Source organism: Seriola dumerili, unplaced genomic scaffold (genome assembly GCF_002260705.1).
Source record: "Seriola dumerili isolate Sdu_G_001 unplaced genomic scaffold, Sdu_1.0 BDQW01000078.1, whole genome shotgun sequence".
NCBI classification, from domain to species: Eukaryota; Metazoa; Chordata; class Actinopteri; order Carangiformes; family Carangidae; genus Seriola; species Seriola dumerili.
Genome location: NW_019174333.1, coordinates 1,759,415 through 1,831,503, shown reverse-complemented (window position 1 = coordinate 1,831,503; position 72,089 = coordinate 1,759,415). Strand labels below are relative to the sequence as shown.

General features: G+C 42.6%; 1 protein-coding gene across 1 annotated transcript; it reads left to right on the top strand.

Moving 5' to 3' along the window:
- The first annotated feature begins 17,177 nt into the window (after positions 1-17,177).
- On the top strand, positions 17,178-57,503 carry LOC111220818 (plectin-like). The gene is made up of 33 exons (XM_022744049.1): positions 17,178-17,445; positions 20,063-20,124; positions 23,536-23,625; positions 25,978-26,055; positions 26,224-26,316; positions 29,044-29,210; positions 32,459-32,574; positions 32,903-33,009; positions 33,590-33,709; positions 33,813-33,908; positions 34,526-34,653; positions 35,329-35,422; positions 35,507-35,661; positions 36,401-36,737; positions 36,977-37,054; positions 37,294-37,455; positions 37,562-37,666; positions 37,793-37,888; positions 38,075-38,200; positions 38,509-38,661; positions 38,863-39,017; positions 39,116-39,242; positions 39,704-39,887; positions 40,619-40,776; positions 41,369-41,547; positions 41,650-41,788; positions 41,896-42,252; positions 42,503-42,586; positions 42,681-42,785; positions 43,109-43,207; positions 45,248-48,595; positions 49,458-56,438; positions 56,568-57,503. The coding sequence occupies exons 1-32, from the start codon at positions 17,331-17,333 to the stop codon at positions 55,653-55,655; spliced, it is 13,611 nt and encodes a 4,536-aa protein (XP_022599770.1). The 5' UTR covers positions 17,178-17,330; the 3' UTR covers positions 55,656-56,438; positions 56,568-57,503.
- Positions 57,504-72,089: the final 14,586 nt, after the last annotated feature.

Below are 72,089 nucleotides of genomic sequence, written 5' to 3'. Positions count from 1 at the left end.
GGTGGATCAACAAACCTTCCCTATGGAAGAGCAACAGTGTGTTCTTGAGGAAGCTGATGTGGTGACTGAAGATCTTGTTGAGAAGTCTGAGATGATGAAGTGGCTGAATGTTGAGGTCTTTGGCCCCGTGACCAAATCTAAGACCCCTGAGTTGGATCCTGACCACGACTCACTGACCTCTACATCAACAACCACAGACAAGTTCAGAGACCTGACAGAGGAAAGAGTGCTGGACTACGACTCTGCCAATGTTGATAATAATAAGAAAGTCATGGAGAAGACCATCTCTACGAGAGCTGACTCTCAGTTTGACGTCGCCTCAGAGACCTTATCCAGAGCAGACTCTGAGGCGGACTGTCCTGACCCTGTAGACCCTTCAGAGTGTCCAGTTACTGCCCTGAAGACCTCTGTGCTTCAGGGAGACAGGGTCTTCCTCACAAAGGGTCCTGAGAATGATCAGGAGACTCAGAGGGTCTGGTCTGACTTCCTAGAAGGTTTGTCTTAGTACTTCCTCCTTTTTCCTCTTTATCTGTTTCCTCCTCTTTCGACTAATCTGCAGTAGAGGCTCTCTGGGCGTTTCTGTGGGTGCTGCTTTTGCCAGGGAGGGTGGGAGGGGTATAATTTAATTTTCTAATGATACAAGCGATGGCCTTGTTGTTTTCCATACAGGCTAAATGACAGCCAGATGACCAATTAGCTGTCATTTTACTGGATGCATGAAGAACTGTGCCAACCCGTGGCTCGCTCTCATGGCAAATTATGAATTTTAAGTTTTCTGAATATCACAAAGCAACTAAATGAGGCTGACTTACCAAAAAAAAAAAAAGCCAAACAAATAAAACACCCTGGCAAATGAGATAAGCTGATGTCTCTTTTCTGCCACTTTCTGTGCTCAAATCAGGAATCTGAGCTGCACAATTAGACCTCGCTGTCTTTGATGTGAATGTGGCCCGTGATCCTGTGAGTCTGCTGTGTTTCATCTTCACTGCAAATATTTACACGGCCTCCTAGGAGATGTTTAGGGGCAAAATGAAACAGAGAGCTTTGACCTGCGAGTTCATTTATGATCATTAGTGTTTTAATGCTGATGTACAGCTCGCAAGTAAAGATGCAGGCAGTTCTACTTCGAGCAACCTTAATAACACAAGTTAGTTAGTATAACATTTTGTAGGTATTTTGTAGATATGAGGCATTTTTATTACTAAGAATTAATGAGCTGGAACTTTCATGGCTTGTGCAGAATTAAACATGGCGGCCCCTGAGGACCCGAAAACATACAAATGAAAAAGCACAAACACTAAGGGAAAAATGCTCCAAATCTAGAAATGTATTTATTTATTTGTTTGTTTAATGAATAGAGACAATGCATGTTAATGAACATCAGTATAGGGTTGTAGCAAAAATGCTCATTTACATCCACGGTCCCTATCATTAGCAGCTATCATCTCAGCAGCTCTCAGTCTAGCAATGTCGCCCTCGGGATCTCAGGCAGCCTCGTCCCAGCCAGCCCTTTGGTGACTGATTGGTGCTGCTGGCCCTTTGTCTTTAGTGTTTCGACCTCAGTTGAAAGGATGATATTTATTGCTGCACATTTGTCTGAGGATAAAGCTGAATACATAATAAATACTCCTACTACTACTAATAAATATGCTGCCTCTTTGCGCACTTAGGTTCTTACATATACAGATAAACAGTATCACCAGATTTCAATACAGATAAATGAAAATAAACAGAGGTCGTGCGGGCAGTGGTCAATTTCTCTTTATTTTTTCGTGTGCGTTACAAATTGGATAAAGTGTGTCTTTTTACTACAGTCACTGCCATACATCCATAAACACATTTTTTTCTAAATATTTAATGTAGAAAAAAAGAGTATCTTAGATGTTGCCTCTTCCAGACTGAGCCCATCATTCCCTCTTGCACTTCCACTGTAGGAATTCTTGTTGCATGTGTTTTCCCTATTTGTAATAATAATAATAATTGTAATAATAATAATTATAATAATAGACTTTATTTGTTATTATTATTTTATTTGTAGCATTCCTGGATTTAGAGTATGTTTCCCTTAATGTTTGTGTGTTCTCCCGTGTGTGTGAATTGTCATTAGTGGCCACTGTAGTTACATACCAGGACAAATTTGTAGCTATTTCGATCAAATTTGAAATTTCACTTCAATCTGTGTTTGAATATGAATGACTGATGGAGGTAACTCTGCCCTCTGCTGGGGAAAAGTCATCTGTTCTAAATACTGTCCTACTACCGTACTGTACATCATTTACATGCACATCCTGCATGTTTGGATGAAGAATACGCAGTTGATATTTTCTCTTCATGTTACAGAACATGTACCATTGTCCACATAAACATTAATGAAGACTTACAGAGGACGTTAGCTCGATGAAGATCAGTGCTTCTGCGTAAGCCACATGTTACACTGCCAGGCTTTACCTTAACTCGCAGTCTGCCCGAAAAACTTTCCATTGTCAGGGCTGATACATGACTAACCCGGAGAATGGGAAATGTGAGTCCAATTAAGCCACACTCAGCTTTTCCTGCCTGTGCCTCCGCGAGAAGGGCGAAGCAGTCCAGATGAGAACATGTGGCAGTTGCCACCTTTCATCTGCCCTTCAGTGTTTTAGCCCAGCCTGCCATGAACATAAACCCCAACATTTAAAAAGACCTTACTGTATTTGAATGGAAAAGCAGCTCAGCAGCGCACAGACCTGCTAACCTGCCGTCTCACAGTTCAGTACTATGGTCTCCATTTATTACATAGTGACAGAGTGACAAAGAGAAATCAACAGGAAAACCACTTGAGCTGCGATGGAAGTGAATTATACTAGAGACTTCATGGAGGCTTTGATTCAACACGGCCAAGGTAGGACGCTTTGTTACTGGAACAGTTCTGTCTTCTTACCAAAAGGTGTCAGCACAGAAGTACTTTACAGAGCGTGTAGAGAGCTGGTGTGGAGGACCAGAGAGGGTGAGGCAGGTATGGGTGTGTCTCTCTCTGTCTGTGGATCAGATAACAGACCAGGACACACTCTTTGTGTCTGTGATAAAGCTGCAACACAATGTCTGTGATGACCCTTAAAGTTATTTTACAAACAGACCTGCTGCGTGTCTGGTTTGCTCTGATCCCACATGTACAGCACAAGTGTTTATTTAGAGAATCAGACTGAAGCAAATTATAGTTCATAACTTTACACTGAGGACCTTGAGTGAGACACCACCCACGCTGCCTGGCAGATCCTGGATCATGTTCCTGGGTGTTAAATCCAGGGGGGTGTGGGCAGCAGGACGGCCCCTGACTGGCTGCTCCACGCCCCCCCCCCCCCTGCACAAGACAGTTATGGGTGAATGGTGAATGTCTGGCATCGCAGCGAAGTAAGAGGCCTGGGGCGGCTCAGGAGTAATGTACAGCTGCATACATGACATGCCTTTAACACACGGACTGTGTGTTGCCTTGAATAGACACGACTGTCATTTTAGACACATCGTTACTGATCTTTGAGGCTGAAAGTCAGAATTATTTCATCATCAGTTAATCTATATAGTCTATACATTTAGAAAATGTCATAAAGAGTCTAAAAACAAGTTCCCAGTATTGAAACTGTCAAACTGTTTGCATGTCTGATGAATTTGCAAACTCTCGACTATATTCAAATTACAGTTACATAAAACAGAAAATGTGAATCCTCGTATGTGAGAAGTTGGTACCAGTGAATTCTCTTTTCTATTTATTTTACAAATGACTTAAATTGTGCACAATGTTTTCTTCATTTAACTAATTAATCCACTAAGTTTTTAACACGGTTTATCTCGAGTGTATCATAAATTGGCCAAAAAAAAAGCTTCACATCTATTCAGCGCTGTGTGTGTATTAATATGACTAATAGCAGGGTTATTTTATAACAAGCAGAATGTCCCAGCTTTTATTGTTTTAGCTTTAAATCAAAGCCATTGTTGTGGCAGCCATACAATATGATCCACATCCTGTGGACACGGGGGCATAACTGCACTGTCTACAGTTTTTTTTTTTTTTTTACAGCTTCCACAGTGAAGCCTTTGTTACGGTAGCTCGCTGGCAAAAATCACATTTTCCGCTCTTTGTTTAAATCCTGTAAGAAAAAGTGAATGTGTCCCTGGGAGTTTCTGCAGCCCTGCACATGGATTCCATCCAGTGGCGCTCGTCAGAAACCACCACGCATGAGATGCTGTTTCCACTGAGGAAAGCCTCACAAATTAAATCAAACTCGCAGAGCTGTCTAGTTTTTTTTTACTTCCCAGCCGAGCCTCCGGTTCTCCTTTTTTTTTTCTTTTTTTTTTTTCGTGCTTTTTCAGCAGCACGCCCCCCTGGTTTTGATCAGAACACAATGTCGTGAGGTCAGATTTGACTCCTTGGCAGTTCAGTATTTTTCTCTAAAAGTTGTGGAGACGCTGAGTGAAGATGGACTTATGCTGTTGTCTCTGCTCACGACCACGAGACGGTAGGTTTGAGTTCTGTACAGGAATGTATGATTTTAAGACTCTTCATCGGTTGGTGATGCTACAACAGGAATAAATGAAGTAGAGTTTAGATTCTTCGTTTTTATGCCATCAGAGGACAGGGTCACTGCAGCTCCCAGCATCACTATAGTTAGAAGTTTGTAGATTAAAAACTTGTGACATTCCTTCCATGGTTTACCTGCCTGTAGCTCTGAGGGAAATCTTAATGACTGAGGCATTTGACTGAAATCAAACAGACTTTTTATTCATCAGACTGTGTCGTTTTGTGAAATTTAACTGCATTGGCTATGTGTGAGTGTGCGGAGCATGTACCACAATATGGGAGTCATTGAGCAAACACATACCATGTGAAGAGAGGGGGAGTGGGCCGACTCCTCCCATGAAGGAGTGGAGGAATGAGTTTATTGCAGACATCTGAATCTGAACTGCTCCCCTGGTTTTATTCCCTCTGCTCCATCTTGAAACTAACGCTGAAACTCATTTCCAGTTTGAGCTGCCGGTTTCTAAGACGCTGATGTTTTCAAACTGGGATCATGTAAAGTTTCACCCAGGATGAACTGCCAACCATCATCCCTCCGTCACAATGAGCCTCTCTTCTTTGAATTCTCTTCTTCTTTGCGTTTTTGCTTCTGATTTCAACTGCTAGGGCCAGATGCAGAAAACACCTCGAGTTAAGATTTTCCTTAAAGTCTGAGTTACGGTTTGTTTCACAAAACACCCTTAAGTCTTCTCCTTAAAGTTTCCTTAAAATGTTCTCTCCTTATCTCAGCCTTAAACTTCAGGAGTCACTTAGAATCAGTTAAATTGTTGCATGAAAGACCTTAGTGAACTTCGCTGTGGCAAAGTTCCTGTCAAAACAACGGGACAGTACAGTTTAAGTTTAAGGAGAGGAGAACAGGTATCACAAGTGCTAATGGCAGCAAATCAACAGTTTCCATGGAAACAGTTGCGGATCTTGTGCAACACTGTTAAGTAACTCGAAGGAGAAATTAGCTGGAGGCAACTTTAGATTTTTTCATTCATTCAACTAAACTTTTCTTTCTGACTCTGTCAAAGGCCTGAATGTTTCTAAGCTGACACTGAATTCAAAGTGTTGAGGTCCGTGTCGTAAGATCTATTTCTGCTTGTTTTGTGGAGCACGCAGCGTCACGTTGCCGTCAGTCCGTGATCATGCCCTGGGTCTCGGTGTTGGGTTTCTGCGTGACACTGTTTCTGCCGCTCGATGTCCTGACAACAGAGACGCTGTCGGTGATGCCGTTTTGCCCGCAGCGAGATGCTTTTGAAGTCTGACCGGTGATGCAGACAGGTGTTAGGCGCGTGTTTCTACAGCCTCCACAGCAGAGCGCTACACTGCGAGGTTACACTGAAAACAAAAGGCACGTTGCTTTAATCCTGAGGCGCAGGTGAAGCGCTCAGAGAGGTATTCACTGATGGTCATATCGTGACAAGAAGCAGTTGTAAAAAATAGGCTGATTGACGGGTTTGAACACGCTGAAATCACTGAGTTGTAAGTGGCATTGTCAAATCGTTTGAGGAGAAAATTTCCCTCCTGGCCCTTCACTGTTTAAATGACAGGGCCTGTCCTGAGGAAACATGAGAAGCACTTTCTGATTTAAGGGTTAAAGAAAAGAAAAAAACCCAGTTGGTATTTTAGAGATTCAGAACCGGTTGGTGGTAAAACTGAATCCAGTTAAACTCGGTTTCTGGGAAGCTTATAGGCGCTGGGAACGCTGGCCAAACGTAAGGAAGCAATTAGCAAAGTGAAGTTACATAATGAGGAGGAATTGATAGTGAGTGGGTGATTTTTCTTTTATGAGGGGAAAAATAGAATGTGGAGGCATGGCTGCAGTATAAACATGTGGAGAAGGAGGGAGGGGCGGGGCTTGGATGGTCTGTGACTTGCAAACCATAATGGAAAATAACTGCAAAGAAAATCCTATGGAGTGAATGAGCTGGAAACTTTGACTCTGGCTCAAAGTGGAATCGCATTCGCACTCAGTTGTGCCTCTTATCAAGGCTGACCTGAATGTGTGTGTGTTTGTTTGTGTGTGTGTGTGTGTGCGCGCGTGCGTGTGTGTGTCACACACAAAACAGCCTCATATGTTATTAACTCCTGCAGGCTGCAGCGAGCGAGTGAGCGAGGAGGGCAGTCAGCTGTAGTCTCTCCTGTCGGACAGAAGCAGGAGGAGGTCAGAGGAGCAGAGCTGCTTCTGCTGGGAGACTCGGCTCTGATTTTAAAAAATAAGCGCAACTTTATACAACAGAAGAGTGGATAGATAAGAAAGAGAGGAACTGTTAAAGTACAGGGGCAAAGGGGGAGGGAGGGAGGGAGAGAGAGATTGGCCACTTGTGCGAGAGTCCTGAGTCACAGAGGAGAGAGGAGAGGGAGGGGTGTGCTCATTCGCTCTTCTCTCTCTTGTAAAAGTCACGGACAACTTGGCTGCAGCGCTGGTCTTTTAAATCCAGGATGGCAGCACACCCCTAGGCGCCCCCCCCCCACTCCTCTCCTCCCTCCACTCCCCCTTCACCTTTAACCCCCCCACCACCACCACCTCCTCCCCTTCCCCAGCCCTCCCACCTGTTGTCAGCGTCCCGGGACTCTCCACTTTGTACCAGGCCCGATGCCGACAAGCCCCCCTGGAAATGTGTTCCCAACCCTGGTGGTTGTGGGCCACATTGTTACCTTGATCGTGGTCTGGCAGTGGAGAATACGCAAGAAGCAAGGTAAGAACAGCTGGACCCCCCTCCCCCCCTCCCCCTCGCTGAGAGGTGACGGGACTGTCTTTAGGAGAAAGGTAGATCAGAGGTTTTTCTCTCCGTCTGTCCTCGTCTGTCGTCTCTGCTCTCTCTCTCGGTCCTCTGTGTTTTTTGTGGCGTACTCTCCTTCTCTCTCTTCCTCACTCCCCCCTCGTTTTTTTCCCTCACACGTCTCGGCTTCCTGTGTTATGGAGATGTTGCAGTTAACCCTGTAAATGCTGACTGTAATCTGATGACGTCGGAGCTGATGTGTTCTGGTTTTGGCTTCGTCAGAGTTTCTGATGTGCACGCCTCAGCTCCAGCTCTGCTCCTCTGCTGGGGAGCTTTTTCCCCGAATAGTGACTTTTTAAAAAAAAATGCTCCATCACTTTGTCCGGCCTGTCGTTAGTTGTGTTGCTCTTTAAGTTATTCAGAGCATCTTAAGCTCAGATGTTGTTACTCCTGTTTTGTTAATGTGCTTGTTTGGCCGGTTTCTCCCTGGAATGTTTTCCTTCTTAAAACTCATCACATCCTCTTCACACGACAACCATGTGCTGCCAGAGATAAAAGAATTACACTGTGAGGAGGCTGAAGTTAACCTTCAGGCATCACCGGTGGCTTTCAGTGTCAGCAGACACACCCCGCCGAGGCCCATTTTGAATGTTGACACAGCTTGTCACAATGGCGGCTGTCAAACGCACCTCTGCAGGCGACACGCCCTCAGGCGAATTACAGTCTGACTGACTGACAGTCTGCAGGTGCGGATAAAGGACAACGAGTTTTCTTCTGTCTCATGAGAAACCAGTTTAACCACCAGGCTCTGAAAGAATCCAACAACTTCACTAGAGACAAGGAAACTGCCTGAAACAATGACACAGCCTTGAGCTACATTATACGCTGCATGGAGTGGAGCCAGGCTCTGCACTTTTACCTGATCACTCCCGGCAGTCTCGTCATAAAATCCCTTTCACAGGAAGACGAGGAGGACACGCCTCGAGCAGATAAGAGTTTTCACAACAGTGACCTGCTTGAGTTTGGTATGGCAGGACGAGCAGCTTTCATAGCAGCAGCAAAGTCGTCAGGAGAAGAAACAGACACGGAAGTCTTCCTCTGAACGGAAAATTCACATGCAGTGTTAATATGCAAATCAAAGAACAAAAGCAAAAACAACTTAGATTATATCATTTGTGGGTTCTAGCACTCAACAGAGGGAATCAGCTGAACTCTTCGAGGTGGTCTCTGTCCTAACAGAGACAGGGCCTTGTAGGTGCAAGTTAAATTTGAAGTCAATAGGACCCTTAATTATAGCGCCACCATCAGGCCAAATGAGACCATATTCATTGTGAAGTATTTGCAAATTTTTTTTAGCCCAATTTTCGTGTCTCTGGCTCGTTCCAGCTCACTGCAAATTGTGCAAAGAGGCTTAAGTTGATCAACGGGCCACGCCCACTTTCAGGAATCAATATGGCACTTCAGATTTTGGTCAATACTTGAACAGTGTACCGAATTTAGTGAAATTCTGTCCACCAGCTTGTGAGGTACGTCCGTTTTTGGTATTCGTGGCGCCCCCTATGGGTTGGGTTCAAAATACTTTCTTAGACCAACTCGCAATCACTGGCTGAAGATATCTACCAGGTTTTATGATGATTGGACAAATGGTTAATGAGTTATGGCCAATATTCGCTAAGCCCCACCGTGTGCTAAGATATTATAATAATTACCGACAGATTTATCCAACTCACCCCTATAACACGACATGTACATGTTTCCTGTATCCTGTAAACTCAGCCGACATACTGTCAAATAAAGGCTGGTGGCCTGGGAGAGTAGTTTGACTGGTAAATCGAGGGCAAACATTACATTAGAGAGGTAGGCGACGTGCTATCTCTACCTTCTGTCAATATCCCAGCCATTTTGCATGTGAGGAAATCAGCTTTCAGCTGTGAACCTGCCGCAGTGCAGACAATAACTCTGCAGCCTGTACATCAGCGACGCTCATATTCCCTCTTCCCGGCATCTGTCTGAACTCTAATGATGTATCTTTAACAGGGGGGGGGGGGTGTCATTGATCTCTGTCCGTCTGCACGTGTGGTCACTGTTTACATTACAGGCCCGGTGCTAATCAAACACCTGCAGCGCCGCACGCTGAATGTAAGGACACTTGTTGAGCAGCAAGGTGCCTTTGACACAGTGGGAAGGTGAAAGTAGGTAAAAGGGATTTTACCCAGTGCCAGGTTTAAAAAAAGCTCAGGGAGCGCCACGCATGTCGGCTGGCTCACGGTAGTAAACTTGACACTGGGGGACGGTGGACTGCGTTTCCTGGTTACAGCCATAACAAACTGCAGCAGGAGGAGGAGGAGGCCTTTGGTTTTCCTTCACGAGGCCTCACGCTGATCCTCGGGACATGAAGGGAATCTGAGCTCCGTGTGGGAGCACAGATTATTAAAGAGTCATTATGTGTTTCTATAAACTATAGACCGTTAAGAGTTCTGTTACACGATCCTGTTGACTTTGAACGCGCTGCGACGCCGCCCATTGCTGTGCTTCACTCTTATTTTGACTTGAGATTTCCGTTAATGATTTAGTGTGAATCTCTCTGAAGATTGGAAAGATTAGAAAGGTCTCAGCCCCGGCCTTGACTCTGAATATGTCTAATCCATTAAGGAAGCCACACCCAAGCGTGCACCAGTGTTCACGGACGACCCAGCAGACTGTCTCTGCTGAACCACATGCCACATACAACACGCTGCAGGATTGGGTTCAGATTTTTGGCTGGTGTTGTGCAGCTGTGACTCACTTTCCTGTCTCCTTTCACTGTGGCGGTAATAAGAGACTGGAGGAGGGAGGACAGTTCTGCTCTGCTGCGACTGAACAGCGAAAAAAACATGCTGTCATTGAAGGACACGGTGTTGGAACAATGCACACCCGCCATGTCCCGACATGCCCTTCACAATAACCAACGCAAACATAAAACACATTAGTGGTAAACTTCAGTAGTCATACAATACATATAACACAGGACAGTGTGTACCCCCCCCCAGGCTGGGGCTGTCTCCTCCACACGCTCTGTGAAACAACCTGGATCAGTCCTCTGAGGAAGTTTGGCACTAAAAATCACACACACACACATACACACACACACACACACACACACACACACACCCCCAGTCAGTCAGGCTTGAGTTATTTTAACATTAAAGACACATATTTAATTAGAGATTTAATCTTTGATCATTCATTCATTCATATTGTTAATATTTCAAAAGCTAACGTCAGTTCTCCTGCTCTCACACAGACCTTGGGTTTGTCGTAACATTTGAATGTAGTTGAATAACGCTGCTGTGACTCAGAGGACATTCACATCTGCTCTCATTCATCATTTGAATATAGTTGTTAAGAGACACAAAGCTGTTCCTTTTTTTTTTAACTGACAACAACCGTAAAGAAGTTCAAACTACATCAAATCCGTAGGCTTAAACACATTGAATGTATTTTGACTCCCTCTTAACAAACCTTTAGATATTGTTTGCTGAATAGTTAATGAAGACCTTTAATGAAGAAACACCAGTTCATACTGTATCTGTGCACAGAGGCACACTGCAATATATGTACAGTATGTGATCTTTTATCTTGCTGAAATAATTCTTAAATAACTTTTGGGAATGTTTGTTCTACAACTGTACCTAACTGTATTTATGGACACAGAGGTTTGTGCTTTATCAGTTCCTCCTGCTGAATGTGAGGTATTTGAGCAGAGAAAGAAAGAGAAAGAGAAAGACTCCTCTGTCTGAGTTATTTATTAGCAGCAGCTGTTGTGGATGTGGAGGGAAAGTGATGAATTATCACCGCGGGAAACGCCGTGTCAGAGCTGCACTGTGTCCCTCTGTGAACAGTCAGTGTCCACGGAGAGACAACAGAAAGACGCGTCTGTCACCATCAGATATCAGTGGAGTTATCATGCCCTCAGAAGTTATTCTGCTCTGCATTAAGAGCCCGGGGGGGGGGGGGGGGGGGGGTGGGGAGGGGATGTTATGTAATGCTGGGAGAGGCACAGATATCACACATGTTAAAATAGAAACGGAGCGTGTAGCGTGTAGTGGGATGTCCCTCCGCGCGCTTTAATGGCACAAGTCGTTACGCGCGACGTATGAAGGCGACAGCAGGAGGAGGATGGCGCGCAGCTCTCTACTTCATCTCACTAAACAAAACAGAAGGGGGCTGGGCCTCTGTCAAAGTGTCTGCAATCTGATCCGACCCTCCGTATGTGTGTGCGTGTGTGTTTTCTCCTCCATGTGGCTCGGATAGAGGAGAGCGGAAAGTTTTGAGGGCTGTTTCCACACACGAGAAATACGCGAATCGGGGGGCGTTTTCCCAGAAAGTCCCGGGACGCGGTGCGTTCACGCGCGGGGCGAACACACACAGCGGGATGGCCGGAGCGGAGGAGACGATGCGCGCTGCCGTGCCGTCCTGGTACGGAGGCTCGGAGCGAGAAATCATATATCGACGAACTAATTACATCCATGAAATGAGCTGCGGGGAGGTGGGCTCTCATCTGTACAGCCGCATGTGCTGCGCAGGTAGGTCCGCGCGCTCAGCCGCCGTCTCCATCTCTCAGCGGCTGTAACTGGAGGAGGGTCGGGTTGGGAGGGGCTGCCGGGCTGCTGATGTTGATGATATTAACCTTTTCCGTGCCTCCACCCACGACAGTACAGAGAGCCCCGAGGGTCAAAAGAGTCCAGGAGGTTTCTGAGCAAAGCTTTGTTCAACTTACTTACTTACTTACTTACTTACTTTATTTATTTATTTATTCATTCATTAGGGACAAAGCATGAAACTACTGTGTTGCACAAAGACTTTATAGCTGTACATGTTTTTACATGTATAATGGACTTATTTTTAATATAAAGGCCTATTTTAATGTTATTTAAAATTTATAAAGTATTTGATTATTAATTTATCAACTATTATTGCACTTTTGTAGAAGTTGACACAGAACAGAAGATATTGTATATGAGCATTATCACTGTTTACTGTCTCCAGAGCAAATGGTATAATATAATATAGAGCTGAGACCGTTCATCCATCAGCTGATTGACCGTAGGTTCATCAGTAAATTGTTTAAGTGATTTTGTTTCAGTAAAAGCTCTCCTGATTGAGCTTCTCAGTATTCAATCAGGAGATATTTATGTTTTCCTTATAATCCTAAACTGGATTTCTTTTTAGTGGCTGTCAATCTGAACGTGTCAACCTGGGATCTTTGAGCTGTTTTGTGAAGTATTTTTTTTTTACCATTTTCTGATGTTTCGATGAGCCAAACGATGAATTTGTTCATCAAGAAAATAATTGGCAGATTAGTCAACAATAAAATGAGTCATTAGTTGTTGTAGGGTAAACACTGTAGTTAGAGATCATTCAGGTGGACGCCTGGAGTCTATTTCACTGACCACACCTGCTGACATGATCACTGTTGATGTCTGAATACATCAAGCATCAGTGGCAGAGTAAACGGTGTGTGTGTGTGAGGAGTGGCTCATCAAAGTGAACGTAAACATCACTTAATGTGTGTTTACTCTGACGACGCCCCCTGATCACGTGACACAGATCATCCATCATTTCTCTCACGTCCTATAAATGTCTGTATTTCCTTTGACTTTGACTTGTGCTGTGAGAAAAATCTCCTCTCTCATTTTTCCCCCTGAAGTTAAAGTTCTCCTGAGGTTTGGGGCCAAAAACTTCTTCTGGGAAAGCTACTGCGTGTGTGTTTTTGCTGCGTTGTCACAGCAACCACTCTCACAAATCATTCTTCCCACAATCAGTAGTGACGGCCTGTAAACATGAGTCAACACCGCGGGGGCGCGGAGTGACCTTGGGCTTTTCCTTACAGTAGTCTGAGCCGCGATTCAAAGAGAAGAAGGTTGTCAGCTCCTGGACGGACATTAAAGAGGATTACAGTGGAGTGTATTCAGACTGGACTCATGTGCTGTAGTGCAGCGTCTCCGTCAGTAGAGGGAGACAAACAGTCTTCAGCAATATGTTTTATGTTGTTATTAATTGGCCTCGGCTGTCGCATGTGGAGATCATAAAATCCAGCAATTATCCAGCCTCATACTTTCATAACTGCACCATGTGTGGCTGATTCTGTGTTCTTATACGCATGCAGCCTGAAAGCGATGGAGGGACAGCACAACTTTAAGAGTTGTTGCCTTTCGGGTTCACGGAGTTTATTTGTCCATCTGCATCTCCCATGTTTTTTTTTCTACACCTCTATTATCACCAGTTTGTTTTTAAAAGGAATAAATTCCACAGTTGTGATAACAGACAGCGCTCTGTCTTCTTCTGTGGTACTGCAGAGCTTTCCTCCTCTTTCCATTGCCAGCTTCAGTTTGGCTCCGTCCCATAATGCCCCGGGGCTTCCATTCCTCACCTTGGCAGCAGCTCCTCCCCGAACCATCCAACCTTCATTCCATCACCCCTCCATCATAAACCCCATCAGGAGCTGCGAGCCAGATGAGACCCTGTGTCAGTTCACATTCCTGTCCTCAGTGGGGCCGACGCCGCATGCTGTCACTTGCACAGACGAACAAGCAGACGGAGAGAGTGTTTTTTCTGGGGGTCGGGGTGGTGTTATCGCAGAGAGGCGGCTCCCCCTGTCTGTGAGGAGGGTGGGCGCGCCCTCAGCAGGAATGCAGAGACTTGCACTCTTCTCACGGCAGAGCTGTCATTGTAAAACTCCTATCGACTCTGACTGGCCGGGTTTATCACTGCATGTTATCAGTAACAGGGAAAGGAGAAATATCAACACAGCGCTGCTCTGAGTACCAACCAGTGTGTCCGATATATCAGCCACTATCATTAACACACTGTAAAACTGGACAAATTGATCTTGCTTATGGATTGCTAACGGATTGCCTTGAAAAAGCTATGTAAAAATAACTATTAGTTTTAAGTCACGTTGACTTTATATCCACTTGTTAACTTTACTTGATTATGTTTACTTCATTTTATGAAGTTGTCCCAACTTAAAAATGGCAACTAAAGTTAACTTGCTCTTATTAAGTGTAGGGCGACTTTTTATAAACATTTTTAAGTAACACAATTAGTAACACAAACGAGAAAGTGCTTTTACCTCTTTGTTACATTTTAATCGAGGACTTCACCATATGCAAAAAAAAAATTATTATTTTTATTTATTATTTTGGTAGACATTGCGATTTCAGTTGGAATGATAATTTTTCATTTTATATATATATATATATATATATGATTTTTGTTGGGTCTTGTACCAAATATGATTTGTAAGCTGGAGCGTCTCTGTAGCACTTATGGTGCTAACAATGTACAATAATGTTGTGACACATTTTACCTTTATCAGAAAAAATGCAGCCCATGTGATTTGGCCATATTGCAATTTCCATAATATTTTGATTAATTGTGCAGCTCTATTTTAAACATTAAACATTAACTCAGATCAGATCAGAATACTTCTTGATCCCCAGGGTTCAGAAATCAGGTTACGTTACAGTTGCTCCCTCAAGAATGGAAATGTAACAGCAAAGAATAGAGGATAAGAAATAAGTTTATAAAGATAAAGATAAAATATGAACATGAAATATAAAAATATGATCTATAAATTAAAAAAAGGAAATATGCAAAGAAATATACAATACAATACAACAATATATGGAGGAAGTTTGCAGTTTAAAATTGCACTTGTCTGAAACATTAGAATAATTGCACAGAGAATAGTAATGTCTGATTGCAGAATGGGAACAAAGAGCTGAACAACACTGCAGCAGTTGGGGAAGGAAAAAATGTCAGTAAACAATTGGACAAACCTCAGAATTGCTGTTTTTAAAGTGTGTTATGATTTTGAAAAAAAATTCATCTTTGCTAGTTTTAGAGACACTAAAGAATCTTGTAAGGCTTTTTTATTTTAAATTCTCAGGTTTCTGTTTCAGTTCGTACGCAGTCTAAAGACTCGTGTTGAGGTCTGGTGCAGGTTATAATATCAGCAGCTTCCATTTCTCAAGCCCTGACAAGCCGCCTCCCTCTGCTGGCATCCGAAACATCTCTCCTTTACGGGCTTATGTGAGTATCTGCACAGAAAATTGATGCTCCCAAGGGTGAAAGGTGTTGCAGGTATTTAGGTGCTATGGGACGTGAGTGTGATAGTGTGGAGGTGCTACTAGTTTAGAGCTGAACATCTGAACCTCACTGCAGAAAAAAAGCAATGCTGCGTTTTGTTTGAATCAGAGAGGATTTTTATAGATGTTTGAAAAGTTTTATTGGATGGAAGATAAAAGATGCAACAATCCCACTTTTCTTTTTGCTCTCATGCACAGACACACACACTGTTCTGTCAATCCACACACAGCCACAATAGCTGCTTTGTGTCTGAGAGACTTTACTGCAGCAGTGTGGTTACTCTGTCAAGAGTCTCTTGAAAGTCCCTCTGCCTCTTTGTTTTTTTTTTTGTTTTTTTTATTCCTGTGTGTCTGGAACTCACTCGACAGAAGCTCAAACACAAGACTGGAAATTCATCTAAGAGAAATAATCCAAACCAAATGCGTCACATAAAAGTCCAGTTGTTCTCATTAGAAACCTGAAAATGCTTCTATTCTTCCTGCTGCTGGATTCTCTCCTGCAGACAACGCCCACCCCCCCCCCCCCCCCCCCGCTGTCTCTCATGTACGGAAACAAACTCCTCGGTGCCAGCTTCTCTGTAATTGCGTCCTGATGCAGGAAGAGTTCATGCTCCAGGTTTTCTTGTGACTGTACCATGTGGAGAAATGAGCGAGGAGGTGGTTTCCCCCAGGCCGTGCTCTGCTGCCTGCTGTCAGGGTCTGCCAGGCTTTTCACTGAGGCTCATGTCCGGCCTTCGACCACACACTTACGACTGCTCGCTCGTGCACGAGGAGTTCAGTCGGGGTGAACAAGCTCCAGTGAACCACTGCTATGCAGCGGGGGGGCCAGTTTCACCAGGATGTCTCAGTAGTGTTGGTCCAGTCTTCATGTTAGTCACACTGGTTCACGTTTCACAAAGACTGACTCATTTTAAGACAGAAACATTAGACACCTTACCCCAGACTCACTCAAGTCTAAGACCAACGTTACCATGGTAACAATCAATGACACCTGCGCTGACCAGTAGCACCCAACAACAAAAAACAGGAAAACATGGCTCATCATTTGTGGGCTGCCGACATTGTTACGGAGAGAGCGAAGAGGAGGGAAAGAGTTTTTAGGCCAAATCATTTTTCTTTTTATTGTTTCACTCTTCAAGTAAAACGTCCTTGTAACTGCGGTTGGATGTGGTTCCTCGGTCGGCCATTTTTTTAAAATTTAAAAAAAAAATCTTAATTTACCCAGAATTCATTGTACCACAGACCGGCTTAAGATAGACCAGAACTAAACTGCTTTGTAGAACAGATGAATTTAGACTCAGTCTATCTGAAGTCTCTTTGTGAAACTGGCTCCTGGTCTAAATGAGGGCATGCCCCCTTTTCTGGATTAGAGATCCGCACGGTCTGTTTGAAAATGCAGCGTCATGCAGTAGCTAGTTGGACACACAGAAGTGTTTTTGTGCTGTTTTTCCTACAGTCAGATTGAAGTCCTGTTAAAGTGTGTCTCAGCGGATCAGTGCAGAGGTCTGTTTGGCTCTGGCGGTCGATGAGGGTCTTTGGCGAGGTGTGGTCTGGTTGGGTGGGGTCGTGGGGGTGTACATTACAGGGCCGGGCCAGGTCGGGGGAATCTTCCCTCTCTCCGCAGACCACTGTGTGGTGAATGACAGCCTCTGACATCGCAGCCCGCAGGCAGGCATTTTGCAAGAGCTGGTGAAAAAAAAAAAAAAAAAAAAAAAAAAAAAAAAAGAAGAAAGAAATAGGAGCAGAGAATGTCAGAGACGCAAACAGAGAAAGGAAAAGAGGGAGTTAGACTGAAGGAACTGAATCAGAGGCTCAAACACTCCCACCTCACTGCAGGATACTTCACTGTGGAGCAGAGTTTCAGGCAATAAAGAGAAGTGGAGATAACATCCACCCGCATAGGCTTGTGTTTGTGTTTTTGATCAGTGAGTGAACGCCACCATGGCGATGCAGCAGAGATTCAGAAACTATTCCTCTGACAGTGTGGGGAGTGACGGGGTCTTCACAGAGGACTCCTACTACCAGGGGATGCTGAGGGCCATGGATCACAGGAAAGGTAGAGTGGCTGTGGTTTGTGTCAGCGGCTCTGCTGTTTGTGTGTTTTCTTAAGCTGAATTCTTTGATTCGGAAAGTTCAGTTTGTTCAGGTTTTTTTCTCTCAAGTCTTTAGTATTTTGCTCTGACTTCTGTATTTTTATGGAAAAACACACAAAGGAAATTTGATGTCTGAATTTGCAGAGTTTTTTCTGTGGTGGTCGCCGTCTGCCTCCCTTTTATCAAAGGGGCCACACCCCTTTATGTGTCACGGCTTTTCCTCTTTTTATTGGTCAACTGAGCAGACACCCATTTTGAGAAGAAAAACTTATGAAAGAGAAGAAATCTGTTTCGCTCCTTGTGATCTGAATCTCTGCAGCACAGAGGACTCTGTCTCTTAAACCAACTCGCAGAGTGTCTGTGATTCAGAACACTCTACACACAGTGTTTTCTAATGCAGTACTCTGTTGCACTAACCAGACCAGAGCTAAAACAACATTTTATTTAGAAAAGATTTCTTTTTTTCCAGCTGATGGCAGGATTTACCTTTATCATGCAGCCAAACTGCAGCCGACACATAACACTCTCTGTCAGGACACCTGACATCTCTCGCCTGATCTTAAAACTTTCTTTGACTCAGAGGATGAAGAGAAAACGTCCACGGCTCCGTCTGTGGCTCCAGGCTACAAAAACTCAGCCGAGCAAACACATTATTTGCAGCGGGGCTCAGCGGAGTTTGCTTTTCTGTGTCGCGCTTTTCACCAGTTTGAGTTTAGGAATGTTAAGAGCAGCTTTCAGCCTCTTGTCCGACCTTGACATTGATTTCTGCAGCTGGAATAACAGTTAACGTGTCAACAGACAAAACAAAAGCCAGACACCAGTCCAGGCTGGATGTAAAGTCATGTCATAGTAGAATTTCTTGGCTTTTGAGGTTTTTTTTCCACTTCTCTTTTTCGACGCTGAAACAGTCACAAATGTGTTTGTGACTCATCGACATGATGCCACCCTGAAATTGGGCGTCGGCGCCGCGGGATGTCCTCTTCTTCTTTGGTTTCTCTGTTCCCCTTCCGTCCGATCACTTCTCCTACATGAGCGCTGATCTCACTTGGCATTCAGGACATGAAACAAGCTCCTCACAGGACTGAAAACACTGAGTCACATTGCGTCGAGTCCTAACCGACACCTGTGTGTCTGACAAGCAGCCTCATCAACCTGCTGAGGCTCACGGTGCAGAGGTGAAGGCGTGCGCTCTCTGCTGCACGCTTGATAAAATTGAGGGAAAACATTACACAACATACCTGTGTGGTACCTGCTGGTATGTGAGTCTTGTTTGGAATAATCAGACTCTGAAATCAAAACCAAAACAGCACAAGTCCTACAAGACAGGACGTGTTCCTGTGGAGGTGCTAATCTGAGGGATGTCAGAGGTAATTTACCTGTTTCCTCTGACAGGTACAACACCTTTTTCTTTCTGTTTTGAAGGACATTATTTAAACCACAGGTTCCCACCTGAGTCATCTACATTGTCTCTGGTTACATCACATGTTGATGTTCAGCACTCCGGCTTCTGGCTTTGACTCTGGGAAAACTACGTCTTTTCTTTTTTTTTAATTGAAGTGAATTTCCCCGTAGAGTCTCATCACATGTGGGACCAGGACTGTGGTTCTGGATGTTTAAACTCACTAAATACAAATTCTATTTACTGCCCTCATCAGCGGTCAAAGGTCAGGACCCTTCTGAGGGGTCACAGAATAAATCTGAGGGGTTGTGGGATAAACACAGACAGAGGAAAAGAAGAAATCTATTTGTGAAATGATGTTTACTTTAAGTTTTTCTTTTTTCTTGTGGACTTTAAGATGATTTTACAGCGTCTGGCCTCTTAGAAATATTCAAATAAATCAATATGAGAAGTAAAGGTTACCCTGTGGCACAACTGTTCACAACTGGTTCACAACAACTCTGCAGTCTGTCACATGGAAGGAAACAGACTTTCCTTCTATTGAAAGAGCCACGGATCAAAAATGTTGTTAATCATTGTTCTGCAGTAAAACAACTTCATGGCAGCCACTGATTTCCTGTTAATTCAACCTTGTGAACAAAATCAATTAGCAGAGACTCGAAACTTGCACTTACGAGACAGGTGATCGCTCTCTGTCAAAACCCGAATCAATTTTTTTGAAAGCCTTTTCTACGAGCATCACTGAATGCAACACCCAATGAAATCTTCAGATCAAACCAGAGGGTGGAGAGAGTCAGACAGCTATAAAATAGGAAAATGTTTAGCAGTAATTTAAAGTATAAACAATTTATTAATAATAATAATAATAATAATAATAATAATAATAATAATCTCTGTATAGAGCATTTTCCAGAGACTACATTACAAAGTGCTTGACAAAGACAGAAAAGAAATCAATAAAATCAATAGATTTCAAAGAGAAGAAAAACAGATAAAACCAACACAGTCACTAAGAGAAATAAAACAGTTCAAGGGAAAGTAAAACTCTGATCTAAGTGTGTTTTAAGAAGACTCTTAGCGGAGGTCACAGACTCAGCTGACTCCATGTCCTTTGGAGTTCAAAGGGTTAAAACACACACTGAATTAAACTGAGCATCTGTTTTATTTTTGTGTTTCCACAGACGAACGGGACCGAGTCCAGAAAAAGACCTTCACAAAATGGGTCAACAAGCACCTGATGAAGGTAAGAGCCCGCTTCACCTACACTCACTCATACAAACACTCGTGTACATTTGGCTAGTTAAGTTAATAAAATGTTGACCTCAGTTCATTTTGGGTCATATTTCTAAATAAGACTCCAGACGTCCTTAGACGACCCTGAAGGTTTCTTCTGTTTCACATTCTTTTATATCTCACCTGGTTGTAATATCTGAAATCACACAAAATGATACTGAAGTGTGTGATGTGAGTCACTGCTGGGAAACATTACCTGAAAACAGCAGCAGATAAACTGGAAACAGAAGACAACATCAGATCTAGATTCTCCTCATCTCTCTCTCACTTCACAAATCACTTCTCTGCACATTAACTTGCTGTTTGTGTGAACTGTACTGCATGTGTGTGTGTGTGTGTATGTGTGTGTGTGTGTGTGTGTGTGTGTGTGTGTGCATGTGTGTGTGTGTATGAGTGAGTCACAAACACCTGGCCTCGCTTTAACAGCGGTATCATGGGCCGGGCTCGGTAAGGTTTCACATCTGGGCTCCAGACCGTCAGGGCGGCTCCTCGGGGCTCTGCGGGGGAACAGGAAGCTGCAGGACTGAATGTGGGGCCACGAGTCCTGAATATGTCTGACCCATGAGCCTGACCCATGAAAACAGGGCAGCAGCTACAATAACAGTTATTTTCAGTATCAACTAATTCGCCCTGGAACAGAGAAATTTTATAGACAAGAATTTTGATAATTTATTCATTAAGCGATTTATTTTCAATTAAGCGATTTATTAAGAAAAAAAGCCCGAAACATTCATTGTTTTCAGCTTCTCAAACGTGAGAATAATATCCTGCTTTTTTGTTTTTTTAATCATAATAAATTGAAAAGTTTTGTGCTCATTATATATGACAATAAAACAGTAAATCCTCAGATTTAAGAAGCTGGAACTAGAGATTTTTTATAATATTTTTTCACATTTTTATTGTTAATATTTTATTGTTGAATTGTTCTATCCATCTGACTTTTTTCTTCTTACTATTTTTATTGTCATGCACCAAAAAACCAAAACCAATTCCTTTATATGTGAAAACCTACTTGGGAACAAACATGATTCTGATTCTGATCCTGAATGTTTGTGACTAGAAAATGACTGAAATCAATTATCAAAATATTGTCAATTAATTTTCTGTCAATTAATCAGCTGATAGTTGCAGTTCTAGCTGTTTATGAAATATTTCCAGGAGTCAAAAAGCAGAATCATGCTCATAAACAATTAAAATCTTCCTTGGTAATCATTTAATGAAGGATCTGGTGGCACAGACACAAAGAGTAGAGCTTGACACTTTATTTTGAAGGTATCATATAATGTAATTCTATGGCAACAGGAAAATAAGGCTCATTTTGTGTTTTGTGAATCATTAGGATACATTCTGTTTGAAGTAATCCTCTCCAGGCACAACAGACTAAATCACACCACATATTTTCAGAGAATGTTTTTAGAAAGCATTAAACAAACTGAAGCCGGACACTGATTTCTGATTTTACGTGGAGTGTGTCGGCTGCTGCTCAGAGTCACGTTCAGGATGATGAATCCTTGTTTTCACACCGATGAGAACTGATGTGTGTTAAACCGTGAGGAATGTCTGACATCCTCCACGTGCGTCCTGTGACGCGGCGCTTTGTCCGAGACGACTCGGCCTTTGTCGTCGGCCCCTGTTTCTTTGTCGGGAAAAATCCCTCGGATTCGGGTCCAGAGGACTCTGAGCAGGGGCGGCGGTCTGACCGGCCCCGAGGCGTTCTGGACTCATGGTCACAGCAGAGTCATGGGATTAAACTACCAGGCCAAGAATGCTTCATTCTTATGGGCAGCTGTGGAAAACACATTATTTTTGACATTTGTCCTCTGTTTTATTTAAACTTTATTAATCCCACTGCAAACAAGATCAAATCAAATGCTGGAAAAAAAAGAAAATGAGCAACTGTTTGTCTGATGTAAAATCAAACCAACGTCTGCATGTTTGCCCTCTTGTCTTCTGTCCCTGCAGTTTTATATTTTCTCACATCAAACTGTTTCTTCTTTCCATCCTTCATCCTTCATCCTTCATCCTGTCCTCCTCATCCTTTCCCGTCAGCACTGGAAGGGAGAGGTAGGTGCTGTCTGTGAGCAGAGTGCTGAGTGGACACATTCTTTTCTGCTGCATGTCTCTGTTTTTTTTTTTTTTTTTTTTACCTGAGCTCTTTTGCTGATGACCTCTGACCTTTTCTTTTCCCCCTCATTTTAACAGTTGGACTGTTTTCTAACTGCTAGTTTTTACATGTTCTGTAGCTTCTCATTCACAGCAGCTGGAAACCAAATATTACAGATGTAGTAACGTTTATGACACAGTGAGGAGCGTGTAGAAAGTTTAGAGGTAGTTTCAGGAGGGATTAGCCTCTTCTGTTAGTCTCGAGGGAAGATGACTTTTCTTTCAACTTAATTTGTAGTTTTGGTTCTTATTTGTTTCAGTTTTGATATAATATTTAACGGACACAGAAACATCAAGAAATAGGGCTGAACGATATCCAAAAAAAATTCAACTGCGATTGTTTTGGCAGATATTAGAACTGTGGTATTAGTGATGATTTTTCATTTTTTCATTTCATTTTCACTGAATTTAATTCAATTTTAATTATCATACTGTAAATTCTGTTGGTCTTGTACCAAATAAAAATAAATGTTCCGTTACATCTGGAGAATATGATTCATAGACAGGGCCGTCTCTGCAGCACCACAACGCTTCATTCAGGGTGTGTTGTGACACATTTGACCTGCTATTTGGATATTGCACTTGGCGTAAATGTTGATCCATTGTTCAGCTCCATCAGCAAGACAATGAAAGTGGCTGATTAGATGAATTTGCAAACAAATCACAGATTTTACCAAATGTATTCGGAAGAGAAGATTCAGGTTTATGTTAAAATGATTAACCAAACTCTCCGTTGACAACCATCAGATTTTGCACTACTGCTTCCTTCTTCCAGTAGTTGTGTTTATACAGTTTTTTTGTATTGAGGGATTGAAGCCGACGTGTTCGTGTGCTCACTGACATTTTCACCTCTGAACAAGCGCCTTAGATAATCCAGTTAACCCGATCATCTAACTGCTCCCTGCTGTTGTTAACCTGGTGTGTCACTGAAGCCAAACAGGAACAGGAACCACGGCCAAAACTCTGAAAAAAAAAGAATCCGCTTTGTTCACTTTCTTTCCCTTTTGCGTTCTTTTTCTTTTATTAAATCAAATGTGATTGTACCTCGTGTGAAATTCCTTCCTGTCATTGTTGAGATCAGCAGCTGTTTGTATTGTGTGTGACTCAACTCTCACACACTGACACCAGACTGAATGAAAAAGGTTCATTAAAATAAAAGTGAAAAAGTGATGAATTGTGTCCTCTGCTCTGCGTTCAGGCGCAGAGACACATCACCGACCTGTACGAGGACCTCAGAGATGGACACAACCTCATCTCCCTGCTGGAGGTGCTCTCTGGAGAGACGCTGGTGAGCCTTACTGACCTTTGACCTTCAGATGTTGGGATATATCTGCTTCTGCCATAATCCCCTGTCCTGTCCACCCCTCTCTTCTTGTCCCTGCTGTCCTGTCCTACTGGTTTCATTTGCTGTCTCTCTCCATTGTAACTCAAAGTGTCTTAAATGTTTATGAGTCAGATATAATCCTGGGGGGCTCCTCGTCTTCACTCCTGCATGAGTTGAATTAATGCAGAGATTCTCGGACATTTCAGAACATGCTGAGGTTCTGCGCTCTCCACTCTTTTTACTTTCTTTACCTTAGCACTGGTCTTTTGGGAACACACCTTCTGGTGATGTAGCCTTAAAACACTAATTTTCATTCTTTGCTTCCATCTCGTAACCTTTCTGCACTGACTTGTTTGACCCCTGGTTTTTCCTTTATCTAATTCCTGTTTGCTGACCTTTGCCCTGACCTTTCCCCCCTCTGCCTCTGCCTTCCTCTCGTGCGATGCTCTTGCCTTGGTAGCCGAGGGAACGTGACGTTGTGAGGAACGTGCGGTTGGTGAGTGGCGCCTGGACTGTGGCTGGCCGCCTCCTCGGGCGTGGCATGTGTCACCACCCCAGGTGGCTGCTGGGTTGTGCATGATGACAGTCACACTCCCTGTATATTGTCCCTTTTTGTGTCAAACATCGTCCTCCTCCATTTTATCAGTGAGCAGAAGAAAGGTTAAATCTGTCGGGCGTCATGTTTGATATTCGTGGGTGTAAGTGGTGGTCTTGTTTACAGATGCATGTAGATTTTACTGTTATTGCTCAATGTTTAGACACTTTCTGGTTGTGCTTTTTCATGTGTGAAGTATAGATGATACATTTATCAAATACATTTTACAGTAGAAATTTGTATAAGTGGGAAAGAGAAAAATATGTAACAAAAAATATCCCGTATCTGCTCTAAATATAACTCAAGTTCAATGTAGTTAAAGGACCATACTGAATCCCACAGCGTCAAATTATTAAAATATATAAATTCCAGTCTCCTCACGGGCCTTTTCAAATCGCATCATCATTCCGGGTTTAATTTACCAACAACATACAGTATGTATAGTGATTTATGAATAAAGTGACAGGACAGTTGAGTGAGCAAGCAATTTTCTTACAAATAGTCGTAGTGTGCAGCTGCATCATGATGCAGTTTCACATTATTTTAACAAAGAAATGAAGTGAAACAAAATCCCAACTTGTTGATTTTCTTACCATCACACTAAAACTGTGTTGAATCCAAAACGGCCGCACTGCGAGACACAGCCACCGACAGGACAAAAGCAAAGCTATACGTGAGATCTGAGTGAAGCTGTTCGTAAACACTGTGTCTAAACTGGTCATGTTGAATAGAAATGTAAAATAGAAATGAATAATGGAACTGCTCTGGGTCCATTTGTAATGGAAACATCAATATATTTAATAATGCACCAGGTTAGAGGAACACTTTACAGCTTTAGTTCTCTGAGTATCTCATTCATAACCAGGAAAAATTGGTATTCTAACTGAAATATTGCTGGCTGATTCCAGTCAAATCAGGAAATCAGGAAATCAGTGGTGATTGGGTTTTATTTTGAAAAATCCCTGGCAAAAATTCAGATTCTACATAAAACCACAGGTATGGTCCTTTAAACTCACATGGAGTCGTCTAGGGTCAAACAACAGTTGCAGGTGTTGGGTTTCCTTCACTGTTTTGAAAAGCAAAAAGTTTCATCACTGCAAACTGATATGTCGACTGACTCTGCAGCAAAGCTTGAGACTGCTGGCTGAAAGCTTAACATGTGGAGCACCAATGCATGTCACGGCCTTCACCCCCCGGGGGGGGCGGGGGGGGACGACTCTGTCCTGTAGACGCCCAAGAAGGAAGCTGCTCGATTTGACTGCGTTACAGATAATAAAAAAAATCTCAGACAGTTATGATGTAAAAGATGTTGGATGAGGTGCGAGGGGCAGAAGTTGCTGGTAGGTCTCAGAGGATCGTTTCTCATTCATCATCATGCTTTCACCTGCAGACATCCTGGCTGGATCTAATGCATCTCTGGGTCATGTAGGATCAGATCAAACGCTTCGATCACAACTCCGCACAATTTGAATCACACTTCAAATTTGCTGTCTTTTTTTTTTTTTTTTTTAAATTTGAGTTTCAAAGACCATGACTGTGAAGCTTTATATACAGTAAGCTAGACCTTTGTTTTAAACACTGACGGTGTTGCTGGACACTGAAACGCCTGTTCCTCAGTCATGGGGCCTTGATGTTTGTTGGTCAGTAGAAACTGATGCTCTCTCTCTCTCTCTCTCTCTCTCTCTCTCCCCTGATGTTCGGTGTCTCCTCGTCTCTTGCAGCCGAGGGAGAAAGGCCGGATGCGTTTCCACAAGCTGCAGAACGTACAGATCGCTCTGGACTTCCTCAAGCACAGACAGGTCGGGAAAGAAAAACAAGATTTCGAAAGCAGATTTATATTAAGGACGTATGAAGATGCTTCTCTGTTTTCAGCTTTGTTTTTGTTCTTTCTTTGTCACATTTGAGGAATAATGTTGTTTTTTAGTGCTGTATCCTAAATCATTTTATTGGTATCCACACTCTTTCAGGTCAAACTGGTCAACATCAGGAATGATGACATTGCAGATGGGAACCCCAAGCTGACCCTGGGTCTGATATGGACCATCATCCTTCACTTCCAGGTACTGCAGGACACTTTAAAGTCGGGGTGGGAGTTATGTCGAATACACTCATCGCCACATCGAGTATTTTCACACAATTGTTTTAAGACGCCGGGATGAAATTCCCTTTGGCGTTTGGCTGCTCCCGCTCTCTCACAGACACACTCCACCGCCCCTCCAGAAAACTCTCCTCAAACACATTTCCTGAGCCGCACGTGGTGTTTATGTTTCAAACTGGACGTTGACGTTACATAAGATGAGGTTCCTCCATCGTATGACTAACATGCATTTCAGTTTACTCTCATTACCTTGTGATTAGTTTGCTTCCGCAGCGCGGCGAGGAAAATCAAAGTGCTGCTCCCTGCTCGTGGTTCGATCATCAGCTTCACTTCATCCTGATGTTGATGCAGCAGTTACAGAAAGAGCGCAGCCAATCATTTCCAAATGGGGCTTTATTGGACATTTGGCAGCACTCAGCCTCTTATACACAACTACCACCGCTCCCTGAGCCCCTGAGTGCTCAAAGACTAAACACTGAAAAAAAGGATGTTCATTCATTTTTCAAGAAGGATTTTTCATGTCAGTCAGTTGCTGTTTTCTGTGGTTGTGAAGCTCTATAGGTCGGCCTTAAATCTAAATGCAGGGGTCTTCACTCTCAAACATAAACAGTATAAAATGGCTCGTACCACCTTTGGGAAAGCGTTAGTCAGAGGGCAGATGTGTCCCTGATGGGTGGGGGGCGATGGCGCTGCGTAGGACGGATGGGGCGGTCGGGGGGGGCATGTTTAGCAGATGGCTTGGTAGATTTTGGAAGAAAGAGTGGGAGGACGTGAGGATTCTTTGATGGTTATGTGAGGATGTGGATGTGGGATCCTGTTCCCTCATCCCTCAGTGTGACTCAGTGATTCCCATGAGGAAGATGGCAGGAGGTGACACGTGACGAGTCACGACTCCGAAACTTCAAACTCAGTAGAAAGTGTTCTCCCGTTTTTTAAAACTTCACTGTAGCCTAGAGAAGAATAGAGTAGAAAGCCTTTATTGTCATTTCATTTAAAATACAACCTAATTAGGAGCGCTGCTCCTGATTGGTGCTTGTAAGTTAAAAAAGAAACACATGCACACAATATATCACAACAATCAAAACAGCCTGGTATAAAAACAGATGCAAGAACAGTAAATAAAAGTCTGATCTCTAACTGAGCAAATGTTTTTTAAGGTGAACCTTTTGTCTTTCTTCCTCAAGTAATAAAACCAAAAACCTCCATGTAGATCCACTTAGTCATCGGGCAGCCAAACAAACCGTTAATCTCTTTATATGAACACATGCTGGTCATCACAAACAATGGTGAGTTTCCTCTGAGCTCCCCCCGGTGCACTTCAACATTTTACTAACGCACAGGTGACTGTTGGAATAATGGAGTGGGAGCCGGGATTCTCTCGGAGGGGCGGAGGTCCCGTTTCCACCCAGCGTCTGAGTCACTTTGTGCCCACGTCCACAGCCCAGCACCGGGGTTTCCCTTATGGAGGGAAAATAGCAGAAGGAAGAAATGCCTTCTTTTTTTTTCCCTCCTCCACCCTTTCCTGCAAAAAAAAAAAAGAGTGAAATTATTAGTTCTGCTATGACTCATCATCACACCCAAAAACACTGAGAATAGTCAACAGTTATAATAAAGCTGGTGCCAGTAAGAGGAATCTATCAGGACTGGAAGTGCAGCCTTCAGTGAATGCATCATCAGCACATAATAAAATTGTAGATTTACATGCTGTGGTAAAAATCACACACACAAATACTCAGAACAGAAGTTGCAGATGTTTATTTTCTTTTGTCTTTTCAGCATCAAGACAAGTCAAGTAGTTCAGATTAAAAAAAAAACATAAAAGGTTTCCTGTGATTGTGCCCAGTTTTATAGAGAGCCCCGCCCTCCTGGTGCATCCAGCAGACCAAAGCAAACACCAAAAGACTTCTCATCAGTACCGTTTATTCATCCAATTATAGATACGACACCAGACACCAACTACTGGGTGGTAGAGAGATGTTAGTTAACATCTGCAAACCAGTAAACTTCAGTAAACAGACAGGAATTCACCTTAAAAACATCTGCTTTGATTAAATCTGCAGTTTATTCTGTCGTCTGTCTTTCGTGCGTAAAAAAATATATCGCTAAAGGAGTTTTGGTGCCGTGGTCTTGTGATTCATCGCTTCGTCTCGCAGCTCCTAAAAAAAAAAAAAGAGGAATTTGCCTGTGGAGGTTTTTTTATTTCATAGTCCAACATTCATTTACAGCAGCCGGAGTATTTGTGTTTGGAAAATACAGTATAGCTCTGTGACTCACAGACTATTTCATTCTCATGATTTCTGTTTTGGTCACAGATAATCACAAAGCGTTTGTGTTTCTCTCCAAAAACACTGAGCTTCATGGATTTCATGTGCCCTTCAAGTAAAAGTGGTGGTTTCTGTTTGAGGTTTCGAATGTGACTCATCTCACGTCTGGAAGAAATCAGCGGGCAAAAACTGGAAAAAGTTGTTGTTTTTTTTTCTGCCCTTCAACCTACGCTTGAGTCATATTCAGTATATCAAAAGAAACACCATGTGCTGCTGGGAAAAAAGTAACTTTTCATACATTTACCGCTGTTTGTGGCGACTTTATATGAGACTTGTTTGTTTGTTGGTTGATTAATTTCACCGCCTGTCATAATATCACCTCACCTTCTCTCATCGCTGACTAGCTGCACCGTCTTCTCCTCCAGATCTCAGACATCCAGGTGAACGGTCAGTCGGACGACATGACGGCCAAAGAGAAGCTGCTGCTGTGGTCTCAGAGGATGGTGGAGGGATACCAGGGCCTGCGCTGCGACAACTTCACCACCAGCTGGAGGGATGGAAAGCTCTTCAACGCCATCATACACAAACACAGGTGAGACACAGATCATCAGCGGATCAAGGTTAAACTTTGGCCTGCCGGGTTTTGCATAAAGGATAAGACTGCAAAACATGGGAAGAAAAGAAGAGACTAGAACTTCAAAATGGATCTGATAATGCGATAAACTGAAGAGATGAATCAGAAAAAGGAGATGACGATGTGGAAAACGTCATTTAACTCACCTTTATAACAGCAGTGACACAAACGAAAGGTCAATGATAATGATAATAATATTTATTGTCCGCAAATGTGGAAATTTGCCTTTGGCTTCACAGACTGTTAAACCACATCACTGTGACTCACAAACAAGAAATACAATAATGAAATTAGCACATGCACAGTACTTCACAGTTGTTGCATTTGGTATAAAGGGCTTTCTGTAAAAGCTGTGGGTTGCTGTTGCAGCTCAACAGCGTCTTCCCGAGGACAGTTCAGTGAATTCTTTATAAAGAGGATGAACAGGATCAGACACAGCTTGTCGAGCTGTGTGTTTCCCCTGCAGTCTGTATATACACTCCACCTGTTTCTGCTCTTTCCCAGTCGTTTGGTCATGTTATGTTTTGTTACGTTACGCAGAGCCACACTCACAAACCTTTCTCTGGTCGGCGCAGCTTGCCTGGACCTGCGATGCTCTAGCATCGTGGGAAATGAACTTTACAGCCAGTTAAAAAGGTCTCCACTGTGACCTTCTGCATATTTCATGTTGCTGTGTCTTTATTATTTATTGCAGGAGGTTCAAGAAGGTGGAATGCAAAAATTCGTATTTGACTTTTAGAGCAGTTCACTTCACCTGTCGGGACAAACTGTAAATCAAACAGAGACAGATGTCAGGCTTGAATTCCTCAGAAAACACTTTCTGATAATATTTTATTTGAACCCTCCTTTAATTAAGCATTCATAAGCAGTAAGTACTTTAATAAATGGTTTATAAAACACTATACTGTAGATGTAAGGACATTTTAAACTGATGTAATAAATGTCAACAGCTAGAACTGTTGGTGTGAAGTACAAATATAACAGTTAATGACTGACTGACAATATAACACAGTTTAAATCACAGAAAATATCAAAGATTTAAAACAAGCAAAATTAAGTGTAAAAAAAAAAAAAAAAAAGTGGAACAATATTTTTTCAAGGTCAAGTTATAACTTTGTTCAATTTCAACAAGTTCTGAACTGCCGCTGAATCATCTGCACATGTGCACATATAACACGCTTTAGTGATCTGTACATTAAACATAATGACAGTGCAGTTACGCTGTGTCATCAATCATCCATTAACTGTTTAAACACCAGTTACTGATGCTTCTTGGGAAGCGTTATAATTGTTGGCAAATGCATGAATAACAACGTAGAAAGTCCTTTTACAGTGTGTGTTTTCAACTGCACCATGTGACTTGTTAGTGTTAATAAAGGGAAATAGTCACCATCTTGTTTTGAGCATCAGACTCTAACATGACAGGTTTACAAGAGGCTTCAACGGTTTCTAATGGTGAGTTTTCACTGCAGGAAAATGGAGTCAGAAATTCTTCCTCCACTTGTTCGCTGTCCATCCGCATCCTCAATGTGTTCACCAACACTGTGGCATCATGACAGTAGTAGTTAATTCAGCCATATTTGGGTAAAAATGCAACAATTTGGAACATAATGATTCCAACACACAGCAGCAGTCCTTTGAAAAGTTTCTGTAGATGCTTCTTCAATACTTTTTTTTACTCCTCGCTTGTTACCAGAAGAACTGACACGAATCCGAACGAGCCACCGTTCTCCTCAGTGAGGAAACTTTTAATGGCCCCCTTTCCAGACCGCTCCAAACCCAAACCGTATATTTTGGGTGGAGTGCCACTTTAAGGCTCTGTGTTTGCACAGCAGAAACAAGCCCTGCAGGATCAGTCGCTCAACCCCACGGCACAGAAAGAACATGTAGAACTGGAGCTGGCATCGCTCGGGATTTTCTTTGACAGTGTGGGTGTAGCTCACTCATTCGGGAAAAGGTTGCCCTGGAGGTACGTTCACTGGAGGCTCAGCAGGTTGTAGCAGAGCACAGGTACGCTAACCTGTCTGCCAGAGAGTCTTCGGTCGGAGGAGGAAGAGGAGGACGCGCAGAGCTGCAGAGAGGACTCTGTGTGGTTTGGTCTGAAGACGGACATTAAGAAAAAGAGGAAGCAGGAATTACCAGCGGATACGAGCCAGGATGAAATCATTCTTAATTATACCGTAGCTTCACTTTTTTTTTTTTTTTTTTTTTAATGACTTCAGCTTTTGTAAAATAAAACCTTGGATTCCTTTAGTGCCTTTAATTTGACATTTACAAACTATGTTAAACCTGAAGAAGAAGTTCCGCTCCAAGAGGCGTCTGAACAGCGCCTCCAGCAGCACCGCGGGCTCCGTCAGTGACCTGGAGGACAGGGTGGTCATGCTGTGTGAGGACGTCCCCGCCGAGAGCTCCTTCGACTCAGGCCGAAGTTCCCAGAGCCCCGGGGCCCGCTCCAGCCGGGGGTCCCACGGCGAGGAGCACGAAGAGCCCCATGTCATCCACCTGAGCCGGGACAGACTGTCCTACAGACAGGCCTGCTACGCGGAGAGAGAACCGACATACAAAGAGTACTACGTCCAGAGAGTGGTGCAAGTGTATGACGACTCTAGATTTGGTTGTTTTGGAAAAGTTTTAACTGTGTTAAATTTACTTCACACTGTGTCCTGAGAGCAGAGTTTCTCTTTGGGATTTGTGGTCTTTTCTGGGCAGGAGATGCACTTTCATCCCCTCAGTGTTACGTGATGCTCTGTGCTTGTGCCTACATGTTATTAGTCTGCAGTTATCTTTCTGGCAGCGTGCACTCAGAAGCAAAGTGTCTGTCCTGTTTGTGTAGAAAGAGATAGGGGAATGTTAAGCTGCTCTTGTTTTTTCTTGCCCTCTCTGGTGTCAAGAAAGACATAGTTCCTCTGATCATCCTGCCTCCAGCAACATAAATCATGAAATATGCAACATAACATTTTTTCACCTGCCACCTGTCAGTGCGGAGTTATAGCTGCCAGGTCGAAAAGAAAACTGAAGACACAGAAACAGAAATCTAGATGTCAAAAGATAATTAACAAGTATTTTTTCTCTCCACATTTTTCTCCGGTCAAATTTAATTTAAGATCATCCTTCATCTGACTTTTATCTGAGAGTGACTGACGGTTGTAAAAGTGTAACGAGCCATTTCCAGTCACTGTTCTGTGTGGGTGGTTTTCTGTCCGCAGGCCCACTCTGATTGACATGAGCCAAGTGTACCGACAGAGCAACCAGGAGAACCTGGAGCAGGCCTTCAGCACGGCCGAGAGAGACCTGGGCGTCACCAGACTGCTGGACCCCGAGGGTGAGAGGAGGCGGCGTCTTTTAATCATTTACTACAGCGAATAACAGAGAATGTGTTTATCCTCTTTTGTTTTAGGCAAATTCACACAGAGGAAAAACTTTTCTTACAGTATTTTCCACTGATGAACACTGAAAAGTGTTTTTTTTTTTAAATTTTTTTCCTACCTAAAGTGCAATGAGTTCACAAATCTACATATTAGCAAACCAAATGATAAACAATCTAATCCTAAACACGAACAAACACATCAGTTTCCCAGTTTCCATAAGTAACGTTTTTCCTTCCTCTTGGATTTCACTAAAAAGTAACATCACTTTCTCTGTCTCTGCAGACGTGGACGTGCCCCATCCAGATGAGAAATCCATCATCACATACGTCTCCTCTCTGTATGACGTCATGCCCAGAGTACCGGACGTTCAGGACGGTGTTAAAGCCAACGTGAGTCTCTCCTCTTCAACATCGTCAAACTGTCTTTCCCCTTAAATCACTATAAAGAGCTCCTGCAGCAGAGACCAGAGAGGGGGTGATAACCAACATCTAGTTATATAAATATTTTTTTTTTTTTTACTGAAATTAGTATTTCAAACATGATGCAATCGATGAACTTAACATTTTACAGTGTAGACGCTTGATTCAGAGCAGTTAGCAGTGATTGCTGCTATAAAAGCTCCAACATCATCAGAGCAATGAGGAGTAATATTGCTTCAGCTTTATCGTCATAAGAGATTTTCCAGCTCTTTTTTCATTTCTACGTACAATCAAAACTTGCTTGTGATCAATAATATCGCGGTCAAACACCTGTCGTTCTCACTGACATAATCGTTTACATTTCCAAGGTACATAACCTTGCATTCCTCAGGTCTTACTCATCCCAGGACATCTTTAATTGTAGCGTTCTCCTACACTTCACGTAGTTTATGGAATTCCCCAAAAAATGCGTGTCCTTTACGCCTCTCAGTTCACACAGTAAAACTTCATCCTCCAGGTTTTTAAACGTTTGTCTGTGTGTGATCTCCAGGAGCTGGAGCTGCGTTGGCAGGAGTATTACGAACTGGTCACCGTTCTGCTGCAGTGGATCAGACATCACATCCTCGTCTTCGAGGAGAGGAAGTTCCCCACCAGCTACGAGGAGATCGAGGTGAGTGGATCTTGTGGTTTTTTTTTTTTTTTTTTTTTTTTACGAACATGACGATGATGATGAAGCTGACGCGGAACTAATTCGTCTCTTGTCTGGTCCGCAGGTTCTCTGGCGTCAGTTTCTGAAGTTTAAGGAAACGGAACTTCCTGCGAAGGAGGCCGACAAGAACCGCTCCAAACACATCTTCAAGTCTTTTGAGGTCAGTTCTCTCATCGCAGCTCCAGTAAATCTTCATTCTGTCATGAAATCAGCTGTTCACAGGATGTTGTTGCCAAGAAAGAAATATGGAAATAAGTCTTTATACTATATAATGTAATATATATCCATATAATGGAGACAGATTCCAGTTTTACACTGATATTTAACCTTTAACACCCACAGTTCTAGTAGTACAATAGCCAGTACAATAACTTTCACCACCNTATATATCCATATAATGGAGACAGATTCCAGTTTTACACTAGAATAGCCAGTACAATAACTTTCACCACTGTTAACACTATCAAATATTTGGATTTGAAATATTTGTATCAGTCCAGGTCGTCATAATCCAGGTACAATTTACAGCTGAAACCTCTAGAACAAGATGTCTTCCTGCTTTCAGAGTCAGTCAGTCCAAAAACAGTCTTTAAAGATNGAAATATTTGTATCAGTCCAGGTCGTCATAATCCAGGTACTTTAAAGAGTTTATGTCCCGGTTCATCACTAGACTCGAACAATCAGAAACAGTCCACTTGTTTTAATTTGAAATGTTCGGATGGTTGAGATTTGAAACGCGATTGTTGAACTGTACGCGGCTGTGGGGTTTTTTTTCAGGGTGCAGTTCAGGCGGGTCACGTCAAAGTGCCGCCAGGTTACCACCCGTTTGACGTGGAGAAGGAATGGGGTCGTCTGCACGTGGCCATACTGGAGAGAGAGCGTCTCCTCAGGACAGAGTTTGAGAGGTAACTGGGCCACAGACTGAACCTCATCACATGCTGGAAGCAAACTCTACCGTTTTTTTTTTTTTTTTTGGGTGAAAACCACAAGGAATGAAGAAACTGGTTCAGTGTGAGTCTGAGGATGACTCATTTCCTAATGACAAAGTCCACTTCACTAACCAACTGTAACTGAGTTGACTTTATGGGGCGGGAAGTAGAAATCATATTAGGGCAAACACATGACAGCCCTGCCATCGCCACGGAAACAATCTCATAATAATATGGTCATTTGATTTATGAGCTTGTTTTTGCTAATCACATGGTGGATAGGGCGTAGCTTTGACTGTTGGTTCTTACATTTGAGAGAGTGTTGAAGTGAGTTCTGAAAAGTCTGATCTGTGCTGTGGTGAACGATCCGAGCTCCATCATGGCGTTCATGCATCAGGGATACGAGTTAAAGTATTTATTCCGCAGGAGGACGGAGTGAGTGATGTCATTTTTAATTCTTTAATCAGCTCGTTCAGTTTGAATTATCCGTAATGAGATTGTTTTAATTTAGTTTGCCACAACAAAAACAAAGAAGATCCTTGGCATCCTCTCTCCCCTCCTGGACCCTGGAGGATGGTTTGACTGACAGGTACTTTGTTTAAGGTGAATTTTTGACCTTTGACCCCCCTCCCCCCTCCTCTCCTGCTGCAGGCTGGAGCGACTTCAGAGGGTCGTCAGTAAGGTCCAGATGGAGTCGGGGGTGTGTGAGGAGCAGCTGAACCAGGTGGAGACTCTGCTGCAGACGGTGAGACACAAACAGTCGGTGCCGCTGAAATCACCTGAGCTCCCCGCAGAGCTGTGACCGTCTAACTGTGTCTCTGTGCCGCAGGACGTGAGGATGATGAGCTCGGGGAAACCTGCTCAGCACACAGCAGAGATGGAGGCAGATCTGGAGAAAGCAGAAGGGATGATTCGCTTCCTCTTCAATGACGTTCAGCTGCTCAAAGACGGACGCCACCTGCAGGCTGAACAGATGTATCGCAGGTGTGAAAGAAAGAGAAGTCTAACTGCAACATTTACAATGACTGAGCTTTGACAGTAGGGTCACAGCTAATGATTATCTTCACTACAGTTGACCTACTAATTGATCCTTTTATTTATGTGATTAATTGTTAATCAGTAAATTAGTGAAATTTGTAGAGCCCAAGGTTTAATTTCCAATTTACTTGTTTTGTCCAATCAACAGACATGACAACCAGTCTCACTCACATCCACACTAGCAGCCACTTTAGAGTCACTAATTAACCTAATGTTCTCCTCCTCTCTTCTCCCTCCTCTCCTCCTTCCTCCCTCCTCTCCTCCCTCCTCCCTCCTCTCCTTCTTCCTCCCTCTCTCCTCCCTCCTCTCCTCTCTCTTCCCTCCTCTTCTCCCTCCTCTCCTCTCTCCTCCTTCCTTTCTCCCTCCCTCCCTCTCCTCTCCTCCTTCCTATCTCCTATCTTCTCCTCTCCTCCCTCTCTCCTCCCTCCTCTCCTCTCTCCTCCCTCCTTTCTCCCTCCCTCCTCTCCTCTCTCCTCCTTCCTATCTCCTATCCTCTCTCCTCTCCTCTCTCCTCTCCTCTCCTCTTTCCTCTCCTCTCTCCTCTCCTCTCCTCTCCTCTCTCCTCTCTCCTCTCCTCTCTCCTTTCTCCTGAGAAGTTGCATCAACTGATTGTTTGGCGTTTCCTTAAATTAATCAAATTAATCAAATCTAAAAACCGTTAATGACCATCTGTTTCTGGCCGCAGGGTTTATCGTCTCCACGAGCGGCTGGTGAACCTCCGCAGCGAGTACAACCTGCGCCTGAAGTCGGGCGTGACCACCACGCAGATCCCCATGACTCAGATCCACACCGCCCAGGTCCTGCAGCAGGCCCCCATGAGGGTGCGGCCCGAGCTGGACGAGGTCACCCTGCGCTACATCCAGGACCTGCTGGGCTGGGTGGAGGAGAACCAGCGCCGTGTGGACGACGGAGAGTGGGGGTCCGACCTGCCCACCGTGGAGTCTCAGCTGGGCAGCCACCGCGGCCTTCACCAGTCTGTGGAGGAGTTCCGCTCCAAGATCGAGAGGGCGAAGGCCGACGAGGTACGAACAGTCGATCTCAGATTTGTGTGAATGAATATGAAGTGAAACAAAAGTCGAGTCTAATCATCAAACACGAATGATGTTAAATCATTCTGAAAACAGAGTCATGAATATTTTAAGGACTGAGATGGGTAATGCTTGTCTTTGCTGTGGACATGATGTGAATTTTTTTTTTTCTTTTTCTCAAAAGAAAAATACTGCCTAACTGACCTTTGACCTCGCCCTCTCCTCTCCTCCAGAGTCAGGTGTCGCCTGCCAGTAAAGCTTCCTACCGCGACTATCTGGGAAAACTGGAGCTACAGTACGGAAAGCTCCTGGTGAGTCACAACAGAAGCTGAAGTGAAGAGAAACAAACACATGAGAAATAAAGTGACTCACATTACTGATGAAGTTAACTGAAGAGATAAACAGAGACAGAGCAGTTGCGTCACAGATCTTTCAGGAGCTTCAGGTAGAAGCTGGAGAGCATCTCAAGCTGCCAGCGAGTGTGCGGTGCCACCTTAAAGCCCTCTGCTCCCCTGACGCATCATAACACGTGTCACCTGTATCACCACAGAACGCCTCTAAGGCCCGCCTGCGTTACCTGGACCAGCTTCACGCCTTCGTCACCGCGGCGACCAAAGAGCTGATGTGGCTGAACGAGAAAGAGGAGGAGGAGGTCAACTACGACTGGAGCGAACGGAACACCAACATGGCCGCCAAGAAAGAGAACTACTCGGTAACAGTGAGATGTTCTGACAGGTTTTACCCACAATGCTCTGCAGTGATAAGGATTAACACATGTATGTTGTTGCTGTTGTTGTTGTTGTTGTTGTTGTTGTCAGGGTCTGATGAGAGAGCTGGAGCTCAGGGAGAAGAAGGTGAACACTGTCCAGACCACAGGAGACAAACTGCTGAGAGACGGACATCCTGCCAGGAAGACCATAGAGGTGCGACTCACTCCGCTGCTGCAGTCACATCCACTACAGCACATATTCAACATCCTGTGATCCTGTGTATTATTCACATAGACAACATTATTTATCCTCCTCATCACCACTCTGTGTCCTCCTCAGGCCTTTACTGCAGCTCTGCAGACTCAGTGGAGTTGGATCCTCCAGCTGTGCTGCTGCATCGAAACACACCTGAAGGAAAACACCGCCTACTTCCAGGTTCGTTTACCGACTCGCACCGTAAGACCTCAACACGTAGAAACTGTCTGTGCCCGGTTCATATAGTCAGCTCATCGCTAAAGAGTTAACTTTGTCACGGAGTAATTGGTATTGCTTGCTCATCTGTCCATGTGTTTGTTAGTCTTGCTGCCGCAGCCTCATGTCTCCTCTTTGTTCCTTGTCTAGTTTTTCTCTGATGTGAAGGAGGCGGAGGAGAGGATCAAAAAGATGCAGGACACAATGAAGAGGAAGTACACATGCGATCGCTCCATCACAGTCACGCGGCTGGAGGACCTGCTGCAGGACGCAGCTGTAGGTTTATTCATCACTGTTATTTACTTTAATAAACACAGATAGACAGAAGATATTGTTCATATTTAAAGTACCAGTAAGGAGGACAGAGTATTTTGTGTACTGGCAAATGAAATAATAATATATAATCCTTGGGAACTCCTCATTCTTTTAAGTCACTGGTAAAGGTGGAGAAAAAATCATAGCAGTAAATAGTTTTCTGTCATTTGTCAGAAATATATCTACAGATTGTAAATGAGCAACTTCACACTAACTATTGAGTATTAATATGAATATCCCCCACATTATACGTTATTCTGATCTAACAGGATGAGAAAGAGCAACTGATGGAGTTTAAAACTCACCTGGAAGGTCTGAAGCGAAGAGCCAAGACCATCGTCCAGCTGAAACCACGTAACCCTGCTACACCAATAAAAGGCAAGCAGCCCGTCCAGGCTGTCTGTGACTTCAAACAGATGGAGGTAAGTGACCGTAACCGTTTACAGCACATGAACACAAATCAGGGGAAACGCTAAAATCTTAAAAACTCTTTCTCTATTTTTGTCCATATTTTTAATATTTGTAAAACTGTGGTTAACTAATAATGAAATGACAGATACAGGTGTGTGCAGTGTTAGGTTCAGTCCACTGACAGGTTGGACTTGTGTGTTTATCTCCCTCAGATCACAGTCCACAGAGGAGACGAGTGCGCTCTGCTGAACAACTCGCAGCCTCACAAGTGGCGGGTGCTGAACGATAAAGGCAGCGAGGCGTCCGTTCCATCCATCTGCTTCCTGGTCCCACCCACCAACAAGGACGCTGTGAACAGCGTCGCCGGGTGAGTTCAGAGAGTCTCGGGTTAGTCGGGAACCAGATTCACTGTCGTCCACACACAGGAGGTCACAGGAGCTCATCCCCCTCTTTCCTCCTCCTCAGACTGGACGGAAACCTCCAGAGGCTGCAGACCATGTGGCAGACCATGTCTGTGGACATGAGGAGTCTGTTGTCCTGGCAGTACCTGATGAGAGACATCCACATCATCAAGTCCTGGAACATCACCATGGTAACAGCATATCACATACAGAAAAGCTAATACACTAACAGTTCCTTTAAGTTTATATAAAATCTCTGAAGTACATGGAGGTTTTATCTTTCTCCTAAACTAAATGAAGCCTGTTGTTCCAGTGAACTTTGGTCCAGATGACAGTTAGTTTAATTGTTTCACTGCATGAGGTCACTCCTCTGTAATTTGTTACATCTAATTAGATTAATGTGCTTAGTAAGTATGAAAACAGTTGAAATGAACAGTGAGAGTGGGTGGAGTTTATGTTTCATCTTCTGACGAGTGATAACCTTCATCTGATTTGGTTTATTCTCTTGATGTTGAATATGTTAAACACTAATAACTAAAAGGCCAAAATATTTTTAGATTTTAGCTGATTATTCTCTACAGAGAGAGGGAACGTTTTTCAGTGTTAGTTTTCCTAATGTTTAATACCCCCCCCCTCTCCTGCACCCCCTCAGTTTAAGACCCTGAGGGTGGAGGAGTACCGGCTGGCTCTGAGAAACCTGGAGCAGCACTACCAGGACTTCCTGAGGGACAGCCAGGACTCCCAGACGTTCGGGGCCGAGGACCGAATGCAAGTGGAGTCCAACTACAACAAAGCCAACCTGCACTACAACACCATGGTCAGCTCTGCAGAGCAAGGTGTGTACGGTGTGGTTATCGTGTTTCATACACCACAGTGGATCCTTCCGGCCTCTCACAAACAGGCTCCGACATTGATTATATGACGCACTTATTTCATTTAAAACATTTCCTCACTGAATCGTTCCTCATGGTCATTGGTGTGTTGGTTGACTGTTGGATTCACATCATTTCAGGCTCAGTTCCGCCCAGCGCAGGTAAGGTGCTTCAGTCACAGTGGCAGACCTGTAACCGGAGCTTCTGATTGGCTGACTGACTGTGTGTGTGCTGCTGCTGTTGTTGTTGTGTTGCCATGTTTCATGTCATTCATTAACTCAATCAGCCTCATCACCCCCACTGATTCTGATGTCCCTCCTCACTTCTCTCACTGTGTTGCTGTCCTGTCTCTGTGCATGGGTTTCACGGCAGCTGATTTCCAAACTCTATCAGTGAATGATCAAATTGATAAATTAACTAGATAATCACCAAAGGACCAATCAAGCATGTAAAAGTAAATGTGTTTACAGTGTGACACAGATAGTTCAAATACAACTAATGCTGTAAACATAACTGTTAAATAAGTTCCTGTCACTAATTCTGTATCTTTCAGGAGGATGTCATGTTTCTGAGCAAACTGTCTCTTACATGCAATGCAAAACCTGATTTGAACTAATAACCAGCTGTATGTATTCAGAGCTTGTGCTGCTTGTAAACAGATCATATATATGCGCATATTATTTTGATTGAACCAGGGGAGCAGGATGAGTCGGTGTGTAAGACTTACCTGTCAAAGATCAAGGACCTTCGTCTGAGGCTGGAGGGCTGCGAGAATCGAACGGTGACTCGCCTCCGTCAGCCCGTGGACAAGGAGCCGCTGAAGGCCTGCGCCCTGAAGACCGCAGAGCAGATGGTAACGTCACAGGAGATAAAACCTGAACACAAAATCAGCTATCATCAGGAGAAAACGTTATTTCCTTATAACGAGAACATATAACAGAGCTCGTTTTCTCATTATAATGACTTTGTTAATCAGATGGAAACTTCTAGAGCTTTAAAGTGAAAATGTCAGGACGACGCATTGATCAGTGCATCAGAGAATATTTCAATCAAGGGCAGAAATCACACTGTGTCTTTTCATATGAGATCATTTTCAGATCCTCGTCAGCTGACGAGTTACTAAGGACTGTTGCTAAGGAGGAGTGTTACTGTGACTTAGTGTCTGAGGTTCAGTCAAAATTATTTCTCCTCACAATATCTCATTGTCTCAGATAACAAGCTTTACCTTGAGATAACGAGATAAAAAAATATTTGCCAGTTGTCCTTTGGCCTTTCTCTGCTTCCATAAGGGGCAGAAGGAAGGAGAATAATCTAAATGAATCAAACCGTCCTCAGTTGCAACGCTGAAACTTGTGTCTGCTTTAAAGTAAAGTTTTTTTTACATACTGCATTATCACTGTCTGACTGACTGCATGGGGATCTGTCCTCTCACTAACTGATGGCAGAAAGTCCAGTCGGAGCTGGAGGGCTTGAAGAAAGACTTGAGCTCTATCGCTGAGAAGTCGGAGGAGGTCCTGGCGTCTCCTCAGCAGTCCAGCTCCGCCCCGATGCTGCGCTCCGAACTGGACGTGACCCTGAAGAAGATGGAGCACGTCTACGGCCTCTCCTCCGTCTACCTGGACAAGTGAGGCTCTGAGACTCTCTGAGCAGCTTCCATGATGAATCACATCTGTCCTTGTAATTTTTTTTTTTTTTTTTTAATACAACGTGAACCATTTGATTTCAGGCTGAAGACGATTGATGTTGTGATCAGAAACACTAAAGACGCAGAGGACGCGCTGAGGAGTTACGAGACTCGTCTGCGTGACGTCAGCAACGTGCCAGCGGAGGAGAAGGAGGTGGAGGAGCATCGCAGTCAGCTCAAGGTACTTCCTCGACAGTATCAACAGTATTTTATTTTATATATATGCAGTGAATGAACCTTTAATCTGTGCCACGCTTGTTCCCACACTGGACTTTGTTCTTTTGACAGTCCATGCGCGCTGAAGCCGAGGCCGACCAGGTGGTGTTTGAGCGTCTGCAGGACGAGCTGAAGAGAGCCACAGCCATCAATGACAAGATGACAAGGATCCACAGCGAGCGCGACGCCGACCTGGAGCATTACCGTCAGCTGGTCAGCAGCCTGCTGGAGCGCTGGCAGGCCGTGTTCGCTCAGCTGGAGCTGAGGCTGCGGGAGCTCGACCTCCTCGGGCGCCACATGAAGTCCTACCACGAGAGCTACGAGTGGCTCATCCGATGGCTGGCAGAGGCGAGACAGAGGCAGGAGAAGATTCAAGCCCTGCCGATCGGTGACAGCAAGGCTCTCAAGGAGCAGCTGGGAGAGGAGAAGGTAGAGAGAGAGGGAGAGAGGGGGGAAGGAGAGGTGGAGGGAGGAGAAATCATTAAGTCCACAGAGTTAGAAAGATGCACTCCTTTAACTTGAATTACTCACTGGCTGTTTTGAATTTGAGTTAATGTATTCATATTAATAAACAAGAACTGAGTTGCAGCTGTGGCTTTAATAACTGAACTACCGTGAAAATGTAAAAGAGACGTAGAGATATCTTTTAATGCTTAAATGTTTTCATTTATATCCACAGAAACTCCTGGAAGAAATCGAGAAAAACAGGGACAAGATTGAAAATTGCCAGAAAAATGCAAAAGATTACATCGATTCAGTCAAGGTCTGTACTGATACGTTCAGCTTCGCCAGAAAATCAAGTTTATTTTCCGGCTTTACTTCAGGTTTTCTTTCTTTCTTTCTTTCTTTCTTTTTAGGATTATGAGTTCCAGATTCTGACCTACAGAGCTCTCCAGGATCCGATAGCATCTCCTCTAAAGAAACCCAAAATGGAGTGTGCGTCTGATAACATCATCCAGGAGGTTTGTTGCACAAGCAGCTGTCAGTGGTGACTTGTAGAGTTAAATGAAAAGACTGATTAGATAATTATTTCTGTATCTTTAATAAGGAGCTACCAACAGCCAGCAGGAGGTTAGCTTAGCTTAGCAAAAAGACTGGGAACAGTGACTGACTGTGACCTTTTTATCACTACTATGATAAAAACACATCTAAAAATGCCTTTAACTTAGGCACATAATCATTGGAACTAAATTTTTAAATTAAAGAATGTATATCATAAAGTATATTTTATATGTTTTAAATTGAAATGTTTTTTAACTCCTCTGTTTTCTTGCTTTTGTTTTAGTACGTCACTCTGAGAACACGCTACAGTGAACTGATGACTCTCACCAGTCAGTACATTAAATTCATCCTGGACGCACAGCGCCGCCTGGAGGACGATGAGGTACTTACACACTCTGTGAAGCAGCAGCAGGCGCCACTAACACAAACAGCCTGTTCACTCATTAATGGGAAATAATTTGTCATTAAATACTAATAAAACGTTGGCACTCAAAACTTACTGACTGCCTTAAGTGGGATAGGAGAGCAGACAGTGGTGAAGCAAACTGTTTCATCCTGGTGTTGTAGCACATCACATCCCCACTACAATATACTGTATGTCTCTCATTCCCCTACACTGTGTATTAATCAGATCATGTCACATAGTCTGTACACATGACTCCGATTTGGCAGCAGCTCCGAATTCACTCACGTTTTCTAACTGCTCAGCTGCTTTTCCAACGATTTTCATTTGGTCTTTGCTTCTTTATTTCCTCTTGAAATCACTCACACCTGTGATTTGAAGGTTTCAGTTCGGCTCCTTTGCCCTCTCAGACGTTTGCCCTTTTTCTTCTTTTCTAACTTTCTATTGTGTTTGATCCTTATGAACCTGCTCGCCAGTGCTTTGTCATGGTGAATATTATTCACGAGCTTAAGAGATGAATTAACTCCTAAAGCACCAGGTATTTAAAAAATAAAAGACCCTCTCAGTTCATGTCATCCCTCGCTACATCAGACCCTCGTCTGTGGTGAACGGAAGGTTCAGGATTTTTAGAAACTTTTCAATTTAGTGCATTTTAATTTTGAACTGTCGGCATCATTGTCCTGTTTTAATTAAATTTGGAAAAAAAAGCTAATTTCTGCTTTTCTGATGTCTGAATAATGTGTACAGGCACCAAACTACTGTTTAAGGGTTACACTATCAATTAATTCTATTTTTGAATAATCTGCTGATTATTTTTTCAAGCTAATAATTAATCCTTTGCAGTACAAAACATAAAAGAGTGAAAAAAACGGCCATTACAACTTTGCAGAGTCAAAGATATTCAAAGATACGACAGAGCAATGCAGCAAATCCTCTCATCAACCAGACCATGTTTAATTTTTCATTATTTTTGCCTGAAAAATAACTGAAACGATCAATTGATTATGGACTAATTGATTGACTGATCCAGGCTGGTGCTGATTTACCAGAGCTCAAATACAGATCAATATTACAGGTTTCTAAAATATTGAACCTTCCCTGTAGGTCTCCATCACCTAAACTTACCATTCTTACTAAATGGTCGATCTCATCTCTCGATGTCGCTTCTTCTTCTTCTTCTTCTTGGATTTATGTCTCGTCACTTCCTCTGAATCCAAGCTGACTTTGTGTTGTTTGTGTTACATGAACACATGCTGTGTTTGCTGCATCACTATGCTAATCTTCATAGTGTGAATATTCTGGTTCTTACGCTTTTAATTCTGACGTGCTGTGATGCAAACTTCATAAAATCTTCATTATTTTTGATTACTGCTGTTTTTAGCTTTTCAGTGCAGTTTTAATATATTTAAAAGCTTTTTGCATGCTCATTATTATTTATTCCCTGCTTAGTTCTTCTTAATTACTTTACGTGCTCAATATAAAGCTGTGTGTGAAGACTGAGGAGAGACATAACTCTAATATGAAATTGAAATATAAATGTTTTTTGTTTAAATATAGAAGCAGCAACTACAAACTCTCACATGTTGAAAATATTAATACTAAGTTTTCAAATGTTATATGCACACACTTTGCTGTTATGTAAGTCCACATTGTACAATACACACTGTGTAAAATATGGCAAAGCTTTATTATAAAATTTCCCTTTAAATGTACAGCGTATCGGTCAATTAAAATACGTCAACTGCATGAAGTGGAAGTTAAGTGCCGTGCTGTGTTGTGGAGTAAAGTGTCATTCTGTGCGCCATACATTGAATAAACATGACAAGCATTTCCCAATACAGTATTTAGCCCTAGTAAATAGAACTGTCTCTTTGTTGTAGCTGTAACATATCCTCATGTATTTACATTTTTATGTAGCTACATGTTTTAGAACTACTTTAATTCTGAAGGTTTATTTAGTCTAACACCTCTAATATTCTCTCACTTCCCTTCACTCCTTCTTTACTTCTACTAATACAGAAAGCTTCTGAAAAGCTAAAGGAAGAGGAGCGGAAAAGGATGGCAGAGATACAGGCTGAGCTAGATAAACAGAAACAGCTGGCCGAGGCTCACGCTAAGTCTGTGGCCAAAGCCGAACAAGAGGCGCAGGAGCTGAAACTGAGGATGAAGGAGGAGGCCAGTAAGAGGCAGGACGTCGCAGTGGACGCTGAGAAGCAGAAGCAGAACATCCAGCAAGAGCTGCATCATCTGAAGAGTCTGTCGGATCAGGAGATCAAGTCCAAGAATCAGCAGCTGGAAGAGGCGCTGGTCAGTCGTAGGAAGATCGAGGAGGAGATCCACATCATTAGAGTCCAGCTGGAGACGACGATAACACAGAAGACCACAGCTGAGGGCGAGTTACAAAAGCTCAGAGACAGAGCTGCTGAGGCCGAGAAGCTCAGGAAAGCTGCTCAGGATGAGGCAGAACGGCTTCGCAAGCAGGTAACAGAAGAGACCCAGAAGAAGAAAAACGCTGAAGACGAGCTGAAGCGTAAATCTGAAGCAGAAAAAGAAGCTGCCAAGCAGAAGCAGAAAGCTCTAGATGACCTGCAGAAGTTCAAACTGCAAGCAGAGGAGGCAGAGAGGTGCATGAAACAAGCCGAGGAGGAGAAACTGAGGCAGATTAAGGTCGTAGAGGAGGTGGCACAGAAGACTGCTGCCACTGAGCTGAAAACCAAATCCATGTCATTCAACGAGAAGGCGACAAAACTGGAGGAATCCCTTAAGAAAGAGCAAGGCACCGTCCTTCAGCTGCAGGAGGAAGCCGAAAAACTCAGGAAACAACAAGAGGAAGCAAACAAAGCCAGGGAGCAAGCAGAGAAAGAGCTTGAAACATGGAGACAGAAAGCCAACGAGGCTCTGCGTCTGAGGCTACAGGCTGAGGAGGAGGCCCAGAAGAAGAGCCAGGCTCAGGAGGAGGCAGAAAAACAAAAGCTGGAGGCCGAGAGAGACGCCAAGAAAAGGGCTAAAGCTGAAGAAGCTGCTCTGAAGCAGAAGGAGAACTCAGAGAAAGAGTTGGAAAAACAGAGGAAATTTGCAGAACAAATCGCTCAGCAGAAGCTGTCTGCGGAGCAAGAATGCATTCGCTTAAAGGCCGACTTTGAACACGCTGAGCAGCAGAGGGGTCTGTTGGATAATGAGCTGCAGCGTCTGAAGAACGAGGTGAATGCTGCTGAGAACCAGAGGAAACAACTGGAAGACGAGCTGGCAAAAGTCAGAAGCGAAATGGACGCTCTTGTCCAGATGAAGGTTCAAGCGGAGAAGGAGACGCTGTCGAACACGGAAAAGAGCAAACAGCTCCTCGAGTCTGAAGCGTTGAAAATGAAACAACTTGCAGAGGAAGCAACGAGACTGAGATCAGTGGCTGAAGAGGCAAAGAAGCAGAGGCAGATCGCAGAGGAAGAGGCAGCGAGGCAAAGAGCAGAGGCCGAAAACATACTCAAGGAGAAACTGGCTGCCATCAACGAGGCAACTCGCCTGAAGACGGAAGCTGAGATCGCTCTGAAAGCTAAAGAGGCGGAGAACGAAAGACTGAAAAGACAAGCTGAGGATGAAGCTTATCAGAGGAAGCTGTTGGAGGACCAGGCCGCTCAGCATAAACAAGACATCGAGGAGAAAATCACTCACCTGAAGAGCTCGTCCGTCTCTGAGCTGCAGCGACAAAAAACTATTGTGGAAGAAACTCTGAAGCAGAAGAAGGTGGTTGAAGAAGAAATTCACATCATCAAGATCAACTTTGAGAAGGCATCAAAAGAGAGGTCAGATCTGGAGGTGGAACTAAAGAAGTTGAAAGGCATCGCAGATGAGACGCAGAAAAGCAAAGTCAAAGCTGAAGAGGAGGCAGAGAAGCTGAAGAAGCTCGCTGCAGAGGAAGAGAAGAAAAGGAAAGAAGCTGAGGAGAAGGTGAAGAGGATTACTGCTGCAGAAGAAGAGGCAGCCAGACAGTGTAAAGCTGCTCAGGAGGAAGTTGACCGCCTCAAAAAGAAAGCTGCAGAAGCAAATAAACAGAAAGACAAGGCTGAGAAAGAGGCAGAGAAGCAGGTCATTGTGGCCAAAGAGGCAGCACAGAAATGCACCGCTGCAGAACAGAAAGCTCAGGACGTTCTCAGTAAGAATAAAGAAGACATCCTCGCTCAGGAAAAGCTGAAAGATGAGTTTGAAAATGCAAAGAAACTTGCACAAGCAGCTGAGAAAGCCAAAGAGAAAGCAGAGAAAGAAGCTGCATTGCTCCGTCAAAAAGCAGAGGAGGCTGAAAAACAGAAAAAAGCAGCGGAGGACGAAGCTGCTAAACAAGCCAAAGCTCAAAAAGATGCAGAGAGGCTGAGGAAAGAAGCAGAGCAGGAGGCGTCTAAGCGAGCAGCAGCTGAGGCAGCAGCTCTGAAGCAGAAGCAGCAGGCTGATGCAGAGATGGCCAAACACAAAAAAGAAGCAGAACAAGCTCTTAAACAGAAGTCTCAGGTCGAAAAGGAACTTACAATTGTTAAACTGCAACTGGATGAGACAGATAAGCAGAAAGCAGTGCTGGATGAGGAGCTTCAGAGAGTCAAAGGTGAAGTTAACGATGCTGTCAAACAAAAGGCGCAGGTGGAGGATGAACTGTCCAAGGTTAAGATCCAGATGGATGAGCTCCTGAAACTTAAGATCAAAATCGAGGAAGAAAATCGCCGCCTTATGAAGAAAGACAAAGATAACACACAGAAATTACTTGCAGAGGAAGCAGAGAAGATGAAGAGCTTGGCGGAGGAAGCTGCCAGACTTAGTGTGGAGGCTGAAGAAACCGCCAGACAGAGGCAGATTGCTGAGGCTGACTTGGCTGAACAGAGAGCGCTTGCAGAGAAAATGCTGAAGGAGAAAATGCAGGCCATCCAAGAGGCTAGCAAACTGAAAGCTGAGGCCGAGGAGCTCCAGAAACAAAAGAAGCAGGCACAAGACAAGGCTAAGAAACTACTGGAGGACAAACAGCAGATTCAGCAGCGCCTTGATAAAGAGACAGAGGGTTTCCAAAAATCATTAGAGGCCGAGCGAAAGAGGCAGCTGGAAGTTTCAGCTGAAGCAGAGAGACTGAAACTAAGGGTGAAGGAGCTCAGTGACGCTCAGACAAGAGCTGAAGAGGAGGCAAAGAAATTCAAGAAACAAGCTGATGAGGCTAAAGCTCGTCTTCAAGAAACAGAAAAACAAACTACAGAAACTGTTGTACAGAAGCTGGAGACACAGAGGCTGCAGAGCACCAGAGAGGCTGATGACCTGAAGAAAGCCATCGCTGACCTTGAAAAAGAGAGAGAGAAACTGAAGAAAGAGGCAGAGGGGCTTCAGAAAAAGTCTAAAGAGGTATGATAACATGAAGTAATATAGTTTATACAACCCTTAACATGATCATGCTAAACACACTAACTATAGACTAGTAAACACATAACGTAACATTTCATGTAAATTGCAGTGACTTATATTAACATCCAGCAATTTATATGAATGTTGTTCAGAATACAATAGTACAGAATTAATATGGTCACAGTAACACATGACAGGAGTAATTTGACAATTTGGGAAATATGTTTATTTACTTTATCGATTTTAGTCTGTAAATGAAGCTGGACCCAGGAGATGGTCAGCTTAGCTTAGCATAAAGCTTCCATAAGGGAAACAGGAGGAAACAACTAGCGTAGCTCTGTCCAGTTCACCTTGTTTTTGTGTGGATTAAACAAACAAGATATAATGTGTTAGAGCAGTGTTTCTTAATCTTTTTCACATTAAGGACCCTAAACTGATACAAATTAGACGAAAGACCCCATTTGATAAGATTTTGTAGATGTTAATTACAGAGAGAAACCCATGAATATTCATACATTCTGTCGTTGTGTTACTTATGGATGGAATTATAGTGAAAATAAATTCTTCCTCTTTTTGCTGGGGACCCCCAGGAACTCCATCCTGGACCCTATTTTGAAAACCACTGACTTAGAGAGCTTTAAAGGTGCTGGTAGGTTACCGTTGAACAGAGCTAGGCTAGCTGTTTCCCCCTGAGTCCAGTTTTTATGCTAAGTTAAGCTAACCAGCTGTGGCTATAGCTTTATATTTACTGTGCAATCATGAGTCTTATCTATCCTATCAAACTCCCGTCAAGGAAGCTGTTTCAAAAATTGTTGAACAATTTAAATATTTCTTGATATTTTACCGTTTTCTTTCCAAACAGATGGCGAATGCCCAACAAGAACAAATTGAGCAGCAGAAGGCCATGCTTCAGCAGTCTTTCCTCACAGAGAAGGAACTTTTGCTGAAAAGAGAAAAGGCCGTAGCAGATGAGAAAAAGAAACTTGAGAAACACCTGGAGGATGAAATGAATAAAGCCAAAGCTCTCAAAGATGAACAGGAGCGTCAGCGGAAGCTGATGGAAGAGGAGAAGAAGAAACTTCAGGAAATAATGGATGAAGCTGTAAAGAAGCAAAAAGACGCTGAAGCAGAGATGAAAAACAAGCAAAAAGAAATGGAAGTGCTTGAAAAGAAAAGGCTTGAACAGGAAAAACTGTTGGGAGAGGAAAACAAAAAGCTCAGAGAGAAACTTCAGAACCTGGAGGTTGCCTCCAAACAGGCTGCGTCGAAAACAAAGGAAATTGAAGTCCAGACTGATAAGGTTCCTGAAGAACAGTTAGTTGCAATGACAATGGTGGGAACAACAAAGAAAGTTTTCAACGGCTCTGTTGAAGTGGACGGAGTGAAGAAAGATGAATCACCATTCGCATTTGAGGGAATAAGAGACAAAGTTCCTGCTGAAAGGCTCCATGACATTGGCGTTCTGACCAAAAAGGAGTTTGACAAACTGAAAAAGGGCAAAGTCTCTGTGCAAGACCTCGGAAAGACTGATAGAGTTAAATCATGTCTGAAAGGTCAGAACTGTGTCGGAGGTGTGTTGACTCCATCCAAAGAGAAAATGAGTGTCTATCAGGCCATGACAGAGAACAAGATCACTCCTAAAACTGCCACCATGCTCCTGGAGGCTCAAGCAGCTGCTGGTTACATCGTAGATCCAGTGAAAAACAAACTCCTCTCTGTAGATGAAGCCGTAAAGGATGAGCTGATTGGTCCCGAGCTCCATGACAGGATGCTCTCTGCAGAGAGGGCAGCCACTGGCTTCAAAGATCCCTACACTGGAGCCAAAATCTCTCTCTTTGAGGCCATGAAAAAGGGACTTATTGACAAGGAGCAGGCCACCAAATTTCTAGATGTACAGCTTGCAACTGGTGGCATCATTGACCCTATCAATAGTCATAGAGTACCCCTGCAGACCGCGTACAAACAGGGTCAGTTTGACGGAGACATGAACAAGAAACTCACTGATCCCAGTGATGATATCAAATTATTCATTGACCCCAGCACTCAGGAGCAACTCACTTACAAACAGTTACTGGAGAGATGCACCAAAGATGCAGAGACAGGCCTGCTGATACTACCAGTGACTGATGAAGCTGCTCAAACTGAAAGAACATACACAGATTTGGAGACTAAAGAAGTCTTTAGTAAATCCACCGTTGATGTGCTTTTTGGAAGATTCAAAGGAAAAACTGTCACTATTTGGGAAGTGATCAATTCAGAGTATTTCACTGAAGAACAAAGGCGGGAACTGATTCGTCAGTACAAGACAGGGAAGATCACAGTGGAGAAGATCATCAAAATTGTCATCACCGTTGTGGAAGACAAGGAGAAAAACAATGAAAATTTGTTTAATGGTTTGAGGGCCCCAGTTTCTGCCAATGAACTGTTAGAGTCTAAGGTTATAAACAAAGACTTGTTCAACAAGTTGAGTAACGGCAAGATAACAGTTAAGGAGATCTCTGAGATGGAGTCTGTGAAGAAAGCACTACGAGGAACACCGAGCATCGCTGGGCTGTTGAATGAACCAACCAAGGAGAAAATGCCTTTCTATCAAGCTATGAAGAAAGAATTACTGTCCCCAGAAACCGTAGTGAACCTTCTTGAAGCTCAAGCAGCAACTGGGTTTGTCATCGATCCTGTCAAAAATGAGAGGGTCCCTGTTGATGAGGCTGTTAAATCAGGTCTCGTAGGCCCAGAACTGCATGAACAACTTCTGTCTGCAGAGAGAGCTGTCAGTGGCTACAGAGATCCATACACAGGAAAGAAGGTGTCTCTGTTTGAGGCCATGAACAAGGGCCTTATCAAGAAAGACCAAGGCATTCGTCTGCTTGAAGCACAACTCTCAACAGGTGGAATTATCGACCCTGTTAAAAGCTACCGCATCCCACATGAGGTTGCCTGCAAGCGTGGATACTTGGATGAGGAAATCGCCAAGACCCTGAACAAGAACACTGATGAAACAAAGGTCTTCTATGATCCAAACTCACAAGAGGATACAACCTATGCACAGCTCATGAATAAATGTGTCCCAGATAAGGAAACTGGACTTCTGTTGCTTCCCCTCTCAAAGAAGGCTGCAAAGCCAAAGAAAGACAAACAAATTACAGAGGCTAAGACAAAAGAGGCTTTGAACCAGACAACTATGGAGCTGGAGTACGGACCCTTCAAAGGAAGAAAAGTCACAATTTGGGAGATCATCCACTCTGAGTACATCACTGAGGAGCAAAGAATTGAGCTAATCCGACAGTACAGAATGGGGCAGGTGACAATTGAAAGGCTGATAAAGATTGTAATAACAATGGTTGATGAAAAGGAGGACAAAACAAAGGAAGATGCCTGTTTTGAAGGCCTTAGGGCAGCAGTCACTGCCAGATCATTACTTGATTCCGACATCATTGACAAGGCTACATTTGATCAACTCCAACAGGGTAAAAAGACACCTAAAGAAGTCAGTGAAACTGATAAGGTCAGGAAGTACTTGCAGGGCACAGACCGCATCGATGGCATCACAATGAAAGATTCAGATGAGAAGTTAAGCATATATCAAGCAATGAAAAAGAACGTTTTACAACAAAACACTGGGCTTGCACTGCTAGAGGCTCAAGCTGGAACTGGTTTTATAACTGATCCAGTCAAAAATCTGAAATACTCTGTGGATGACGCTGTGAAGGTTGGAGTTGTTGGCCCAGAGCTTCATGAGAAGCTTCTCTCAGCTGAAAAAGCAGTGACAGGATACAAAGATCCGTATACAGGCAACAAGATTTCTCTATTCCAAGCAATGAAGAAAGAGCTCATACTAAGGGAGCATGCAATCCCTCTCCTGGAGGCTCAGTTCACTACAGGAGGGATCATCGATCCAGTCAGCAGCCATCGCGTTCCCAATGACGTGGCCATTCAGCGTGGCTATTTCAGTAAACAAATGGCCAAGTCCTTCAATGAACCATCAGGTGACGTTAAAAACTTCATCAACCCCAACACCAATGAAAGTGTAACTTACAAGCTGTTGCTGGAGAAATGTGCAAGAGATCCCACCTCTGGTCTGTGCTATCTGCCTCTCTCGAAGGTTGAAGCTCCTGCTCCTGTCGAGAAATCTTACCAGTACACAGAGGAGCAAGCCCAAACAGATCTGGCCAACACTCAAATTGAGGTCCCTCATAAGAGTTTTGCAGGAAAGAGTCTGACCATTTGGGAAGTCATGAACTCAAATATGCTTCCAGAAGCAGAGAGGCGCCGCCTGATGGAACAGTATCGCCTGGGGCAAATCACAAAGGAAAGAATAGTATTCATCATCATTGAAATAATTGAACAAAGAGAGACTCTAAAGTCAGAGCAGAGCATGTCCTGTGATGTCATCAGAAGAAGAGTTACCATCGAGGAGCTTTACAGTGCTAGAATCATCGATTTGCACACCTACAACCTCCTGAAGCAAGAAAAGATGACGATTCGTGAGGCGATGGAAATGCCCTCAGTTAAACAGTACCTGTTTGGTACTGGTTGTATCGCTGGAATTATGTCAGACAGTCCACCAAAGATCAGCATTTACCAGGCTATGAAGAGTGGACAGATTAAGCCTGAAGTTGCTTTGAATCTCTTGGAAGCCCAGGCAGCAACAGGGTTCATGATTGATCCAGTGAAAGATGAACTTCTAACTGTTGATGAAGCTGTGCGCAAAGGACTCGTGGGCCCTGAACTCCATGACAAACTTCTCTCTGCTGAGAGAGCAGTCACAGGTTACAGGGATCCATACAGCGGAAAAGTGATCTCCCTCTTCCAGGCTATGAAAAAAGACCTGATCCCAGAGGATTATGCATTGAGGCTTTTGGAGGCCCAGAATGCCACTGGTGGGTTACTGGATCCTGAATACTACTTCCATCTCCCCACAGATGTGGCCATGCAGCGTGGATACATTAATAAAGAGACTCTTGACAGAATATCCGAACCTACTGGGGATGTGCGAGGATACACTGATCCAACAACAGATGAGAAACAGTCCTATTCTCAGCTTCTAAGACGATGCAGGGTTGATAAAGAAAGTGGTTTGCGGCTGCTCTCACTGGCAGACAGAAGACTTCTGTTCAAGGGTCTCAGGAAGCAAATCACTGTGGATGAGCTGCTTCGTTCACAGATTATCGACCAAAAGACCTACAACGAACTCACTGAGGGCATCCTGTCAGTGGAGGAGGTCAGCAGAGACCTGAAGAAATACCTTGAGGGTACCAGCTGTATTGCTGGTGTGTATGTAGAATCTAGCAAAGATCGCCTGTCTATCTACCAAGCCATGAAGAAGAACATGATTAGACCAGGGACTGCCTTTGAGCTCCTTGAGGCTCAAGCTGCCACAGGATATGTAATTGATCCCATTAAGAACCTGAAACTAAATGTCACAGAAGCCGTGAAGATGGGCGTCGTTGGCCCAGAGTTTAAAGATAAACTCATCTCAGCTGAACGAGCTGTCACAGGCTACAAGGAACCTTATTCTGGCAAGACCATCTCTCTATTCCAGGCCATGAAAAAGGGCCTAATTCTGAAAGATCATGGCATCCGTCTGCTAGAGGCTCAGATTGCTACTGGTGGAATCATTGATCCACAGGAGAGCCACCGATTGCCAGTTGAAGCAGCGTATGAACGCGGCCTGTTTGATGAGGAAATGAATGATATCCTCACTGACCCATCTGATGACACAAAGGGCTTCTTTGACCCCAACACTGAGGAAAATCTCACCTACCTACAGCTGATGGAGAGATGTATGATTGACCCAGAGACAGGCCTTGCTCTTCTGCTGCTGAAAGAAAAGAAGCGCGAGAGGAAGACTTCCTCCAAATCTTCTGTTCGCAAACGAAGGGTCGTCATTGTTGACCCAGAGACCGGCAAAGAAATGTCAGTGTATGAGGCGTATCAGAAAGGGCTCATCGACCACCAGACATATCTGGAGCTCGCAGAACAAGAATGTGAATGGGAGGAAATCACCATCACCTCATCTGATGGAGTTGTGAAATCCATGATCATTGACAGACGGTCCGGTCGGCAGTATGACATTGATGATGCAATTACTCGGGGCCTGATTGACAAGTCAGCTCTGGATCAATACCGAGCAGGAACTCTGTCCATCACAGAGTTTGCTGACATGTTGTCTGGAAACATGAGTGGCGTCAGATCACGTTCATCTTCCTTCGGTTCCTCTTCCTCCTACCCAATGAGTCCAGTACCTTCCATAAAAACACCAGCAACCACCTGGAATGATCCAACAGAAGAAACCGGCCCTGTAGCTGGGATCTTAGACACAGAAACACTGGAGAAGGTGTCCGTGACAGAAGCTATTCACAGAAACCTTGTGGACAATATAACAGGTCAAAGGTTGCTGGAAGCCCAGGCCTGCACTGGAGGCATCATCGACCCAAATACCGGAGAGAAATTCGCTGTTACAGATGCAATGAACAAAGGGCTTGTGGATAAGATTATGGTAGACCGCATCAGTCTAGCCCAGAAGGCTTACAATGGATTTGAAGATCCAAGAACCAAAACCAAAATGTCAGCAGCTCAGGCCCTGAAGAAAGGCTGGCTGTACTACGAGGCTGGACAGCGATTCCTGGAGGTCCAGTATCTCACTGGTGGGTTAATTGAACCGGACGCCACCAGCAGAGTGTCTATAGATGAGGCTGTGAAGAAAGGCACCTTAGATGCACGCACTGCACAGAAGCTGCGTGATGTTAGTGCATACTCCAAATACCTCACATGCCCTAAAACCAAGCTGAAGATCTCTTATAAGGATGCTATGGAAAGAAGCATGGTAGAGGAGGGGTCTGGTCTACGACTGCTTGAGGCTTCATCTCAGTCAAGCAAAGGCCTCTACAGTCCCTATAGCATCAGTGGGTCCGGTTCTGCTACTGGATCACGGTCTGGCTCAAGAACTGGATCCAGGTCCGGCTCCAGGAGAGGCAGCTTTGATGCTACAGCATCAAGTTTCACCACAACCTTCTCCTCTTCCTCCTACAGCTCACCAAGCTACGGCCGTCGATACTGATGAGTTAAGAGTGATTTTCTAAGGGAAGGATTCACTATAAAACCACAGTGCTCACCAGATGCCTATTTCTCAGTGGAATAAAATACTTTCTTTATTCTGCTCTGCATGTGGTCGCTACAGGACTTTTAATATTTAATTTTCTACAAGTTGCATAATTTTGATTTTTGTATATTTTACATTTTAGTTAGTCAGACTTTCTGATTACCATACTGCAAGAACTTAGAGTACACAACAGTGTACATGATTTCTTTTTTTTAAGTTTAATCTCATAAGCATTTACTGAACATGAATTTATTTACTTCCAATATTGTCTTACACTAACTGAAAGTGTTCATGACCATTACTCTAGTTGAACCAAATTGAGTGTACAAACAAACAAACACATTCTCTGTACATGTATATTTGAGATTATTAACAAAAGCAGTTTAAAGAAAGAGATAAAAGCCACTCTGCAGAGCAGAATAATGAGTCTCCTGAATATGAATAACACTAATAGTGTCTGCTTCAAGAATGCCAAGCTTCAAGATCTTTTCTCTCCTGGGGTACACTGCCGCATATACTCTGCCAATATCTGAGCTCCACCCCATTCCCAACTGTCCTAAAACCTGGAGTTACAGCAACATGCTAGCCTTGTGAAGTGACCTGCAAACAGCAAGCTCCCTCAAATGGAAGGAATATGTAGCCTGTTATGACCATTACCTCCATCTGACAGTTCTGGACTTTACACACCAAACCTCAAGACCCAACACATACAAGTCCCTGCCTTTTTGACACTTCGAAAAGGTACGAAAAGAGATTATTTAACTTTTAATCTATTGACAATTTTGTTGTAATTTCTATGTCTGTGTCATTTATTGTCTGTGAGTCCTTAAGTCTAATGATTTTCTTCAATGTTGAATTTTTGTGTTGCAGGTATTGTCGTCACAGTTCATCTCATCTCCAGCTCTTTTCGCAGATGTCTTCCAGAGACCCGTGGCATTAATTTGGGCTGTGACCTTTATTGTAATCAATACTTTTATGCAACAGTACAGAAACACACTTACTCATACATTGTTCTATTAGAATCCTTTAACAGTGGACCATTTTGAAACGTGCATCTAATCTTGAACTCATGTAAAGGCCTAAACCATGCTTTGAAAGTGCCTGCAAAATACTGTTTAACACTTTATTGGGATGTTGAGTATTATAAGATTGTGCAGTGGTTACACTGTAAAATGACTGATGCATGACTGAAGGAGCAATGCTATCCATAATGGTATGATTACTGTGTTATCAGGTAAGCCTTTTTATTGTCCAACTACAGTATGTCACAATCTAATGTTAAAATAATAGTTAATTTCTGTGTGTAGTTAAACAGGGCTCAAGTGTATGGTTTGAATGTTTAATAGCTAACATTTGCATTATTTGAATATTCTGCACTTCACAGACAGGTAATGTATGTACTGTATATTGATGATTATATAGAGCACTATTGCTGAAAGCCATTAATTAACATTTCTTTGAGAAAGATCTTTAAGCTTTGCCACCAGACCCAGTATTTGTATTTTCCATCACGTATACTTTGTTTTCATTTTAATTCTACTTTGTAAAGCAACACATTTGATCTATATATCATTTTATTTTCTTACTCTATATTTCTGCTTTGCATGATTTACTCACATTTAAAAGGTGCAAAATGAAATAGTTGTATCCATTAAAGCATTTTTTCTTATTACGTTTCAAAAGGTTTGAAGGATGTATTTTAATGAGGGTAATCAAGCCTTGTTTAAAATGGTGTATTTATAATAAAATGGTGACAAGGAATTTTATTGTAACACCTTATGCTATGTAAATAAACATGGAAATGAATTTTTTTTCTCTCAAATTTATTCATTGTAATTTTAACTTTGTCTTTAAATATAATGAAAATAGATCTCAATTAACATTGATTTTATATAGTTAAACTTAGTTTTTCATTAGCCTGTAATGCCATACTCATATTAGAAAAATGTACAATTCTTCAATAATCAGTCACAACTAAGTTACAGTTTGGAATTTGCTTGATTGATTGTATTATAGGACTTGAAATTTTCACTTAGCTATGACTAATATATTCACTTATAAAGATGTTAACACAAATCTTAAACTGGGTTTTCAGCCCTTTCATTTACTTGATCTTTTACCATGTACAAAGTTGTTACCTCCAAATGTTTTTGTACACAACATCACAGAGTTAATTTAAGTGCCTGTAAATGCTATAATGATCTAAAAGATGATGGAGGCAGAGAGCTGCAGCCATCCATTGATGGTCTGTGAACAAATTGGGTTGTCAAATCTTAAATTAATAATACCACACTTTAAAAAATAATCAATCACAAATAAAAACCTTGCATTCAGAAGTTGTGTAGAGAAGTGTTGTCATGAAAATGTACATTTCAGAAGAATGTAGAAATAGACAGTAGAAGTATTCATTCAGGCAGAATAGCACCTGTCTATGTTATTATTGCTCCTACATCACTGTGCAGAAACAGTATTTAATGTTGATTAATGATTGCAGGGGGGATTCCGCTCTTGATTGGTCTCTTTGGTCTCTGGTCATGGGCCAAAAATGTTTGTCACATTTTCCCACGACTAAAAATGATACATTTGTACAAAGTTCAGCTGGGTCACACCTGCAGATGTGTGAAGGGGGAGAGGGGGGGCCCTAGATCTCCACAGGCAGAAACCTCACACTAATCCTGAATTAGTGATCAAACAAATGTCTTTGTCAAAGGAAGAACTGACTGTAGCCACCGCCGCCGCCGCAGCCGAGGAACCAGAACCGAGGCGGCCAAAATGTACCCGGTGCCGCCACCATGGGATCATCGTCCCGCAGAAGGGCCACATGAAGTACTGTCCGTTTCTCAAATGCGACTGCTGGAAGTGTTACCTCATCACACAGCGGACTCAGATCGCCACCCTCCAGAGAAATCTGAAGAAAGCAGAAAGCAAACCCCATGAGAAACAGCAGCAGCAGCGTACCAGCGCCCCCCACTGTTTCAGCGGGAGGAAACCAGCGGCTCAGGGGACTCCTAGCGCCTCGGGTCCAGATGGAGGCGCTCGTCCGTCGCTCACATCTGGACTGATGAGTCCCCGATCCACAGGGGCCCCGGGGAGTGCTGCTAGTATGACCAGGAGCCCCCTGGATCCACGGGGCAGACTAGCCCTGGGGGGAGAGCATGTGGCCGGTTTGGGGAGCAAAGAGCTGCTGCCCCTCTCTTCCAGCGAAGAAGGAGCTTTAAGTAAGTTGTGAGTTAATTATAATGTTTAATTGTGAACCTGACTGGACTGAAACTATTCAAAGTAAAGAGAAAGATGTTAAATATTCATATTTAGCTGAACTGGTTAGCTAACGTCCTGAAATAACAACAGATCAACAATAAATTATGATCCGCTGAGAGCGCCAAAAATTAATGTTACAAATTAAAATGGCTGACATCTATTTTTTTTAATGTTTTTGGCTGGCAGGTTTTGTTTGTTATGTTCCTGGCAGAGCGTTTGTCATTAAAAGTTAAACCCACACAGTTTTGAATTTTCTATCTAAATGACCTACATTTTATGAGTAGCTAAAAATAATAACTTTATTTGAAAGAATCAGATGACTGTCCGATAAGAATGTTTTCATCCGCGGTCATCCTCCATCTTGTGGTTTCCCTTTTAGAGGATGGTTTTCCCCGTTTGTGTGTATTTCTGTCATATAGGTTAACTTTGGGGACAAATTTCAGAATAAAGATCAGTTCATTGGGGACAGTTTGTCCACTCGGGGGCAAAAGCCATGTCCCCAATTTGGACAAAGCTGATTTTTGTGTCAATTGTTCAGGTCAGGGTAAGTCTCCAGAATTAAATGCCACTGTAAAATCACTTTTTTGTGTCATCATGGCAAAATGTGAGACACCTACTGTGGCGGGAAAGACCACTGAGGAGGTTTTGAGCACTCTAGCATAATATTGATGTGTAAAATGTATTTTACGTGGGCTAATTTTAGCTACTTTATATGATGCTGGGCAGCTTGTCAACTTCCCCCATGGGAATCAATAAAGGTTTGTAAATTATAACAATACACCATGCTTCATTAGTTGGTAATATTTGGAATTCCTTGTCTGAATATCCAAATAATGTCATCAGATAAATGTAGTGAACTAAAAAGTACAATATTTGCCTGTGAATTATCAAGTAGAAATATAAAGCAGCAGAAAATGGAAACACTCAAGTAAAGTACCTCAAATAAATGTACTTAGTTTATTTAATAACATCACCGTGGGGGAATTTTGACACTTATTTTTACATGTTCTCTTTCAAATATATATTCTCCCTCCTTCTCAAATATATTATTAATTGAGAAAATAATAGGGAAATTTGCTAGCTGCAGCCCTAATGTTGTCATGTATATGAACTTCCCATATTAGGGTGTGGGTGGATGTGAAACATCCTCACCCTAGCACACTAGTCTAAAATAAATGAAGGAATCTTCAAAAGATTTTAATGTTCAGATTTATTTTCTAATGTTTCCACTTTTCTTTCAGATGCTCCTCTGCCTGTTATCCACTTTCCATTCACAATGCCCAGTCATTTCCCCAGCAGCTATGCTCTGTTACCAAACTTCATGTTCAACATGCCACAGCTGCCACCTGCTGGGTTCTACAATGACAGCCTCTATGGAACAAGAATATTCCCCCACTTCCAGCAGGGGGCGGTGAATTACCCACCTCCACAGGAGCTTAGACCTCCAGCTGTAAGTAGCCATTTGTCTTTTTACAATACACTGCAGACCAGCTGTGTTTAATATTAACTGTTACTCTGGCCTTGAGATTTGTCAGATAATAAACATCCTTGTCTTTCTCAGGACTGTGGACAGGTCTTCTTCACTCTTCAGCCGCCCCCCCTCCCAGAGCCCTTCCAAGAGGAGCTGATGCCGAGGCAGTTCCCACAGCCTCCCCTGCCCAGACACAGTGAGCCGGACACACAGGAGCTGGATTAATGCACACTGAGATAATACAGGCAGACTAGATCACAGAGGAAGAGGAGGATGAAGGAGAGTTCAGTCGTTTCTGTCCAGGTGGATGCTGTTTGTTTGCTGATTGTTGGTTTGAATGTTCTGCGCAGTGTTTCTTGTTAATGTGCTGATAAAGGTTAGAGGCTCGTTTCGTTGATAGAGGAAATCAGCTGATGAAAGAAACAAAGGTTAAATTATTTTGTATTTCCATTTTCAGAAATAATAATAAACAACAGTTAGAAATGTTTTGTTTAAGACTTGTTTTTGTTTTTTAAATGAGCACTGCGCTGGTTTAGTTGAATACTGGATTAGTCATTCAACTGAAAATGAATCATGACTTATGATAATCAATTAATAATTTCACTAATTTTTCAAACAAAAATGACAAAACTTTTTAAATATGTATTTTTTGGTTTTTAAACTCTTGGCTCTGTTGGTTGGAGAAGTAGCCCAAGTTTTTACTTGAATAAAAATACAAAAGATATTGGCATCAAAATGTACTCAAGGTACCAAAATTAAAAGTATTAATTTTCCAGAATTTCCCATTTCAGAGAAATATACAGTATATATTAGTGAATTGTAATTATTGAGACATTAATGTAAGTATCACTTTAATTTAAGTGGCAGAAAAGGGAAAAAACTCAAGTAAAATACCTCAAAATTATAATGAAGTGTAGAACCTAATGTAATGTACTTCGTTACTTTCCACTACAGCTGATTTCAGTTCAGTTTGTGAAGTTGACACTAGATAGATAGATAGATAGATAGATAGATAGATAGATAGATAGATAGATAGATAGATAGATAGAGACGGTGCTGAGATGTACATTTTGTAATATTGTGCCCCAGGGGAGCAAACACCTTCACTCTAACCGTCACTCCCATGTCAGACTGTGGCCCAATCCCAATGTCCCCCCTGAACCCTGAACCCTGAACCCTCACAGACTTAATTGACATCCCCTGGTGAGAGATTGAGTGTGAGAAGCTACAAGGGCTCAAAATGGTATAAAGCAGAATGGGATAGCAATTATACCATGTTACCTTGATGATGCCAAAACATTTGCATTCAGTTGTGGGTTTGGGACTTTTGATTGTACATTTTTATTCCCTCCCTTCGCTCCCTGTTTGTACAAATAATAATAACTAATAATTAATAATGACAAATAACTCCACAGTTCAGGCTCTGAGTCACAGTGAGCTCTGTGTTTATTATGTCATATACTGTCTGTTTTCTTGTAATGCCAACATTAGAATTTGTTCCTTTCATTCTTGCTTAATAACAGTTCTTCTTCTATCTTATTATAGCTTGTGTTTTATGGCCGTTTTTATGGCTGTTTAATGGCCGTCTTATGGCCGCTGTTTGGCGTTTGTTACGCTTCCCCTGATAACAGTGGAAACCCCGTGTTTAATATCACAACACTATGAACTTTGGCAAAGTCTGCAGAAATGCGGGCTCACAGAAAGTGTCCATAAGGACTCAATGTGTCTGCTGGAGAGTCCTCATGCCCTCAATGGTTTGACAGTGGGACAGAACTAAACCCTCATGAACTAACCAGGAATGCGCCTCAAAATCTGTGAGTCTGTGAGGGGGGACATTGGGATTGGGCCTGTCTGTAGTCTGAGTGTTAGAGGTCTGAACTGATCTTTTTCTAACATTTTCATAGTTATTATCTTTGCAGTTTTACAGATGTAATAAAATCCAGCTCAGTGGGTCTGATTGCCCCACAGCAGTCTGCAGAGCTCTTCCAGTGAGTCGCAGTTTATTTAACTGGATCGAAATGATGTTGGTGGGAGTGAAAGGAAAAATAACTCCAGGATCTTGGACTGGACGATTCTCTAAAAATAGCAGCAGCACTCTGTACAAAGGTAGATACATGAACATAATCACTGGTGTGGTCCAGCATCAAATCCCCACTGGGATTAAAATATGAAGTGTCGCTGTATGAACAAAAAACCTTGAGTTAAATATTCAGCTGGTAACAGAATAAACCACAGTGAACCACACTGACCCTGTGCTGGTTTATTGCTTGTTTATTGTTTATTGGATACCAGGAGGGGGCGTACACCGTGACTCCACCCCCCTCTGCCCTCACCATGCTGGTGGGATTTTTATCAGAATGATTCATGTTGGCATCAGCAGCTTGAAGGAGTTCACTCAGTGCAGCTGGAGAGAGGAGGAACTGTGTTGACCTCTGAATACCTGAGAATACTTCAGACACATGAGTCACTTCAGCTCTTTGTCTCCATTTCTCTTTGTTGATGGTGGGAGACAAAACATCATGGAGTCACATGGGGATGAAGTGGTCACTGTGTAACTTGAAATTCCATTTCATTTTTTCAAGAGTTTTTAAGTTCACAAACACTTTTTGTTCGCCTTCAAGTCGTGGCTCCTGCTGTATCAGGCCCCAGGGAGCCAGCTCCCACCAAGAGGTAGATCGGTAGATTGCAAGAAGAGAAAAAACCTAGCTTTACTCACATAAAATCACTCAATGGAAACACAGTCCATTCGCAATGTGTTTTGTCGACTTTTTTTAAAAAAAAAATAAAAATGCTTCTATTTTGCGCAAAGCTGCGATGGAAACCCAGCTAATGGGAATTTAGTACCACTGAAACAAGTGCAGACAATTAAGACCCATAGAAGGTTATTGCAAAATAAATAACTGCAGCTTTATTCTTAGTTTAAATCCCGACTGTAACAGAGGGAAACAGATAAATGTAATAAATGCAAGTAAAACACTAGAACCTCCCTCCTCTGTGTAACAGCTTGTTTTAGTTTGGAGCCAGGAGCAGACACAGAACCCTCAGAAGGTTTTGTAAATGATTTAATAAGATAAAGTTGCGAGAGCGTTGAAGGGTTAGCTGGGGACAAGGGCAGAGCCAGGAAGACTGTCTGTGGCGTGGTCTGGCAGATGAGTTGGCAGCGACGGCGTGACAAGTTAATTTGACACCAGAGTCCCTGGGCACAGGAGAGGTTTGGTTTAGAACCATTAGAGAGAACTCCAGAGAGTGCAAGAGGATATGTGTCACTGACAGGCCAGAGCACTTGAGCTACAGGTGATGAGTTGATTGCAGACAGGTGTGGAGAGAGGCCAGGAGCCAGGAGAGGTAAGCCACGCCCACAACACATACACAGACAAACAGGGAGACACAGACAAATACAAAGGAAAGGGAGGGAAACTAAGTCACAGCTGAGCCATAACTCTCTAAATTACACTGTCTATTGTATTATTCATCATGTCTGATTATACTTTAATGATGATACGTATAATCATCCAAAAACATGTCTCAGTAGGAGTGTGCAGGAGAAAACCTTGCACATCTATCCTGTGAGGCAGCTGCACAGGAACAGGATGTGGGATCGTTTCGGTTTTAATGTTGGCAAACTTTTTGCTTGATGAAGGTTTAAGATCAAAATGTCCAAATAAATTGTTTGCTGCAAGTCAGACAGTGTGCAGGATTTTTTTATTGCCATTAAATTTAAGATTAACTGTAAGACATCAGAAATTAAATAAATAACTTTCATTGTTAGGTTAGTGAATAAAAGTGTAGGATTACTGGTCCATGTTTTCATGTCCTAACTATGAAATAATAAAGATTCATTGCAGGGACTCAGAGGCACAGAAGGTTGTGAGACTGAGCCTCGACTGAGCCCACAGTTTGTCTGTGCAGCTGGTTATTATGACCCATAGTTACATTTTGTTGCTAGGTGACATCTAGTGGTCGTAGTAGCCAGTCTATCACAGGGTTTGACATCAGTCAGCATAGACCAAATACAACACACAGCAGGTCAACACTGGGGCCTGTGTGAATGTACAGTCTGTCTGCTGAACAAGTTCCACAGTTCAAACACTGGAAGCTTTGTTGTTGAAGGAAGTGATGAAAACATAAAAACTGCCCGCGTCCTAACCTTCAAGTGTTACTGTCAGAGGATCTTTGTCGTTGTTGTAACTGCACACAAACCTCCGTCTTCGCTGTCAGTTTGTGTGCACAATAATGTGAGTGAAAGGAATTCAGGAGTTTCTGGGTGGGATCTGGATCATAATTAAAGTGCTGAGTGTTCAAACTGAAATAGCAGCACAACCAACAGCAGGTAGCTGCTTTTCATACATTGCATTGTGCAGGTTTTTTGTCACCTCAAACTTTTCTTCAGGAACTAAAAGGTTCCTGTGGCCCAGTGTTGTCTACGTTTCTACCGCGGCCTAAAGTTCCAGGAAGATTATGCATAATTATTACTTAATATTACATTATTCACAGCTCTTTGAGGACATAACATGAACGAAAATACGGACAAATTGCATCCTGTATATATTCAATATAGGACGCAGCATTATTTATTTTCAAATACGGGTCGATCCCGTATTATACGTGACGTAAAATGCAGCAAGTACTCAATCAGTCAGAAATGTTCAGCACTGCAGACCACACCCCCCAAAGTTCCTGAACCTTTGGAAAGTACTACCCCCCGACCAGGGACGTTTTTGGGGGTCGATCTATTACCCCGGAACTAAATTTAGACCCTGGTTCCTGCGGTGGAAACGTGCATAGTTCCTCAAAATGTTCCTGGTTCCTGGGGAAAGTTCCTGCTGTGGAAACGCAGCTCATGTAAGAAACTCATAAAATGTTCTTTTTTACCAAACCAGCACAGACTCTGCACAGACTTGCAGATTCATCATTGCAGCCAAATCAGGGCTATAATTGTGCATATTTTTCAAGCATTATGTTTCCAGACTTCAGTTTTATAGGACCGGTAAAAACATGACAAACTACTCCAGTATGGGTGGGTTGTGTACTCATTTGTTACTAAAATACAGTTGGCACTACATGACTAAAGAGACGCCCACTCTCTGAATAGCAGTTCTGAGGAAATTCATAAAATCAAAGAGATTATCTGGCATCTGTAACAGTGAACATGTAACCAGCTTTGATAAAGTGCCAGGAAAACCAGAAGAGACAGAGGGAGGGAATAATAACAGGCAGCAAACAGCCCGGGCCACACTCGAACCTGGCCCGCTGTGGTACAGACTCAGCCTTAGCACATGATACTCGCTCTACCAGGTGAGCTACCAGAGTTCCCCTTGCAAAATTTGAAGTATCAAAACTATACTATTACTACTATACTACACTAGTACTATTTGTGTAGGCAAATGTTCAAAATAATAAAATAAAAGTATAATAATGTCTGTCTATATTATATTGTGTATTGTATCCTTGAGGCCTAACAAATGTACTGAATGAACTTCCTCATTAAATGTTTTGTTAATGTTAAAATTACTTTGCTGTGTCTGATGTCGTGTCACCGTCACCCTGCAAGAAGACAAAATGAAGACCCACTCACTTAAACATGCTCCATGGTTAAAAGCTCCTGAAGGTGCCTTTAATGTTGCCTTTAAAGGTGGTAAAGATAAAGTTATTTCTTTTAATTATATCATCTACATATTGCTGGGTAATTAAATTATATATTATTGTGTGTCTGTGTTAATTGTTTCTCTATTCACATACACATACATATATAAGCGGGCCTTTTAAATGTGGGTAAGCCTGCTAATAAAAGATCCCATGCATTTACAGAGCACACACACCGACACAGTGGAGAAAGAGTGAGCTGCTAGCTGCCATGCAAATTGGTAAAACAGATGTGTCATGTCTCATCTCCGGTGTCAGTGTCAGAGCATTTTTCTGTGGGACACTTCGATCTGTGATCTGTTTTAAAACTTATTTCTGGGCTGCAGCTCTCTCTTTCATCTCCAAGGTTTAACAGCACCGTGCTGGACAGGTGACGGGTGTGTTACAGTGTTTGTGATCTGAGACATTTCAGCAGGAAAAGGGGCAAAGATGTTGTGTTCGCCTGGGTGTTGTGTTCATCATCACTGCTGATCAGAGCTGGAGCCGATAGATACCTGCGTCTGCAGAGTCATGTGACCTGGGTGTAAAAGCTTGATTGTTTCCTTTTCCATTGCCAACAAAATCCAGATGTTAGTGGGTCTTTGCAGGTTTTTTAAAAATCAGAAATAATAATTACACCTTCTGGCCCCATTAGCATTAGCATCATAACAATGATTTTTCTAATCTAATCTAATCTAAGAGGCCCATAACCCTAGTGTTATCTTCATTCTTTGACAGTCAGGTGACTAAAGATGAGCAATCCTACTTCATCCAGTTCAGATAAGATCAGATCTTTTCTGCGGCTCTAGAAAATATCATCTAAGCTTTTATGTCCTCCATACTTGACTATTGACACTGCTATCAGCTGACCAAACATTTACAGATGATACAAAACACTGCTCCAGACTGTTCACATGCTCCAAGAAAATCACTTGTTTTTAAATGTGCTTTATAAATAAAGTTATTAGTATTGTTATGATATCACAGACAGAGCATTTTGGATTCAAACTTTGAAGTTTGGATTTCAAATAAAAAACTGACAACCCTCGTCCTCACACCTGTGACATGTATTCACATCCCTCATTAATATGGTGATTAAAATTTCATGTTAACACAAGTGCAGAGCTGTTTCCCCAGAATCTCCACCCTGCTGACTCCATCTGTTTGTGAGCTGTGATGCCAAATAGTTACTGTCGTGCCAGTGGATGTGGCCATGACAGTGATAATCCCGATGTTTTTCTGGAGACAAGTTTAAAAACTGTGCAAAAAAAAAAAAAAAAAAAAGTGAAAAAAAGTTTCAGCCAATGACAACAGAATCTAAGGTTTTGCTTTTGCAATCAGAAATTCAGTGTTACATGTTTTTCCACGGACAAAAAAATATATTTATATATATATAGTATGTTTCAGATGTTAGGTTTCAAATCAGCAAATCTGAGTGGATCAAACCTGAAAACAAAGAGGTTTCATGTTGCATCATCAAACTGTGGTTAACAAGTATTTCAACCCCTTCATCTTCCGTCAGACAGAATGTGAATCACCGTATGAACTGTACAAGTCAGTGAAGGTTGAGAGGCAGCATCTCTGTCATCTATCACTGGTTTTATAATGCATTGGTAAAGCCACAGTTGCTCAAGACTTAAAGGTTATCAGCCTGATTATGTAACACTGACACTTTTTAATTATTGTTTATAGACGCTTATTATCACAACGGTTTAGGTGAGGCAGCTGTCACTTTTACTGATGTGTGTTATCTCTTCTGAACAATAGTTGGCCATTTTCCACTTTCACTTACAACCTTACTGTATAAAATAAAATATATCAAAGTCGTATTTGTTGTTGCATGTAGGTAACTTTGGTTTAAGGATGTTAAGAATGTGAACCTTAGGTAAGCTGCTGACCTTTCGGGTGAGCAGGATGTCAAGAGATCCATTACATATCTGGATTCTATGGTTATATTGGTGTTTAGGAGTTTATCTACATCCCGCAGAGATTTAGTGATGCACCCCCTTTAGGAGGGGGTAAGCAACAAAAGTGAAACACAGAGGTAAAGGTCTCAAGGTTAACAAATGTTAGCTACAACACCCAGAACAACATACGATATTAGCAGCTCAAGTTCTGTCAGTGAGAGACTTGGTGTCTGTCCTTCGTGCACGAATAAACCAGCCAAATTCAAGTGTTGACTTGTTGGTCTGATTTGTACACTTTTCCATCTGTCGGTCACGAGAAATCGTCTTTTCAATAGTTTTATCCATAATTATGTTTTTCAACCTATTTTATTGCCTTTCTTCACTGACTGTCAGATCCTTTTGCATAATGTTGATATATGATGTTTTTTTATTTATGTTGTTCTACTCTTTTTATGATCCTCTGGCTCTTTGGCTTTCTCTTGTATCTGGCTTTATGTTTCTGTAACTGTAGCTGCCATTACAGACAGTTATACGTTTTTAAGTTCATTTAGTAATTTGATTTAAAATATAAGAATAATTTACATTCTAAATAAAGCATTATTATTGGTAATTAATAGAAATAGTTCAAAACATACACAAGAATAAAAATGTAAAAAGACCTCTCTAATATTTCAGAGGAACCAGTGTTTTAGTGTTTGGGGTGTGTGGGGTGGGGTTTGTTATTGTGGTGGCACTCCATGATCACCATGTGAGGCAGAGGCCTGGGTATAATCGGGTAATCTGCAAAAAAAACAAAACAAAAAGAGTGATTTTCTTTTAAAACCAAAGCTGAAAAAACGTTTTTGGTGTCCGAATCAAAAAACAAAAACAAATCAAAGTGATCCGTTTTTTTTTGTTTTTTTTTATCATTATTTTGTTTGAAACCTACAACTGAATTTGAATGGTTTTGTTTGATTTTTAATTCTAAAGGAAAAACAAAAACTGAAATCACACTACTATTTTTTTTTTCTAAACAAAAAGCCAGAAAACCAAATTCAACAAATGGTCCAGTTTTGGTATTTGCACATTCATTTTTTCATTTCTCATTTTGCAGAGGCAGTAGATCAGTGGACGGACAGGAAGAGGAAGTGAAGTGTAAAAAAGTCAAAATAAAAGGGGACATAAAAGTGTAACATTAAGCAAGCACAGGATCTGTAGAAGATAGACAGATGAATAAATATATAAATGAATGACTCATGTGGCACTTGGATGACCAATGGTGGAAATATGATCAGTCAGTCAGTCAGTCATTCAGGGACATTCCAGATTATAAATGTTGCCCCGCTGATATGGTCCAGCCAAAAACAGTTGATTATATCAGCTTTAAATAGGGGATTTGAAAGCTTTTTTTCCTCCACTGTGTTTAGACTATTTCATATTATACTCTTTTATATGTTAAACACTACATTTTATTTTACGTTTGGATATAGCCAGGTAGTGGTTTCCCCCGTTTCCACTCTCTATGCTAACAAACCATATTTGCACATTAGCCTTAGAATTCACTATTTGGACTTATGTTATTTTTAAAGTATGAATAAGCAGGTTTCCGTGGAGACACTTGGTTCACCTCTATATCAAACAACAGTATGTAAGTGTGTAAGTCATCAGAGGTGGTGGCAAGTTAACAGTGGTATAGTTTGACCCTCATTCTTCTACGACTGAGCGCTGCAGACATGTGTGATCAAGCAGTGAGCAAACACTTCAGTGTCAGTGTGTTCAGCCCCGCAGAAAACCTGCCAGGACTTTTGTCCATTATTGATGTATGAGAAGAGAAAGACTGGGTGTGTCTGAGATAACACAGGCTGATAAAAACCTGTCCAGTGTGCTCGAGGAATGCAGAACACACTACATGTTGTTTGAGAACAGGCTGCCGGATTAGAGCTGAACTGTTTCAACAGTCAACAGCTAGTGAGTGTTTTAAGAATCACATAAAAAAGATTCCTCAGTCACAGATCAAAATTAACTGTAGGAATTAAATATGTCTCATGTCAGGGATTGAAGTTATTGAATATTTCAATTGTGGTTTTGATTTTGAATTTTTCTCTTGATCCATATTATTGAGGTATCTGCTTATGTACGTGTGTCTGTGTGTGTGTGTGTGTGTGTGTGTGTGTGTGTGTGTGTTTTTTGCAAGTTTCCTGAGAATCCGACAAAGATTTGTCAGAGTTGCAGAACTAGATCTGATAAACTGGTCCTCACTTCCTCAAAGGGAGATTTTCACATTAGGGTTGGGGATTAAAGTGAGAACTTGAGTAGGGCTCAATAGAACATTCACCTTTACCAAAGCCAAACAATCCAACACATCTTTTGTTTTCCAGTCTGGTTTTATTATCTGTTGAATATGCATTGTGTCATTGCTGTGTCGTAATTAATTATTATGATTGCATGTTGAATGAACTACTATTCAGCTGTTACTGAGTACAACTCTGTATGTGATTCAGATTCTGTTTTCCTCGACCAGATCTGGATTATTATCTGGATTTGTACCAAACTGTTCAAACGCACAAATCTCAGCATCATAAATAAGTCTTTTTTTTTTTTTTTACATTATTTACTGAGAAATTAACAAAAATGGACTTCAGGAAACACATGTAAACAGACAAAACACAAGGAAACAGGAAATTTTCAAACACATGAACTGCAAATACTCACAACACAACAGAAGTGTTTCCAGGGGACACTAAAAAGTGATGAACCTGGCTGGGACTTGCTGTTCAATGCCCAACTGTGAATTTTGAAGTTGAAAGCATTGCACAACGAATGTGTCCCAGCAGGTTCATCACTTTTTTATCTCTCCACACAAGCGACAGTAGGAGCGGGTCGTTTTCAGTTTGTCTGTCCTTCCCGTTCTTGTGAACGCGATATCCCTGTAACGCTTCGACGGAAAGGTCAAAGGTCAAAGGTCAAAGGTCAAAGTCCCAGTGACCTCAGTAAACGTTGTTTTGGCCTCGTGAAGGCGATATCTCCGTAACGCCATGAGGGAATTTCTTCAAATTTTGTACAAATTTTCTATGACTGTGGATAAACAGTGATGTAATCTGAAACTAGTCTGAGTGGAGGAGGGATGCAACCACAAGGAGGTGATTTCTAGTTTTACATTATTTACTGAGAACTTGACAAAGGTTGAAAAATGCCTTATCTCACAACATTAAGGAAAGTGATAAGAAGAATTCCCTGGATCCGCCCATGTAACTGGATAAGGTTCTTCCCTCGCCAACTAAAACAAACAAACAAACAAACAAACAAACAAATATAATCTCGTTGGCGGAGGTAATTATGATAAGGATCTGGTAAGAGGCAGGGTTCATGTAGTAGAGTGCAGGTTAGGTTAGTTTAAGGAGAATGTGTGGACGATAAGAAAGAGGAGAATCTGAAATCTGAACAAAAACAAATAATCTCACTTCTTTATTTTTAGAGGCTTCTAAAGAGAAGTGCACAGATATTATTGATGTGAGCAGTCAGGGGCTTTCAGAGCAGAGTGAACTGGGTGTGGCGTTGACATCAACAGACAATGGAAACTCTATTAAAAAACATTCCTGGGCCGGTGTATTCGCTGGGAGAGTCTGAGCAATATCCTGCAGGAGCCCTCGACAATGTGGAGAGCTGCAGGAACAAACCTTCTGGTCTTAAGTGGACAATGAAAGACATATGACGAGGGTTATGTGGAATAAATTGAAATGAAACGAGCACAATACCCTAATTGGATCTGTGCCTTGATTTGGCACAGTGGCGAGTTTTTGTTTCCATGAATGGATAACAACCAAACTTAGTGTGTTAAATCAGAGCTTTTTAAATAGTATAATAGATTTGATCATTTTCTATAGTGGAATGATAAAAGTCTGTCTTTATTGTATCAGCATTCAGAGTCTTTTTCTGGGGTTTAAAGTGAAAGTTGTGTCACTCATAGTGAAACCTAAGGCTGGTTTCACAGAACCGCAGCCAAGCGCCCCCACCCCCACCCCCACCCCCCCCCCGTGCCTCCTCCACCACCGCCCCCACCCCGCGCCTCCTCCACCACTGCCCCCACCCCGCGCCTCCTCCTGCCCGAATGCCTAAAGACTTTCACAACTCTCAGGCTGTCTGAATACCATCCAA

Bases quoted from the DNA above. Each gene is read 5' to 3' on its own strand.
- LOC111220818 (XM_022744049.1), top strand. From the start codon at position 17,331: ATGGCGATGCAGCAGAGATTCAGAAACTATTCCTCTGACAGTGTGGGG. The intron at 40,777-41,368 runs GTAACGTCACAG...AACTGATGGCAG, and splicing joins TGAAGACCGCAGAGCAGATG to AAAGTCCAGTCGGAGCTGGA. The intron at 42,587-42,680 runs GTCTGTACTGAT...CTTTCTTTTTAG, and splicing joins ATTACATCGATTCAGTCAAG to GATTATGAGTTCCAGATTCT.